At 48.7% G+C, this 71,075-nt stretch overlaps 1 protein-coding gene and 1 long non-coding RNA gene across 2 annotated transcripts; one reads left to right on the top strand and one right to left on the bottom strand.

Annotated features, from left to right (window-relative positions):
* The first annotated feature begins 40,419 nt into the window (after positions 1–40,419).
* Positions 40,420–41,319, top strand: LOC105492497 (uncharacterized). Its single transcript, XR_011609512.1, has 3 exons — positions 40,420–40,488; positions 40,756–40,911; positions 41,251–41,319. It is a non-coding gene; the product is annotated as an uncharacterized lncRNA (long non-coding RNA).
* A 5,161-nt stretch (positions 41,320–46,480) lies between these two features.
* Positions 46,481–52,047, bottom strand: LOC105492496 (engrailed homeobox 1). Its single transcript, XM_011759693.3, has 2 exons — positions 50,607–52,047; positions 46,481–47,581 (listed from the first exon to the last, which is right to left on the bottom strand). The coding sequence occupies exons 1-2, from the start codon at positions 51,475–51,477 to the stop codon at positions 47,265–47,267; spliced, it is 1,188 nt and encodes a 395-aa protein (XP_011757995.1). The 5' UTR covers positions 51,478–52,047; the 3' UTR covers positions 46,481–47,264.
* Between the last annotated feature and the right edge of the window lie 19,028 nt (positions 52,048–71,075).

The raw sequence follows: 71,075 nt of genomic DNA, 5'->3' as shown, positions 1-71,075 counted from the left end.
GGAGCTGAGAGGTTGTCTGGCCAGCAGTTTCCCAGCCACAACATTATACCCCTGGGAGACAGCGCTTAGACACGTGTTGGTAAAATGAGGTTATATGCAAGCCATGGTGTGCTGGTAAGTGTTTAACAACTGGCTCTCCAAAAAAAAAAGAAAGTCCTGGTTTGTAGCACTTGCTAATTTTTGTGGTGTAGATACCACCTTGGCTGGTTTCAACACGTCAAATAACATCACCGAGTGCTGAGTTGAGAAGAAACTAACAACAGGCTCTTGCGAGTGAGTAAGAACCAGTTCCTACACACAGCTACATGTCAGGCATCAGACCCCTGCCACTGTCTGTGTGTGGGTATTTCAAATAATGATATTGGCTTCTTGGATCTTATTGTTGTATGTCTCTTTCTCCCATCTCTACCTGCACCATCTTGTTCTTAGCCACCATCATCAATGGCATAAACTCTTTCACTAGCCCTATCTGCTCTTATGCTTTCTTCTCTTGTCCCCTTCAATCAACTCACTACACACCAGCCATGATACCTTCTTAACACACAATCTGATCATGCCACTCCCTGGTTTAAAGTTTTCAATGGTTTGCAACCTCTATTAGGATAAAGTCCAAACTCATGACCACTCTCCGCTGTGATCTAGCCCCTTCTCTGCCCTGTAGCTTCCCAGGCACCCACTCCTGGCTCAGACACACTGGCCAATTCTGGCACTATGACTGGACCAAACTCCTTTTGGACTTCAGGCCCTGCGCACAGCAGCAGCTCTACCTCTGCCTACCATGCTCTTCCTTCTCCATTGTCTCCTTTAGTAACAACTACCCTTCTTCAGGCCTCAGCTCAAAGGTTTCTTCCTCGGAGATACCTTCACTCCACAACCATGATTATTGTCCACCATAGAACCCAGACTGTTGATTTGTAGCACTTACCCTATTTGTATCATACATGTAACTGTGTGATCGTTGGTTTAACATAAGCTTTCCACACTGGGACTGGAAGCTCATGGAGACCATATCTGTCCTTCTCAACATTATGTAGTCAGATTTAGCATGGAGCCAGGCACATGGTGGAAAGTAAATACTCATTAATTGAATTAATTAGTTAATGGTCCACAAGCTCAAGCAGATAAGCAAGATCTTCCCAGATGGCCATTCCCAGCATTGATCTTTCAAGAAAGAGGAAGAACCCCAGAGAGAAAACTGGAACCAAGATGGGAAGGGTGTCTTTCTCTTCATCATGGCTTTGTTGTCTTCAACTTGGACTTTGAGGAATCAAGGAGTCTAGACATATATTCTGGGTGGTGGGTGTTAAGGAGGGGCCCGCCCATGAAGATGATTCTACTAGAATCCAGGTCCTCTAACAAGCACAGTCTATTCTCCAGACTTGGAAAGAGGATGGATTTGAGTTGATTAAGTGGAAGTTAGAGAGCCTTGACCCTTGAACCTTATAGCCTTGCTTGGATCTGGAAAGGAAGGTTTAGGCCAAAGAATAAAGAAAAGAGCAGCAGCACCTTTTAAGGCCAGAGTGGAAGTGGTCGGGATGGAATCTGCAGGAGGACTTAGGAGAATGCTGACAGCTGGAGCCCCTCAGCCCACTACAGCCACCCACCGCAGAGGCCTCTTCAGCGGCCAACCTTGAAGGATCTGGCCTGGGTTTTTATGAAGCATGGCAGGAAACGTCTTCATGGTCCCGTGGCCCACCGTTTCTGTTCCTCACAGTGGTTCCCTCACAACTCTGATGGTTTCCACATACTGTGACATGTACAGTTAATGTAGGAGCTATGGGTTGCAGTATCTTAAATAGTAGAATGCTTGCAATATTTTATATGATGAGATGTGAAGTGACTGTGACATTATCTTGCACCTTAACAAGACTTCTCTGTGACTAACTGGCTATCATAATATAACAGCTGGCATTTTTAAAAATCTGTCCCTTTCAGGTAAATTTTTTGTATCACTCATTGATATTTTAACAGTGAGTGATAAATAACTGTTTTGCCAAAGGGATATGGGCCATAGTGAAAATATTTGGAAAACAGATTTTCAGAACTGTTTCCATCATTGTGTGATTTCGTTCTCTGAAGTGAATATATGCAATCCTTTTTTTTAAAAGTTCTAATATTTGCACACTTTTAAAACTTGCAAACAGTTTTCTAACTATTTAAAAATTTTCCAAAAGAAGATCTTCAGTGGATCTTGAACCTGTTTGTTAAAAAATCTAACTTTTGATTAGTTTACAAGAATTGACATTAAGAAAGATAGAAACTGACTGGTTGACTAGATGAATTTCAATTAAAAAAAAACTTTTCATTAATTGGTGGATGTGATTTAAAAAAAAAAAAAAAAAAGCATCTTGATTTAGTAAGCACAGCCAGCACTGTATTTTTTCCATTTGGTGCCTTTGTAGAGATTTTTTTTTTTCAGCTCTGACAACCATTAAAACTAAGTATAAAAAAAAAAAAAGAATTTAGAATCAGAACTTCGAATCCAACATTAAAACATACTCAAATGCATTTCTCTAAAATTAATAATTTTGAGTGAGAACAAAATGTCAAAATACTATTAACAAATAATATTTAATTTAAAATATTCCTTAATTCACCTTTACGACATCTTCTTTAGTTTTCACTGTAGTTTCCTTTGTGTTCCATTGCTTTTTATATTTAGTTTCTTTCGTCTCACTCATATATTTAAAAGCCCTATTTACTCTACCTTTATCTCACCTTCCTTCATTTCTACTTTTGTGTATATTTTATCCCGGAAATCTCACTAGTATAGAAATAGATGCATATAACTTATACTAAGCAATTATAGATGGGGGACTGAAGGAAATGCAAGGTCCAAAGTGTGTAGCTATCACTCCTGATGCAGGCAAGCGTCTTGCTTCACCAATAGAGTAAAGCTCCTTGGAGGCAGGAAGAATGGCATAATTCTTCCACAACTTCTCTACTCCACCCAACACCTGGCCATTGCTGCAGAGGAAGCATGTGTTGAGTGGGGGAGATGACACAGAAGTGAAAGGTGGGAAAGGCTAAACACAGTTGTTGGGGAGGCTGGGAAGATGCTGTCCCCTTCCTGGAATGCCCCCAGCTCGTGCTCAAGGCTAGCTTTGCCACCAGTTTGTTCAGTGGTGTTGGTAAGGATCTCATTGGCTCCTTTTGTTTTTGTTTGTTTGTTTGTTTTTGTTGTTTTTGCTACATAATTAAGTTTCCCAAACTTCAGGCATTTATGCACCAACAGGATTTTTTTTTTTTTTGGCATTTTCTCATAACCTCTATCCTCTAATTAACCTAATACTTCTTTCTTATATAACCCAGTTCTTTTACAAGCCTTATCCTAAGCAATAACCACCTGAAATCACACACACTGGTGAGATAGCTATTTTTGTCTACTGCATATTAAAATGAATATGTAACTATGAAAATATAAAATGTTCATATTCTTGTTACCAGGAGTGTATGTACCATTCTTTGGGAAACCTGGGTCCAGGTGGTATTTTTAAGGTCCAATTAAACAAAGTTCCACCAGTCCATACTTCTACCAATGGAGTGATTGCTCTGACCTTGGAGCTTTCCAAGTCTCAGTGCCAGGTTAGGATTGAGGCTCTCCCCTCATTTCCCAAAGTCACAGAACAATTCTTGCTCTCCTTTGGAGCGTGACCTCACAGTTGTACGGAAAGAAATGGGATTATTTTTATTGCAACATGACAAGCTCTCAATTGGTGATAATCACCCCCAAACTAAAGCCATGTGATGCTCTATCTGTGAATCTCTGATTTTTTTTAATTGCAAATTTTTAGCTCAAAGCTTCATTTCCACCCACAAGCACTGAAGCTACAGTCAGAATTGTAATGTTAAGACTGTCGAACGTATATGTGAAGTGAACAGGGGAATATACTTTGTGCTTAGAATTAAGGGACTAGTTTCTAGGTCTAGTCTGCCAGTAATTTCTTAGTCATCTCACCGTGGACAAGTTACTTGACTGGTCCTTTCCATCCCATGAGTGAAGGATGGAGACAAGCATGACTATTCTTGCATGGACATACATCACTACTGTTATTTATGCAGTAAACATTGTAGCCCTTACATTCTACTGGGAGGAGACAGACAGTGAAAATAATACATTATCAAACAATGTAAGACATTAGGAGGCAGGAAAAAAAAAAAGCAGGGATGAGGAGAGAGTTTCCAAGAGTCAGAGATTCCTTCTCACAACCATAGCTGCCTTAAGCCTGCATCTTACCAGCCCACTCTCTTCCCCCCCACTCTTGTCCTCAATTTCTAATCTCACCTACATGTCAGGATCTATCACTCAGGTAACAATTAGCATAAGCCACCTACCTGTCCCTTGTCCCAGACAATGCAAGATCACACATCTGCTCCTTGTCAAAGGAGCTCTTAGCCTGACCTTGGGCTAAGCAAGGACAGAGCTGGGACCTCAAATTCATCCACAACTAAACCGGAAATTCAGGCAGCCTAGTTGTAGGACCCTGAATAAGTGACTCAACTTCTATGGAATGTAAAGTCTTTTTTTCTATGAAACATAGAGATGAGATGTGGTTATTTCTTAAGACCCTTCTGGTACCAAAATTCCCCAAGTGTAATTATATCAATGACAAATAACAATGCAAAAAATATTGAGAAAAGTGGACTATACCTAAAACCATAATGATACTAACATGAACCCTGAAACAGTGACCAAAAATGGGATTGATGTGGCCCCCAAAGCTATCACTCATCTAAGCGATCTTGGGAGAATAACCATTCTAGAACATGTAACACCAATAACATTGACTGAATTTCTGTTGCCTGCCAGACACTGTGCTAAACATCATCCCATTGTTTCCACATTCCAGTGAGGCCTGGCATAGACCTTCATAGCACCTGATGCAAGATGCAATGCCTGGCGGTTTCTGCCAGGCTCCTGCGTTTCCCAGCTCCACTCTGCCTCACGCCTATCCAGAAGAAGGCAGGGTTTCTGGGCCAGAAGTCACACAGTAGAGGGCTGTATCTGGCCCACAGATATGTTTGGGTTGGCCCATACGGAGTTGGCCTGTACCAATTGTTCAAAAGATTTTCATCAGTTACCAACTACTTTCACATTTAAAGAAAAAAAAGGTCTGGCTTCTTTTGAAAACTTGGAGACTACGGCCCATACTTATAGCTACCATTGGCTGGAGGTGAGTCACAATCACCCTGTGAGAAAAGGCATGCGCACACTAGTTTGCCACAGACCCCAGCACTCTCTGTCGCCTTCTGACCAAGCCCCTTCCTTCACTGAAAATACCTGTCGGGCCTTGTTCTCCTGACTCCTGCTCCAGACCTTCATCATGACCCCAGAGGAGGATGTCAGGATCCAATGAGTAATCAGACACTGAAATGTTCCTGGCCCAGCAGGCTATAATTAACCCACATTAGATTTATGTGGGGACCAGAAATAAAAAATAATAGTATGTACCCTTTATGGAGTACCCATTCCATCCCAAGCTCTACAAAAATTGTTTCATTTTGCCCTCAGAGAAAAATAAAAAACCCTATCAACCTTCATTTCCAAAAAATGAAAGAAAAACAAAATTCAAGAGAGGTTAAATGATTTGTCCAGAGTCACACCTTTGGGATGGATTTTGAGCCCAGGCCAGCCTGGCTCTTTCCTAAAGTGCACTTCCCGTTGCCCCCATCTTGCATTTGTTTGGTACTTTTGACTTTTCCAAGATGTGAGCTCCACTGTTAAAATCAGGGTTTTGTGGTCGGGTACGGTGGCTCACGCCCGTAATCCCAGCACTTTGGGAGGCCGAGGTGGGCGGATCACGAGGTAAGGAGATTGAGAGGATCCTGGCCAACATGGTGAAACCCCGGCCCCACTAAAAATACAAAAATTAGCTGGACATGGTGGCGTATGCCTCTAATCCCAGCTACTTGGGAGGCTGAGGCAGGAGAATCACTTGAACCGGGGAGTTAGAGGTTGCAGTGCGCTGGGATGGCGCCCCTGCACTCCAGCCTGGCAACAGAGAGAGATTCCGTCTAAAAAAAGAAAAAGAAAAAAAAAATTCGGGGTTTTGTTCTAAATTAAATGATATATAAAAGGCTCGAATAGATATATTTGGTCTCCTATGCTGGTGGCAAGGAGGGAGGGACCTGGGCCATGAGCAGAGTTGGTACTGGAAGCAGACAGAGATCACTATGCAACTGTTGAGCCTTGTCAAATTTGAGAGTGTATGCGAGACCCCCCCAACAAACATCCCTGTGTCTTTTGCAAGACTTCAGACATTCCAAGCCACCAGGCTGATCAAACCAATTTAACAGGGCTAGGGGTGAGGGTGAGCTCAGATTTGTTCAACATTAGGCTGTGTCTAGGCATGCAAAGCAGTGCATTGCTCACTGACTGGTCAACACTGCTGCAGTAAAGAAAGAATTAAGGAAACATGTGAACTGAAAAGTGCTGTGCTTGTGCTAGATTACCCTGCACTCCGTGGTCTGCTCCTGCAATGGAGGGCCCTCTAGTTTCTGCTGTCCTAGCCCCAATCACAACGGGAGAGCCATTTGTTGACTCCTGAAAGAGGGAGCGGGCTCACTCAAGCACTGGCTGTGTAATTTTGGCAGCTTAGCAATCACTCTGCGACTCACTTTTTCTCTTTCTGAAAGGGTAATACTATACCTCCTTCGAAGATTCATTGTGAGAGAAACCTCATGAGGCACCAACAAACTTTAGTTTGTATCTCCTCAATCAAAAGAAAAGACTTTAAAGCCAGACACTCCCCTTGTTACCCCCATTCCACACCAAGGAAGACTAGCCCCTTGGCAGACCCCAAGAGCATTCAGAAGGACTCATGGATTGACATAGACTGCAATCCTGAAGGGTAGGGAAGAAAGGTTGATGCCCAAGATCTGAGCATCATGAAGGAAAAACTCTAAAATCTTCAGACCAAAAGGGGAAGACACTAAACACAGCGAGGGAGAAACAGGAGTGAGGGGATCTTATGGCTTTTTGCAAAGGACACCCAGCAGTGTGGACATGGCTTGAATTCAGTTACATATCGAGTTTTTGAGAGAGTACCTCCCACGCAGTCAGGGTGGAAGTGATAACGATGTCTCATACCCTGGCCCCTCTCTCAAAGTACTTTATTCCATGTTGGTGAGATCTCTGACTACCCCCACGTCAGTTAGCCTTGTGCCTTGCTTACCGTGCAGATGCCCAATAAGAACTTGATAAAAGTGTGACTCAGCTCCTAGGTACCCTAACATAGGGCATTCTCTATATTCTTCAAAGCCCACTCACTGTTCCATCTTTGCTCCATTCCCACCAAATCCCCCCACCCCTGAAGCCACCCCTCCAGTCCCCTCAGACCTCCTACGATCATAACCTATTCACCAGCATATAAGAACGAATTATACGCTGCCCGCATTGTACACTGTCCTTTGCTCAGCACATAGTAGGAGCACTATGAAAATTAATGAATTAAAGCTCTGTGAGGGCAAGGACCATGATTTTCTCAAGGAGCCAGCCCATTTTATATGTTAATACATTCTTCTGGCTGGCTTGTGTGGTTGCCACTAAGAACGTGTGAACTGCCTGAAAGAAGGAGGTTTAATATTGGAAAGTAAGCATCCGAGGCCAGAAGCGGCATTGGCCATCTGCCCCAGGACAGATCCAGGTATCCACACACAATCTCTGAGCAGCCTGAGTGCCTGTTAATATCCATAGCAGGTCCTCCCGCTGCTCCTTCCCCAGCTCAGAACCCTGGGCTGTGCCGCCCCACCTGCCCAAACACTGTCCCACCAAGGCAGGTGCAGAGGCTGAAACCTGAACCGAGTATGTAAAAATCCCCAAAGAGGGAAAAATGGTTGTTTGACAAGTGAGGTTTTACAAGTTTAGAAAAGGTGGATTGGCCTTTGCCTTCTTTAGATCGGGGCAAATGCGACTAAAGGGCATCACTGGTATTTTCCCAAAGTTAGTGGCATTAATCTATTTAATGAATTAGACGACTAGACCGACATCTTTCTGGTTTGCACGTTTATGGAAAAAAAATTCCTTGAGCTTGGCACACTGATTATTTTGTGGTGGAACAAAAAGATTTGTAGCTTCAATACCAAATTCAAGCAATTTAATAAATTGCAAGCCAAGTCCTTTAGGGCTGGGTTTGGTCTCAGATGATTTTTCTGCTTGTGCCCGCGTCTAAGCAGGGAAACAGTGCAGGAAAAACAAGAGGCCACTGGCTTGTTAAGGCTGGATGTTCTTCCCACCCGGAAATTCTCTTCTGAGCTGTAAGTACCCGAAAACCAACCTACATTCTTAAATTCCACCGAAAAAAGATCTCACCCTAGTTTCGATAAATTTGATACTTCTGTGCTCTGTGCAATATGTGTGATATATAATCCATATCAGGGTTTCTAATCCTAAATGTAATATGCATCCTGGAAAGAGAGTAATTCTTTGCTAATCTTTTTGAGTTTATTGCATCTGCTGTCTGGGAGTACTCAATTCTAACAAATCCAGTTCAGGCCTTAAAATCACTTGCGTACATTGTTTGTCTATCTCATAATGGTATCCATAGAGTCCAGTTATTTATTTGATGAAGAGCAAGGACTGTCCTATGAGACGTCGTTTCTCTGATTCTTTAACAATGCCAATAACTAAACTCCTATTCAAAATGAATTTTAGATTTTGTTCCTATGCTTTCTGCACATAGAATTGAAGTTCATGAGTTTTATGGCCCAATTGTGAGGGTACATGTGAGTGCTGGGGAGGGTGGGGGATCTGAAACCTACTGGATTGTCATACAGAGAAATAACTGTATAAAATTTTAATTATCTATCTTGAAGTAATAATAAATGTTTGATGAGATAATAATGAGACATGCAGGGAAATGTTAATGAATGTGTGGAACATAAAGAGTTTAAATAAAGGAAGAAGAGGAATCCCTCAGTAATCGGCTGTTAATATTCATATATTTGCTACAGGGTTTTGGAAGTCAACTGAAGGATGTTTCACGGGTCACACTGTAGTCAGGATAATATTATGTTTGTTTATGGTGGAAACAAAGATCTTTGAATAATTTTCCCCTGGCAAAATTGTTACCAAAATAACTCTGGGGTTTCAGTTGGAATCTGGAGTCCCATACTGAAGTTGCATTTTACGTTTTTCTTGCATCTTTCTGGCCTGGTTCCTATTTCCTCGTTGCTACCGCTAAGGGAAAACATGTACCAGAACAAGGACAGTATCAGAAGCCCCATTTGCCGGCCTCGTCAGCAGTCATGGTGTTGAGATTGTTCCCAATTTAATTCGACAAAAATTAAATGTTTTCTCTTTCAGTCTGGTTGTTTACTTGGAAAAACACCATATAATTAAAACCATTTTATGAGTTGTCACAAAGAACAAAAAAGATGACTCAGTCCTCAAGACTCTTTGGTTGGGAGGCTTTCTACTCAAGCGAGAAATAGAAAGTATTGGTGGCCAATGGGACATTTAAAAACAGATTTTTACTTTCCCCTTAGAGTTAGCAAGGTCTTGCCCCAGGACTTGAGGAAGATATTTTAAAGGAAAAGCAGAACAAGACATGAGGAGAATGTGAGAGGCTTAGATTGCCTTCAGGACTGGGAAACTTAGCATCAATACTGAGGCCAGGTTTTACAAGCCAATGCCCTCGCCTTTGGTAGGAAAAAATGATGGGGGAGTAGGATCCCTCAGAACTGGCTTCAGACAGATAGTTGCATTTTATTTCTTGCTGAAATAAATAAGTATTAAAACTATAAAAAGGGACTTTTCATCTGCTAAGATAAAAGTAACAACCGTCTGAGTAGTTCTAAGTCCAATAGTAGTAAGAGGTTACTCTCAGTAGGTACTTCCCTGGCTGACACGAGTGCCATGTCAAAAACTTCCCAGATATCATCCCATCTGATCCTTACGACTCTAAGAGACAGTCTTGCCTTCATTTTGCAGATTTTAAATAACTCACATTTGAAATGAAAAAGTTAAAAATTTGCCCCCAGACACAATGCCAGTAAGTGGTAGAGCCAGAATTAAATTTTAGAGTCTCTTCCGTTGCAGCCTGTGGTTTCTCTTTCTCCCGCAAAGGTACCTTCTCTGCACTACTGGTGTGACAGATTCCACACATCAACACTGGGCACGAATTGGGCCACCTGCTATGTTGCCCATGTGATCCATGTGGATGCCTCATGTGGACGCCTGTTTGCAGATATTTGCTGGACAGACAGCCACCTGTACTGTCAGAGGCCTCAGATGGGAGCTTAGGGACGACCTTACATAACCCTTTCACTTTACAGACCAGGAAACTGAGGTTCAGTTAGCAGGGAGCAGGTAGAGATAGAAAAGATCTCTTTGCTCAATGCTGGGTTTTCAGGAGCTAATTGTTTTATTGAGCTAATTGTTTATACACTTTCTGGCCAACTCCATAAGATCAATAACCCACAAATACAATGTCAGAGGATTCTACTGCTTATAGCCTTCAAGCGGGGTTGATGGGATACAGGGAGGAAGGAAGAGAGGAAGAGGAACTCAGAATAAAAAAGAGAAAGGCAAAAAAAAAAAAAAAAAAAAGGAAGCTGTGCCCGAATTCAAACACAACATATTCTGTCAGGATTGAATTCCCTTTTTGTTTGCCTGTGTCACCGTCTCAGCATTTTGGAGGGTACATGAATGTTCTCATGAAACCAGTCAGACTCAAAATACACCATTACAACTTTATATATCCAGTATGTAATTTGTACTTAACGGAGAAATATTTGGGCCATTTGCCTCCTCCCCCACTCCACCCCTCAGACTTGGAGACGCACGGTGGGAGGTAGGCCTTAGTGCGACCTTTGTTTTCAATCTTCTGACACCAGCGGCAGTTGGCTGGCTGTAAAATTTCATCAGTCTCCTCTGCCGTCGCTGGAGCCTAGACACTAGCCCAGAAAGGAGAATCCACGCAGAACCGCTTCCCTGACATTCTGGAATCTCCCAGAGCCCTCAAGGCCTGGAGCCCAGAGAGAAATGGGGGGCAGAGGACCTCCGCCCTTACTGCAATAAGAGTCAGGGAACCAATGCAGGTTCCCTCTCTCCTCTCTAAAACTAGACGGGGAGCTAGCCTGCTGAGAGTCGTGGCTCTGAAGCTGGGCAGAGAGACTTGCTTGCTTTCCTTCCCAGGCCTGCTCAGTTCCGCCCAAAATATATCTGTTGGCTCATGTAGCTCCTCACCAGGCTAGACCAGGCCTGGCTGTGCACAGGCCTGCGCAGGATCTGCACAGCGAGCTGGGTGGTGGTGAGGACATAATTTAAAACTGTTGCCTAGTGTCTTCCTAAGCCATGCCCGACATAAAAAAAAAAAAAATCCCTCATCATTCAGGCAACAGCTGGAAGGCTTGGCTGAATGGTGTGTGCTTCAATGTGGAAGGTCACAGGATACTGATCTAAGGGCTGAGAAGTCTTGCTCACCCAACTGTTGACACTCAGTAAACGGGGCAGGCGGGGCTGGGGTGAGCATCTGAGGAAGAAGGCCCCCACCCCACCCCCAGCCAGAGAAAGAATAGGAAGCTACTTCTATTCAGGGTTCACAGGGGTCCCTAGCCCCCCTCTGCCCCCTGCTAAAGCCACCAAGCCCTTTCCTTGCCTCTAAGTTACCTTGTATTATAACAGGATTAAAGTATATTTAGCTCCTCTATTAGCATACTTTAGCCCCCATTTTGGCCTACTTAAGGCTTCCGGCTGGCTTTGATCAGTTTTGCGTTCTACTGGTCAACAGGAGAGCCCAGCGGCCCGGGGGGAGGGAAAAGGGGGAAAAGGAGGGAGGAGAGAGAAGGAGTTGGACTGTGAAATTATCCTGATGCTTCTTCTCTTATTCCCAATATTCTGTGTTTTTTCTTAAATGGCCCAGTTTACACCCAGAGTGGGCAGGAGGAGAGGGGGGAGGTGGCAGGAACCAATAATAATTAGGTCTTAGTTGGAAGAGGAGAGAAAGGGTTAGAGCATCTCCTCCCAAGAAAAGGAGGGGGGGTACCCTATAATTTCTACAGTGTCTGCCTTTTTATTGCTTGCATTTGCATATAAATTAAATCCATATTGTAGCTTTAAGGCAAGCCTGGGCTTAGAATTCCACACCGCTCGGGGTCCCATTGTCTTAGAGCCAGTTCTAGGCGGCAGCGAAATGAAAAGGGAGGGGAGAGCAGAGGAAGGAGAAAGTCAGCTTTGTAGCGTTTTTAATTGCCTGTTTGTTTTCTCCGCCAATTACAGGCAAATTAATATTTAAACTTTGGGAGGCTGGGAGGAAATGCTTACAAAATAGGTTTCAGATTCCAGGGTGCGCGGCCTTCGGCTTTCGGCCATTCTAGGGTTGAAATTTCATGGTGGTGAAATAAAAAAATAATCATCGTAATTAAGTCTCAGCTTGGACCTAGATCCTGTTTCGATTTATTCTCTCATTGTGCCAGAGGCGATAAGGTTCAGTTGTGCTTCTGGAAGGATCCAGGGTTGAGGGGTCTCCAATCCCAGCAAAGGGCGCGGGCTGGGTGTTGCGGAGCAGTCCTGGGCTCCCCGGTGGACCATGCCTCTCCAGAGGTCTGGCCCAGCGTCGCTCTGTTCTGCACAAAGTGGCTCTACGCCGATCTCGAATGCACCAGGGAGCCTCCAGATTCTGGGTGAAGCCGATTTTGGAAATCCATATGCTGCCCTAGCAAACACATCAGGATTGAGGCTACCGCATAAGAGCAGCCTGCAGAGGTGAGGAACATGCAGGAAAAGCCCTCCATGCTTTTGTCTTTAAAACATTCAAAAGTGAGGACAGGCCTGGGAAGGGGCAGCTTTCTCCCTTCAGTCTTAGCCTAGTCCAACCACAGAACGGAATCACGTTTTAGGAAAACTCCAAATCAGAAAGCAATCAATGACGTCAAGTTCTGATAAAATGTCACAGGGGCAGGAGGCTCGGGTGAAGCCTGGGCATCTTTTGTTCTTTTCGGAATGTGTTGTTTTTGCTTATTTTTTTAAATTGACATAGGTACCCCGTGATGATTATCACCTGCCACCCCCCTCACCTCCTAAAACATTTCTTCTCCTCATTACCAGTGTGGTAGAGGTGTATCCTCTAATTTGGGAGGATAGGCTGGGTTCGTTATTGTTGTTATTAAATTCCTCTAGCAAATCTCCATCCTGACATTATTTCAATCATGGGTTCCATGGTGTTCTTATCGCCTTTTTTTTTTTTTTAAGACAGTCTTGCACTGTCCCCCGGGGTTGGAGTTAAATGGCGCCATCTCTGCTGACTGCATCCTCCACCTCCCTGGTTCAAGCAATTCTCCTGCCTCGGCCTCCCAAGTAACTGGGATTACAGGTGCCCGCCACCATGCCCTGCTATTTTTTTTTAATTTTTTATTTTTTATTTTTTATTTTTTGGTAGAGATGGGGTTTCACTATGTTGGTCAGGCTCGTCTCAAACTGCTGACTTCAGGTGGTCCACCCGCCTCAGCCTCCCAAAGTGCTGGGATTACAGGCGTGAGCCACCGCACCTGGCCTTTGAATTCTTTTGCCTCAGCTAAGCCCCCTCAGACCCAGTTTCTGTAACCTCTGCAATCATCTACACCCTTCAAGTTGCTCCGTCTAGACGTTTTCTGCCCCCACCCTTTTTTAATTTTAATTTTTCCTCTTTCCATAATGTTTCTTTCCTGGAAAGAGGACCAAAATGATGCAGTTTCCCAGGTACAGCCTCCTCTTTCCTTTGTACTCAGAATCTCTGGAAAATACGTTTCCCCCAAGATACATACACTGCCTTTACCCTCCATGGAAGTCTCTGCATTTCATGTTTCCTTTCTTCTAAGACCACTTCAAATGCTCTGTGTTCCTCACTGAATTGTACAGAATTTTTTATTTCTTTGAAATAAGCCCTTCCTGACTCCTCCCCAACCTGGTTTCACATGGGCACTGCCAGATGGGCCGCAGTTTCCTGGGAGACAGTGGTGAGTCTAATTGGGTGTGTTTTGCCCATTTGCCTGATCTGTGTCTCCAGAAAATGTAGGCTACCCACACTGGAAACGCCAAACAGTCATTGAGTAGCTAAACGTATCCAGTTATTTCAAAATAATAACAATGATAAGAATGATAACTAATATTATTGATTATTTACTCCACGTCAGGCTCAATACTAAGTGCTTTACAGCATATATCTCATTTTTATCCTCACAACAGCCCTCGATGAGCCAGGAACTATTATTAACTCAATTTTACAGATGGCGTAACACAGAGAGGTTAAGTAAATTACCCTAAATCCCACAGCCTATAATTTTCTCGGTTGGGATTAAAATCCAGGCTGCCTGCCTAGAGCCCATTAATTAATTTACTCATCTACTGTAGTCCAACCATGTCACCTTGGTGCACCAGGCAGCAAGGGCGGGAAGGAGGGGCTGAGAACCCTCACACTTTGGCCTCATCAGGCCTAGGGACAGCCCTGCAAGGTAGATATAATGGTCCCCACTGTGCTGATCAGAAACTGACACACTGCCCCTCGTATGTGTAGAGCCCACACTCACACCCAGGACACTATGACTCCAGATGCTAAACCACCTGCTCCCAGTATATATGAGCTCAGAGAGCACCATGATGTTGGTAATGCCCACTGAATCAACCCCACAGCCAGCTGACTCCACCCCACCGCCATAAGTATCTGCAGACACTCACACAGCACAGCGTGGACAGGTCAGCCCAGATTTGGCAAAAGGCTGCAAGCCTGATCCTGTCCTCACAGACCTTACATTAGCAGTGGGGAGCAGGAAAGTCAGACACACAGATACTTGGGATGGGCTTGTAGTTTCCAGAGTCGTTGGTGCTTCAAGTGCTCTGTTTTACTTCCAGTGTACTTGGGGGTCCCCAGGCCTTCTAAGTGACCTGACTCAAACCTGCCCCCAGGCATTCTCTGGTCCACAGCTGAGCCTGCCTCACACACAGCCTCATTCTCAGGCCTCCGCCTCATCCTGGCCACTGCCACCAGGAACCAAGGCCAACATTACTTCTCAAGGGTGAGATTGGCTGGGAGACCCTGCTTGCTGAATCTCAGATAGCTTTACTAAATTTAATCATTTTTAACCAACAATATATGCACATGATACAAAATTCAAAAGGGGCAAAAGAGCATACAGTGAAGTCTCCTCCACCCACTCTCCCTCACCCACCCAGTTGTCCTTCCCAGAGGCAACCATTGCTACTAATTTTTGCTATATCCTTTCAAGGATAACCAGTGCACATATAGCAATTTCATACATAAATATACATGCACATATATATGTACACACATACATACATGTGTATTTGTTTATACAAATGGCATCATCTGTTCTGTACTTTTATCACTTAATATATATTAGTGAGTATTCCATATATATACATATAGCTGTGTCATTCTTCTAATGGCTAGGTAATATTTTATTATACAAATACAGCATAATTTATGTAACAAGTCTTCTATTTAAGTAGTTCCTTAGTTACTTGACTCTTCATTCCTTTGCTGTTCCCAGTGCTTTAGTGAATATCTTCATATGCGGTCATTCTGGCTGATGGGTGTCAGGGGTCTTTGCAAAACATAACCTCCACATCCTCAGAAATGTCTGGCTGACATTTCTACCTTCAGACTCACTTCTTTGGATTCGAAATAGATTTGTCTATGACATCCAAATGCTCTACTAAAACTGCAACTATTTGTGCTAACACACTTATCAGAAAAATGTCTAGTGGTAAAATACCTGGTCAAAGGGAATATGTGTTTTTCATTTTGATAGTTATTACCAAATTACTCTCCATCAAATCATACTTCCGCTAACATTATGTAAAACTGCCTGTATCCCCACACCTTGGGCAACACATGATGATACGGAACTTTTTGATTTTTCCAATTGGATTAGTAAAAAACATTATCTCATCTTCTAAATTTGTATTTCTCTGATTATCAGTGAGGTCAATCAACTTTGGAAATGCTTGTGAGTCATTTGAATTTCCTACCCAGTGAATAACACACAGCCTTTGTCAATTTTTCTGTTCAGTTATTGGACCTTTTCTTATTAATTCATGATGGCTCTTCAGATATTAAAGAATCTAGCTTTTTCCTGGTATAATAAGTTGCAAACATTTTTTCCAGTTTGCCATTTCATTTAGTTTATCATTTTTGTTTTTCCCAGGGTGTCTTCTCTTACAGCCTATCAATCCAGTCCCATGCCATCAGTTACTTAATACACAATTGTGTGTGGGGATGCCAATACTGTTCTAAAGAAACAGAGGTGTTTAATAGGACTACTGAAATTTAAATTGCCAGGAATTCAACAGCTTTGTGTCTTGGATTCCTGGCCCATGGGATGAACCAGTTCAACCGGATGCTGCGTGAGCTCTCGGTCAGCTCTTCCGTCCACTCCTTCTTTGAATCCTTCCTGCAGTTCCGGGATGCCACTGAGCCCAGGGTCTTGCTGCTCACTCTGCTACTGGGCACTGCTGCTGGAAGCAGGTATCAGAGGCTTCCCCCTTGCACAAGAGCTGTGCCTCCCCTGAGCCACAGGCTCTCATCTCTGCCTTTTGTGCAAGCCTCCACCACCACCTCCACTGTGTGAGCATACAGAGTTCAAACCCAACACTCTCTGGCCTTTGGAGCACGAGGCTTCAGGCAGGAAGCAGACAGGAATCTGGGTCACTGCATACAGCACTTAACTTCAGCCTTGCCTGCCCCAATCTTCAAAACTCCCCCATATCCATACATCATCAATGGACCCCTGCTCTGCCTCTGCAGTTGCTGTTTATATCTACACTGTGTATTTTGGAAGATGAACCAGGCAAAATACTCATAATCATGTAGAAAGACACCCACTCTTGTTTTCAAATAAATAGGTAATATAAGCAATGCAGATTTGGGAGTCCACGGGGAGGTAACGGGCTCCAAAGGACCTGGCCAATGGCGGACAACCATGCTGAACTTAAGCATCGCCCTCATGGTCTTTGGACAAATGCTGATTTCCTCAGCCAGTCCGTATCCTCCCCTGGGAAATTTCTGTTTCTTCCTGGCTTCCAGCCTACTACCACGGAGACAAAGAACTCCTTCCCTGGCCTTAAGAATGGCTTGTTTTAGTCAAAGAATTCCTCTCTAGCCTCTCAAAGAAGGTCCTGGTTTGGGCATAGGAAGCCCCTTTCCCTTCCCACCGCTACCCACAGCATAAAATGACATTTTCTGACATCAAAAACCCTGTCCCCATCAAAGCAGCAAAACCTTTCCTCTGGCCTCAAGCCCACAGTGGCTGATGAATGTCAGGGGTCTTTGCAAAACCTAACCGCCACTCCCCCTCTGAGCTGACATTTCTACCTTCAGAATCACTCCTTTGGATTAGAAATCGATTTGTTTATGACATCCAAATGCTCCATTAAAATTGCAACTATTTTAAATGCCCTGGGCTGGCTGGGGCTGAGTGCCAGGGACAGAGAGGTGAGCAGGTCAGAGTGTCAGCCAGTTAGAGGGAGTGCCCCATGCAGGGCCGACCGAGGGCCTGGCAGGTCTCTGGTGGAGAGTGCAATGTGTGCTGGCTCTGCCTGGGTGAAGAGCTCAGCAGGTCTCTGGTGGACAGTGCAGTGTGTGCTGGCGCTGCCTGGGTGAAGAGCTCAGCAACAGACTTGTTGATTTTTTACCTTGGGAGCCCCAAAGTGTGTCTGAGCTTGAGAAGAGGAGCTATGGGGTAGGAGATTTCATGGCAGTATGGCTCTGTTTGCCCATGAAGGGGGCAAGTTGGATGGAAGAGGTGTCAAAAGAGGAACAGGGAGGAGAGGGACAGGCCAAAGGAAGGAGATACCTAGAACACCCTGACTTAGTTCACCTCCCATTTCACCAGAAGTAAAGCCTGGGTCCAGCTTTGCTGCAACATGCATGCCAGAGCTGGCTGGCCCCACATACCCCTTACAGAGCTGAGCTAAAAACAAGCATAATTGCTGCATGCCGGCAATGTGTCAAAAACTAGGCTAAGGACTCTGTAGGCATTATTTTACTTAAATCCAATTTCCGTAACAGGGAAAGAAAACAGGCTTGCTGCTTGGGACAAGACCAGAAGGATGCAAATGACTTCCCCCTTCCACTCTGCCTCCAGTTTCTCTATTACCCAAAACATCAGCCACTGTGGGCCTGGACCCCACAGGCATGGGCCCTCTAGGTGCTCAAGCTTCTCTACAGGGCAAGTGCCCCTCTGATGGGCACCAAATCACACAATGCTGGGGCTGCACACGACCTCCAAGAGCATCTTGTTTCCAAGGGAGTTCAAACATCCTCCAAGGGACCCAAGGGGCCTGAGGTGTGGCTAGCACAGTGCCCTGGCGAGGCCGACAGCCAGGCTGCAGGGGGCTCTCCATCCTCAGCCAGATCAGGGCCCCTGCTGTTTTGTTGAGCTTTTGAATAGGATGCTATTTAAACAAAGGTCTGAAAGGTTTCAAAGCCACTGATGAAGTCTTAGCCCCTCAAAGGACCTGGCAAGAGGATGTTGGAGGGTAGAGTCACTTCAGGGTTGGAGGCCTGTGCTGTGCTGACTGCAGACCCCATATTTCTTCATCCTCAGCTTCATAGTACTTCTGAGGTTGCTGAATGGCAGGGGGAAAACTGCTCCCGGCAGGCAGAGCTTGCCCCAGGTTGCCAGCCCTTAGGGCCCAAAGGGTCTGGGGGATCTAGGGTCCTCAGATAATAAGAACCAGAAGAAAATGCCTGTGCTTCAGGGTAAAAGACTGGAAGTCCACACAGCGTGAATACAGTCAAGAGCCTACCCTTGACGTCCCCAGACCTGAATGTAACCCACATACTGATCAGCAAGGTGTGAATTTCTGCATCTATACAAGTAATGGTGGTTACCTTGGCCTCAGTAAATTTCATTTTCCTTGGCTGTAAATGGGGCTCATAGTACCCTTCCTGTGGGATTTGCACTAGTAATGGGACCTTAAGCACAGGATTTGACCTCCTCATGCCTCAGTTTCCTTGTTAGTAAAACAGAGTTAATAATTCCGCTTACATCACATTTGCATGTGAGTTAAATGACCTCGACCAGTGTCTTGCACATTCTAAATGCTCACAAATGCTGGCTTCAGCTCTCTGTTATCAATCATGTTGGCTGTGTGCGCTCTCGTTCTCTGGTGGTTGCAGCCCTCATCTATGTTGCTTGGTGTCCCCCATGAAACCTGCAATGTTCCTCAGCCGCAGTGGATGGTCAGTGACTCCGACTTCTCATTTCTTCAGTATTCATTCACTGAGCACCTCCTATGGGTCAGCAGGTACTAAGGATATACAGATCTCCAGAGGGTCTGGCAGGAAACCCTTACTATTTTGAATTGGCTGAGTGAAAATCATCATTGTGGCCACACAGCCCAGACTGGATGACTTGGGCCAAATTTAGAAGCCCTCTGTCTTTCACAGTGGGTTAAAATGACATTTTTCTGGATAACCCCAAAACTGTCCACCTGAGTCGACGGACATGAGAGAAGCAGACAGCTGTTTCCTTGTTTATCCCACAGCATCGAGGAACCCTTACCAGAAGAGGCTTCCCAACCCAGCCAGCACCCAGACCTGCCCCAGACCTACAGCCCCCTCCCACCTCCAGGAGGCCCAGAGGTGTGTGGTCTCCACGGCGGCAGGCCATGGTCTCAGCATGGAACCTTGCTCATGGGCGCTGGCACTGTTTCTTCCAGCTCTTTGTCTCCTGGCTTCCAGGAATAGGCTGCCAGCGAGTTGCACCCCTGCCCCAACATAAACACCCCACCTGCCTTGGTCAGGCTCATTTCCATGGCACTTCTCAGCCTTCCAGGCTCGGCCCCCAGCCACATCCTGGCAGCCTCCCTTGCACCGTGCACGGTGCCTGCCCCTACACACAGGCCTTTAGAAATCCCATCAAAGCAGCTTTACAGCTGAGTACTTGTGGAGAATTTTCCACTTCTGGAGTTTTATCTTGCTCTCCTGTCTGCCGCTAGAGCAGGTAACCCTTGACCACTGCCCTCCCCACAACAGCCCAGTTTGTTTTTCCAGCCATAGTGTCCCTTATAGCCTTATAAGCCAGTTTGCCCTTCTGACAGGGGCTGACATCATCCCAGACAAGAGAGGAAAACCAATATCTGGCACCTGCCTTGGCCACAGGGCTTAGCAAACTGGGTACTCAGGAAGGTCAAAGGGATAATGCCCCTTCCTCCAGGCGGTTCATCTCAGGACATCAGCTAGTGTTTCCAGAAATCAAGACTCAAAATCCATTCCAAAATTTCAGAGTCGAGTGGTCAGTCCTGACACAATCAAATCAGAGCCCCTCGTACCTGTTACCTGTGGGTGGCATGGGCTGGGGAGTGACCATGACTTCCATTCACAGCAGCGGCCTTCTTACTACCACTAAGTGGCACTCACTACATCCAGGTACTGCTCACTGAGACCTCAAAACAACCCTACCAAAAGGCTCTATCAGCCTCGCCTCTTTAAAGATGAGGAAACTGAGGCACAAAGCATCTAAGGAATTTGCCCAAGATCATTGAAAAATATGGATCAGGCATTCAACAACCACACTTGTAAACACTGTTGTGCCTGGGGAGACTTACACTCAAGACTTAGCTCTGTGGCTTATTTGCTGTGTGACCTTAAGCAAGTCACTACACCTGCCTGAGCTGCTGAATGAAATGGAGGAAATTGTACCTGCTTCGCAACAATGCAGGTGTAGGCCTGCCCATAATGAGGGCTTGATAAATGACTACTGCCTTTATTAATCGATTCATTATTGCCTGATCCTTGTGAAGTCTGAGAAAAACACACTCCCAGCCTGATACTGTTTAGGGTGGTTGCCTCTCTTGTTTGCATGACTCCATTATTAACTGGAACTTGTTTTCCACCTAATATATTCAGCATCATGATGACACCCGCTCCAAATTCTTGTCAAAAGAGAGGGGCATCCAGTAGGACTTCCTCACGGTCATACCCCCACCCCAGACTGTGCACATTAAATGCAGATAACTTTAAGGTTGCACATGACCATTCATTGAAAGCCTCCCTGCCTTTGCACATACTGTTCCCTTTTCCTGCATCCTTCAAAACTCAGTGTGAGCAGCACTCCCTCCAGGAAGTCTTCTCTGACTGTACCTATGCTCACACCATCCTGGAGTCTTAGGTGCTCCTGCTCTAGGTTTCCTTTAGCTCTGTCCAAGTTTTTACCTTCCACTTTCTTCCAATGCTTACCACTCTATTTTAAGAGACTGCTTCTCTATTCCCATTCAGTGGTTCTTACTTTTCCACATGAACAAAATCTTCTAGCAGCTTTCTAAGCAGACTTTTGGAGATTTGAGTTTGGCGGGCCTAGCCAAACTCAAATTTGGATCTGGAATTTGGATTTTTCAAGGGGTAGTTCTGCTGTGCTTCAGCAGCCAGGAGCCCTCAGGGCCAGTCCTGCATCCTGGTCTCCATGGTAACCCCTGCATCGCATGGAACAGAAACCCTGCACTCAGTCAGGGCCCAACAATTATTCAGTCAATTAATGAGATTTGCTTCTCTGTTCTTCCTATCACCCAATTTTTACCAACTCCCAACCACCATTTTGAGAATAGAGTGAGGAAGGAGTCAGGAAGTAGGGGAAGGAAAAGGTAGTTCCAGAAAGAAAACGGGGAATTCAGCAATTCCCTGGCTAGCTCAGGCCACTGAGGGCCCTTTTAAATCTAATTATTAACAACTAGAGTGGTAAAACTCTTGTTTTGGGTGGTTCTTGATGGTTTGAGGAGGGGTCCTCCTTTGACAGAAGCAGGGCAAGAATGGTTAACCCCATCCCACAGATGACCTCAATGAGTTTTAGAGAAAGCCTAGGTCTAAGAGCTTATTCTAGTGCTATCCTGTTCATTTTAAGATCAGGAAATGAGGCATGTGGAGGGTGAAGGGAGCTCCTGATCACCAGAATTAGACTCGGGCTCTAGATGCCTTAGTAGTGTAGTTCCAACTCCAAAGAGATCCCCATCTGACCCTGCCCCAACCTCTCTTTCTTTACAGCTCTTGATGGTTTCAGAGGCACATTGAGGAAAGTGCTGCATCAGGGAGAAAGGAGAGAGGTGTCTGATGCCCCAGGCGGCTTCCAGTCCACAGCTCAGCCTTCCTGCCAGTCATCCAGGCTTCCCCCAAACTCCTCCCCATTTCTTCTCTTTCTCTGATGGTCACAGAAATGTCATGATTATAGCATCTCTTCTTTCTTCTTAATCATGTCTCCAAGTCTCTCATTGGTCCTAACATGGTGCCATGCTCTATCAGGCGTTCATCTTCTCTCAATTCAACACTGCCTATTGCAACCAACAAAACACAGGCTACACAACATTCTCTGATATGCCTGACCACAACAAGCTCTGCTGCACAAACTTGTTACTTCTTCCAGTTTACATTCAAGTTTCTTTCTATGAGTTTCAACTACAATGTGTAACTATTCAAACCACAAATCAATCAAATCTCAGCCCTGCTTCATTTCCTCCAGTGACTCCCCTGCACTGAAAATTGAATCCTAACAGCCTGTGCCCTAGCCCACAGGCCCAGAGGCCTGGCCTGTCTGGCCACATGCCGCCCACTACCCCTCAAAGGGGCAACAGTCTGGCCCTTGGGTACCAACTCTTCCCTAAGAACCTCACTTGCCTCTCCCTTCTCATCTTGCAAAACTTGGCTCGTACTTCATCCCCTGAACAGCGCTGGCACCAGGGGATGGGCTTTGGAGGAGTGCACCTTAGCTTCTGCTCTCCATAAAAATCCATAGCTCACCCCCAAAGTCACTTCCAAATAAACTGCCAACTTAAGCAAAAACCTCTTTAAGACAAATCCTCTGGCCCCACTTTCCAACTAAATGCCCCTCCAGGCCCTTCCACGTAAAATTCAGCCATCATCACTGACTCCCCAGCTTAAATATCTGTTGTCCCTTTATAGCACTTATTATTATGAGATATTTTTTCCTTGTGTTTACCTGTTTATTGGTTGGCTCCAGACCAGGCTGTAAGTTCTGTGACACCAGGGGTCTTGCCTATCTCATTCAGGCCTATATTTTGGAACAGAGGTGGTGTTCCCTAAGTATCTGTTGAATGAATGGATGGGTCACCATATTGCTCAGCCCATAGCCATGACCTCCTTATAAAGAGATGATTCTATTCATCATCAGCCTCTCCAAGGAGCTCAAAACCATCTGAAAGGAGAAGGTGGAAGAGGGAACTAATGTTTATTAATGCCAGAGTTTCAATAAATAAATATCATGTCCACAGTGGAGGTCTACAGAAAACACAAAAGGAAAAAAGAAAATAAAAATTTAAAAAATAGCAGGGCGCGGTGGCTCATGCCTGTAATCCCAGCAGGCATGGGAGACCGAGGCGGGCGGATCACTAGGTCAGGAGATTGAGACCATCGTGGCAAACACAGTGAAACCCTGTCTCTACTAAAATTACAAAAAAAAAATTAGCTGGGCATGGTGGCGGGTGCCAGTAGTCCCAGCTACTCAGGAGGCTGAGGCAGGAGAATGGCATGAACCTGGGGGGCAGAGCTTGCAGTGAGCGGACATTGCGCTACTGCACTCCAGCCTGGGGGACAAAGTGAGACTCCATCTCAAAAAAAAAAAAAAAAAAAAAAAACAAGAAATTAATTAAAAAATAAATATTAGTGTCTCAATTTTATAGATGAGAAATCTAAGGTTTGGAGAGGTTAAGAAACTTTCCCAAGGTCAGCAGCAGGGCTTTGATCTAAACCCTACATCTCCAGGCCGCCCCATCCCACCTTCACGGTCTCCACCGACTCTCACAGCCAGATATGCCCTCAGAGGCTCCCTGCCACCCCATCAGTCAGCTTATCTCTGATTTAGACCCTAGCCTTCCACCCAAGGCAGCCCAAACTTTTTGGCATTCTGTTCCCACAGTCCCCGGACCCTGCCTACCTCCCATATCTCTCAGGAACAACATCAGCTATAAAGGACCACCCCCCAAACACACACACACACACACACACACACACACACAGAAGCAACTAGGAAAGAAATGCATCTGTGGTGGAGGATATCTGCCCATCAGAGCACCCCAGCCCAGTGGGATATAGGCCACTATTTATGGTTTTGTGGTCTCAAAGGCAATTCAGAAAAGAAATATCCTGATATCAAGGTCCAAGGAAACAAAAAAGACCTAAGATTCTATGTACCTGAGGTTTACAACTGTGTAAACATGTGTGCAAAATTGCAAGAGCTGGCAGGGGCCATGGAAAAGTGAAAACGGATGGTTCCATGGTAGAGCTACACTGTGAGTGAGTTTTTAAATTTTAATTATTGCTTAAATGCTAGTTTGAAATGCAAACATTAAGAGAGAGGAAGAAAGGGAGGAAGGGGGGAAAGAGAAACAAAAAAGGCAGACGAAAGTGAGGGTGGGAGGGAAGCGAACCCTTTGCTGGTGCCTCCTGGGGTCTGACTGCTGTCCGAGGAGTAGGGGTGCTGCAGCAGCCCCTGCCCACTGGTGGGCAGAGAGGTCTCTGGTAGCCAATGGGATGGGTAGAACCAAAAGTGTAAAAAAACAAAAACAAAAACAAAAACAAAAAAAACCAGATGTGGTGGCTCACGCCTGTAATCCCAGCACTTTGGTAGGCCGAAGCAGGTGGATCACCTGAGGTCAGGAGTTCGAGACCAGCCTGGCCAACATGGTGAAACCCCGTTTCTATTAAAAATGCAAAAATTAGTGACAGAGTAAGACCTTGTCTCAAGAAAAAAAAGAAAAAAAAGGTGTCCACATCTGTTGCCTGTCCCCAGAGCAGTGACCACGGTGACATCACTCCCAGCCTGACCTCTCTCAAGGGCACAGCCTTTCACCATCACCCCAGACTACCACCTCAACTCTCCCCTCTCTCCTTTACACATGTCACCCCGGCTCCATCCACACCTTCCATCCTCTTCTCAGGGCCTCTTTTCTCCTTCAAGAGCCAACTCAAAACTCCCTTCTTCATGGAAGCCTATCTGGATTACCATTCACTCTACAGATCTTCAGGAGTTTCCTAATGTTTGCCATCTTCATACTGTAGTATATTTCATCATATGGAAGCAAATTTGCAATATTTAGAAAGAGAATGGGCTTTAAATTCCAGCTCTGCCACTCTCTACCTATGTGATCCTGTGAAAGTTACTTAGCCTCCCTGAGCATCAGTGTTTGAAATTATAAAATGGAAATACTGATGCATCCTAAAAGACTGTTATAAGGAGTCAATGAGATAATGTATGCAAATAGCCAAGGAGAGTGTTGGGCAAATATGTAATCAATGCATCAATGAATGGTAGTTTTTACTATGATGTACAGCATAAAATTCTAGAAAAGCAACTTGGCAATGGTATTCTGAACCACATCACCTCTCCATGAACTAGATTTGAAACTCACTGGAGAAGAAAACTGTCCCTTCTAAGATTTGGATCTCTCCCTAACCCCATCCCTGTCCCCTTCAAAGTAGGCAACCCACAGTCAGTGAACAGGCAAGTAGCTGGACCCCTCAGCTTTTCAGGGGTAGTCACAGAACCCTGCCCACCAGAGTGGGTGGCCAGCCCATCTGCAGCCTGAGTCAACTCTGAGCTAAGAAGGAGCCAAGGAGCGGGACTGGCTCTCAGTGCTTCCTCAGGTACAGTGCTTGGGAATTGCCACTAATCCCCACACCCACTCTGTCTACCAGCACTAGGAACCTGCAGCCAAAGAAGTCTAAGACCACATTATTGCATGGAGGGGCTTGCAAACCAGCCGCACTGCAGCTCCCAAACATTTCCCCATCAAAGACAGAATGTTCCTGCTACTACCCACATTTTGAAAGCTTTGACCAACCAGATTGGCTGTAATAATATTAATGATAATAACTACTATTTAGTAGGAGCCAACAATATGCCAGGTATCTTATAAATGTTACTTTTTAAAATATGTATTAAATAATAATTCATTCATTTTCCCATTTTTATTCATCAAATACACATGTAACTGCCAGTCAGACCTTCTGGGCAACATGCAGCAGCATTGGCAAGTGCAGTGAGCTGCTCTGTCTTCAGCCCAAAACAAGACAGTGTCCAATCATGTTGGCCAGGGCATCCTATGCAAGCAGAGCACAGATATACTTCCAGCAATCACCTTAAAACATTGAGACTTATCAGAGGGCCCTCCTCCCCCAATACTCCTGAAAGGAACCCCAAGTAGGGAATTGCAGAGCTAATCCAATGATCACATTTTGCAAATGATAGGCTGGCATCCAGAGATGGCAGGAGTCCTGCCCAAGGTCACACAGCTGACAGCAGGACCAGACATTCCAATGCCAGCACAGTGCCCTCTGCTGAAGAGAGCAGCCTGGTCTCGCAGAGGTGGTGGTCAGGCCTTGCCAGGAGAGGTGGCTCCCACACTGCATCCCTCCCTGCAGCCTCACCTCAGCTGGCCCAATCCACGCACACCCCTCTTCACACACCTCACCCAGTGGGATGGGCTCCCTTCCACTCCAGGAACCTCCTCCCTTACACACTGAGGATTCAGGCCAAGCCCTTCCCTGGGGCACTGTGCACTCCCTCCATAAAGAAAATCCACCTACAGCAGGGCTCGATTAAGCACTGGAAAGGTTAGAAGCCTGCAAAAATAACTCAAAATAAAACAGGGCTAACTAGCAATTTATGTCTAAGAAAATCCCAGTGAGCTCAGATTTTTCCAGTCACGACTCCTTTGATGCTATCTTTCAAATGTCAAATATCAGATTCTCTCCCCCCATATTGTACGGGGAACCCTTGATTTACCGACGCCACATGTTCAGGCCTATCAGGGAGTATTCCACTCTCCCTCCTGCTCTGTTCCAATATGCTTGCTTCTAGAAGAAAGGGTGGGGCATCCTGGGGCTCATATATATATATATGGAAACAAAGAAGCATGTTCCATACAGATTAGGTCTTTCTGTCACCAGAAATGTATTTATATTCTCAGAACATGGTTCATGGCTAATGCATTTTTATTCATCATTGTTGTCTATACATCTGTATTATGGAAGACAAGTTTTAAAGATGCAAGTAGAAAGAGTTTGGTAAAAGACAAAACGATTGCAAGGTTCTCTCACCCCAGGCATTTCAACATGCCCTTAAAAACAGGTCATTTGATTTGCGTCTGAGGAGCCTGCACTACCTTCCTTGAAATTGGAACAAATATTCACTTGAAAATGTTCATAGTTCACCAGCACCCAGAGAAGCAAGGTTCAGGCTGTGTAGTGGGGGTAGGAGGGGTGCTGCAGGTTTGGTGGCAATAATGTTTCACAACTGGAATTTCCACCAACCCAGAACTTTCACATCCAAATGTGTTCTGTCCCCTTCCAAAGACACACCCTGGAAATTCATACATTTATTCTGATTACACTGCCATGCTTAAAACCTCTTAAGAATTCCTCTTCTGAAAGTGCCGTGGGAGCCTCTGGCACATTCTTTTGAAAATCCTTAGTGGTAGAGAAATTTCCTTCTTAAGGAAGGATCTAAGTTTGGGAAAGAGTCTAAAGGAGTTCTGAGCCAAGTCTGATGAATAAGGTGAGTGATCAAACTGGGAAATGCTATTTTGAGCAAGAGTGAGGTTCGGGTATAAAATAACAAGACTCCTTTTATGTGTCTATGACCGGGTGCGTGTGTGAATATGCGATTTGTAAACTAACTCTTAAAGGTAATTTCAAAAGAGAAGCTCTTAAAAGATTTTGAGCAGTTGCAATACTATTGAAATAAGAACATATCCGTTCAAAGTCATTACTTCCAAGACGTCAACTGTTATTTGGAATGGCAAGCCCAGGTGTGAGACGGTTGCCTGGAGCCTCACTTGGTAAAGGAACGCAGCCAGGTTCCACAGGAACCTGGAGTTGAGTCCACTCTGTGGCCAGGTCCTGGGCTGCACACGTGTTGAAGGAGTCCCTTCTGGTCGACAGGCTTTGGGGGCAGCTGGAAGGATGCCGGTCGGCCCCTCCGCCCAGGCCTGCAGCTTGTTGGCCATGTTCTGAATGACACAGCTAATTAAGGCAAGTCCTGTTGCAGCTCTGAGCTTGAACTGCCGAAATGGGGAAGCCAGACTCCCAGATGAATCTGTGTTTCAAGGGTTAACAGCTCATCTGTAAATAAAATAAAATGTCCTCTGGGCTGCAGCCAGGTAGCCCTTCCTGCCTTTGGCCTGAATGTGATTAGCACATAGGGGTGGAGGCAGGCAGGGAACGGAGGGACTGCAGGAAGGGGCAGTCAATTCCATCTTTTTTAGACCTCTGAGAAGTGATTTTGGTTATTGATTTCCAAAAGGGTTTTTTTCCTACCACTCTTACCTCCCTAGCCTCCAACTCTTCAAAAAATAAGCCCATTTTGAAATGAAACCCAATGCAGGAAACTAGCAATTTAGGGCTCAAGGCTACAGAACAGAATTACTATGGCACAGGCACACAGCACCAGGCTGGCCTTAGCGGTAAGCAAGTCTTCCTTGGACCTGGAAGTGAAGACAACTAGGTGGGGATGGAGGCCGGGCCTCAGGCTTTTCCCCCAGTTTTTGTCCAAATCTCAAAGGTGACACCAAGAAAGACACAGCAAGATAGCACTGACTGTGTCTACAGAAACAAACAGGCCAGGGGAGGAAGAAGTGATGAAACCACAAGGTTACCTATACAAAAACAGTCCTTGCAAAGCTGATCTTTGGACTAAACCTAGCTATTTTTTAAAAAAATAAAATCTGCTATTTGAATACATTTAACTGTTATTTTACTTTACCTGATTTGCATGTGTGGTCTCTGCCCCTTTTTCCAGGGGGACAGAAACCCTGCTAACACTAAGCAAACTGTATCATATCCACACCTCCTCAGAAGGAAGCCTCTGCCTCTCAAGAATATTCTCAGGAAGAGGTCAACTTGGAAATCACACTCACAATAGTAATGCCTGTAATAAAAATAAGGCGACAGGCTTCACAACTTATTTGTAAATCGAAAACTCCTTGAAAATAAAAAGTTGATTTAAAAAATAAGGCAACATCACTTACGTATAACTTCTGCCTACACAGCAAACAGACATCCGTGGTACTGCATTGTGTTTTGTCTTAGTTCTCCAAAATACTCTAGGTATGTATCCTGGTGGTGTTCTTATGTCTACTTGAGATGTCTCTCTATTTAGTCTCTTTAATAATCTTAGAACGATGATGCACGTGGGTTACATTAGGGGCTTGAAAAGTTTTTTTCATATCCAGCAACCCAATAAATTACTCCTAGTATATCTAACTTCTCTGCTCCATTGTTAATGTTCCCAGCAACCTTTCCTTTCTTCCCCTGAATGTCAGCATGTGGTGAAGGCATTAGTGAGGGCCGCAACACAGTATTTCCCGGTTCCATTTAGGTGAGGAGGAGTACAGTTGACCGTACTTTTTAAAGTGCTGTCGGCTTTAGAAAGTGTGGTATTTTTTAACAAACTGCCCAGCTGTAAGAAGCCTGTCATTTTTCAGCCTGTTGTAGAAGTCCTAAAAGCCAACAGTTTTCCTACACATCAGCAAAAAACAAAACAAAAACAGAAACAAACAAAAACCCCACATACAACTCAGCTTGGACATTTCTGATATCATCCTCCAAAATATTCTCTTAACAAATCTATCCTACACTGAAAGTTCCATAGGAAAAGTTACATAGGGAAGGGGGATTTCTAAAATCTGACTCTTCACCGTAGCTTTCCATTTCCCTGAAAAGATTTCTAAGATGTGCACAGAAAATGAACTTCCAATAATTGTCTCTACAGTATTAATGTGTATCTTCTGTCGGGAGAAAATCTGTAACCTCATCAAGGGATAGCACTCAGATAAATTTTCATTGTCCCACTGCACAAAGCTAAGCTTAGGCGAATCCTAATTTGTTATTCATTCTTCTTGTTTAATTCATAATTTGATGCTAAATGTGGTGACACAGAAGTGCCCTACAAATTCGATTGCATCTGTCCTCAGAAACATTTCTTGCAACTACCCAGACTTACGTTTTATACTAAAAACTGTCTTTAAGCTTACAGATGGGCAATATAAATAGAGAGAGAGAAAGTGACGTTTTTCTATGTATAGTGAGCCAACATTAATCTCTCTCCAAATTCAGGGTCTTTTTTTACTACGTCCATTCTGGCTAACTGTACTTCTCTGTGTTTTCCAAACTCTTATATGAAGCAAAAACTCCTCCTGACAAATGCTTTTGGTTTAAAACTAATGTTTGCTTCAACTGGTTAAGTGCCATAGAAATAAAAAGGCTTTTGCAAAACATTCCACAACCTGATTTTTAATTTACTGCATCATCAGCTACTTTTATAATAATATTTAATCTACTGAAACAAAACCAGCCTTAGAGGGAAAAAAAAAAAAAACAACAACAAAGAGAAAGAGAGTTTATTTTTAGCAGCTCCATTCTCGTGTAAGGTAGCTGGTGAAAACGAAACTTTACCTAAGGACACTAGTCCTAGTTTCTCCTCTCTCTCTCTCTCTCTCTCTCTCTTCCTTCTTTCCATTTATTTTTTTATTTCTCCTTTTTTCTCAGTGGCTGAGAGAATCAAGTTAAAGGTTAGATCTCATTAAGTATGGTCAACAAGTTTCAATAAGCAGGAGGCACCAAGAAATAAGCTATCCCCTACCCAAAGGAAAAATATATAGAGTGATGGGAAGCGTAAATATTCAGCTGTGGCCCAAATGAGAAAAACCCTAAAATGAAAAGAAGTTTACACCACTTCATGAGGTCAAGTCTAGAAAGTTTGGCTCAGATGTCCCAAGTGCCAGACCGTGATGGTAAAAATGTCATTATTTTACATCAGGAAAGTAGAGAAGAGAGACAATAAAATGTGTCGAAATTCAGTGGGTTCCTTCAATTGAGGCACTTGAAAATGTCTGACTCCAGAACTCATCATTTTAGGGACAACTCAAATGGGAACAAACCCAAGTATTCTTGTGTTTTTTGCTTGTTTGTTTGTTTGTTGTTGGTGTCTATATCCTATTTCTGTTCAAACGCATATCCTGAGAATGAAGACTCTAGTGTGAGACAGCAAAGGCTATCACTGTGCTGATAAAAACACTCCTGAGAAACTATGCCCTAAGGATGCAAACTGTAATGGAAACTGAGCCAGGCAAAAGGACCCCTCCCTGAAAGGAACTGCTCCCAACCAAAAGGTGGGCCCCACCAATGCCTCCAAATTCTTAAGCACTGCTCTGGCCTAGGCAGCTCAAAACCATTGGGATGGGCCCTTCCTGAGTAGAAAGACGTTACTGCAAGTTTTGCCGTTGTCTCTGGGTAGAAAATGGTCCTTCCCCAGGAGCACTGTGCTGGTAGCTCTGTGTTCAGCAAAGTAGAAAATGTCACTGGAGCATGAGCTGTGACAGCAGCGTGTACATACTTGCACATACCCTTTCCTCTGCAGAGCAACTGCTATAGCTGAAAATTGCAAGGCAAGCTCCGTAGGATGAAAGAGACCAACAAACTCAACTCTACAGTGGCTAAAAGCCATGGGATGCTTCAGAGAAACTTCAGGTTTATCTTTCGCCTTACATTAGAATGTTTCCCCTGGAAATGAAGGGGAAGTTGTAATTAGCTTGTTTGAAAGCTCTCTGATTCACCTCCCCACCCCAATTCTTACTATCATGAATTTTGCATTATTCTATGCACAATAATGCACATAAAATTAAATAAACAATTTAATTAATTTAATTAAAATTAAATATTAAACATATTGTGTATAAGGAACCTGTGCCTTTGATTTAATTGGGCAGGAGTACCCAAAGCAGTTTGGGTAACAGCAGAAAATAATTAAAAACAACAAGTACGTTAGCCTCTGGGTACAAGAAATAGTTGGGAGCCTCCTCTTGAGAAAGGTTTATTTAATTAAAATTAAACTAATCTTTGGAAAACATTTGATAAGCATTTCATAATACAAATCATAATCCAAAAAATGAGACTCAGCCGGCCTCTCCACAATATAGGAAAATCATGTTAAATAATTTATCTCCAGCAGTAGCTACTCTCTTCTTTACACATACGTACAAATACACACACAGCAATTCAATAGACAACATGTTCAGTGAGTTTGAATTTTAGGTAATACTTGATTCACCTACAATCCACATAAATATTAATAAAGTACATCAAACATATTATGTTCATAGCAAGAATTTAGAAGATTTAGTGTTTGATTTTGAACTAGGTGTGGATTTTCAGAGCTAACAAGTCCCTATCAAAAAACATCCTTTCTGCGAATTTATCTACAAGGAAAATTCAAATGTTTTGGCAAGTCAATATCTTGGTTGGTCACTACTAATATAACCCAAAAATATAGAAAAAGCTGGGTCCCCAGGTCATCCACAGATACATTTAATTCGCAAGGTAGCATTTAGTGCTTCATGTTAGGAGGGGAAGACCATTTACATTCTCATTGCTTTCCTCTGGTTTGTGTGACAGGATCTGATATTCAGTTGCAGAGCATTAGATAAGATTAGACGAAGACCACAAAAGAAAGACAGCAACAAGCCCATGTGTGTGTTTCCCCAATAACTGTTCCTAGGGCCTGATACGCCAGAATCTCCAGACATCTATAGTCTTTATCAAAGTAGGGGCCATTTAGACACCTATGGCCTGAGCAGGAATATTACCAAAACCAGCTGCTTTAAGCTCCAATTCCAAAGTTACTAAATGCAAGCCTCCTGGTTGACAAGTGCCCACAGATACAACTCAGAGCCTAAATTGTCCACCAAATTCCAATTGTCCACCTCTTAAACATCTGCACCCATAAAGGAACATCAAAGTTAGAACATTCATTAGCACAAATGATTCTCATCACTTTTATTTCAGCATATATAGTAACTTAGTCTATCAGCAAGGTTAAAATATTTTCTTATATCCTAATGATTCATTATAGATAAAGCAACTATATTCACCCCAAAGATGAGCTGGGAACATATAATAATGCATTTTATTTTGTCTTTATAAACAGAAGATTTTCCATGTCTATCCTGACACCAAATCATATTTTTCAGTGGTCATATGCATATTAAAAACTATTGTTATGAAATATACATACCCACAGGTGTCATGCATATAGAAAAATCGGAGTCAAAGCTTGGTGTTGCTATAGCAAGGTTATTTCATAGTGCCTTTGCTCTGTAAAGAAAGCCACAATAATATACATCACGCTATTTTATAAGCAATAATTCATAATGGCAACTAACAATTAATCCTGCAATATCAAGCATTCCTCCAAAAATTCATCTAAGCTTTTAACCATTTCTCTAATTGGTTCAACTTTTCTTTGATGGAAAGAACAAAGTACCTTTGGAGGCTTCCAGTTGGGCCGAGAGACAGGGCGATCCAAAGAGTGGCCTGCTTAATACCAGACTTAAAATAGGAAGAAAAAAAATCTGGAGACCTGGCAGAGCTAAGAAGCATGCAAAGCAAAAGATCCTAAAGCCATCTCTAGCCCAATTAACTCTTTCACATATTTATTGGAAAAGGGCATTTAACCCTTCAGAAAACACCAAGCAAAGATCCTCGTGCAGCCCCGGCTTCTTCAGCCAGGACCACAGCTGCAGCAGGGTTCCCCTCTGCCATCCAGGGCTTGTCAATGATGCCCTTCATTTGCATGTCAATCCTTTTACATGATTAATATGTATTTATTGACCAGGAAGCCTTCCCAACCTAGGACAAAGGCAGACAGGCAGTTCTCTTTTATAGGGCAGCCATAACTTTCCTGGCAGGACTGACAATTGTGCACAGGAATAATTCCTTTCCAGATAAAAAGTTCCCACCATTCAGACACATAGTAATGGAAGGAAAACAGGCTAAACTGAACACTGAAATCTGAAGGGCACCTCTCTACTCCTTTTGCCATAAGGTGATCTGTGTTCATTTCTTACTACCTCAGTCGAGGAGTGTGGACAGGCACCTAGAAGACCAGAAAAAAATGACCCCCAGCCTGGGAATTTGGATCTCTTCTGCTGCTCATGAAGGTCTCTAAGGCAGAGGACTTCCCACAAAGCTAGGCCCTAGCTTGAACCCTGGGTTACCTGAGGGAAGGCACCTGCCTCCTTCCAAACATGAATCTAGAAATGGAAAGAAACTGCACCCAACACACCACATGATGCCACTCTTCATGAATCTTTTATCCACTCAAATAAACATCACATTTCCCAGATTGACATGTGGAGTTTTATTTATTAAACAGCGAACTCCAGTTTTAGAAAAAGATCAGCCTTATGTCTACCATTAAAGATTCCCAGAAATTCTCTCCTCTTCCACCCCTTCTCTCCTCCCACATAAGAAAATAGAAAAATAAAAGCCAAAATGGTCAAACCGTGGCATAAACTTCCATTTTCGCTCTGACATCTGCCTCTCAGAAAGTCAGAGATGAGATTCTAGATAATGTTTAGAAAAACTGTAAGGGATTAGTATGACTCTTGTTTGTCCTGGTGCCAAGGATATTGAGTCAGATAATCCAAGAGGGTTTTTTTGGTTTTTTTTGTTTGTTTTTTTTTTTTTTTTTTTTTTTTTTTTTGAGACAGAGTCTCACTCTGTCGCTGAGGCTGGAGTGCAGTGGCGTGATCTCGGCTCACTGCAAGCTCCGCCTCCCAGGTTCACGCCATTCTCCTGCCTCAGCCTCCCGAGTAGCTGAGACTACAGGCGCCCACCACCTCGCCCGGCTAGTTTTTCGTATTTTTTAGTAGAGACGGGGTTTCACCGTGTTAGCCAGGATGGTCTCAATCTCCTGACCTCATGATCCGCCCGTCTCGGCCTCCCAAAGTGTTGGGATTACAGGCTTGAGCCACCATGCCCGGCCTTTTTTTTTTTCATCTTTATCCTGGGTGGTTCTGGGACTCACTCCATTTGATCGTGGCTTCCCACCTCTGTGCATATGAAATCCTTGACCCCACAGAGAGGCTGCCAGCTCAATGACTAGGGTTCCCAAGGAAAAGTACAAGGAGCAATCTCCTTTATAAGGTCCTTCACTATAAAAAATAATATCAAAAAAGAGACTTTCTCTTAGGTTGAAGAAATTCAAGACCAGCCTCTGCATTTTCTCTGACCTATACCCTATCAAACTAAGAGGTTAGGCACATGGTACACTTTATAGGAAGACCAGCCATTAGCCTGCTCTCCACCAAAATCAGGCCTAGGAAAGGTGAAGGAAAGCAGTTTAAACAACCACATTGCTGTCTCTTTGACTTCAGCCAACTCTTATTTCACTGTCATTTTTACTGAAACTGGTCTACATGTATAGACTATGCCTAAAAGAATCCCAGAAAGAGTCCTAGAATTCCAAGAATGTAAGCTTCAAGGACGAGGCTTGCAATGGTGAATTTATCAAAAGCAATTAAACATAAAATGGGCCCAGAAGGGTATTTCAAATTTCTGCCCAAGTTTTGCCCATGCAGAAATGTGATGCTTATGATGAAGTTATTTTCCTTAGTAATAACTCTGAAGAATGTCCCAAAAATAGACCAGGGAGTCATTTCAGCAGGGTACCCCTCTGGCTTCATCCACTTTATATGACACCCAGAAGGCAGAAAGTCACTCTGTATCATGTCCTTACATGCTCCATTCCAAATCCAAGGCCACACTTCTGAAAGCTATCTGGGACTGCTCCACACAACCACATTTCAAGAGAATGTGGCCATCAAAAATGCAGGCACATCAAAAGCACCTGAGAAGAAACACAAGGATGAGGAGGGAAAGTATCAAGGAAAAGCAACTATCATCTCTAAATTCTACAAACCTGTGGGTTCATTTTGCTGTGTAAACAGATGGCATACGGTGGAAGCAAGGAAGAAAGGTTTTTTGGTTTTTTTTTTTTCCTGAAGCTTTGACATAATAAACTAAGTCATGTGCACCTAAACCTGACTTTGTTTTTTATTTCACAGATTATAAATTCAACTGAGTTAACCAATCAAACTTGTCCCACAGGAATTGCCTTGACATTATGGAAGTTAAGAGATGGGTTCTGGCATATTCCAAAACACCCAGGCGTAGCCTTCAGAAATTCATTCCGTTCAAATGATATCTGGGGGCACGGCCTCCTGGAACATCAGGTGTCCATCCCACAGGGGCCCACCCCAGTACCAAGAACGTCACAGGCACTTGGTTTAAGCCAGGTTGCATGATTGAATAATTAATGAGAACCCAAGGAAGGTTTCATTCTGATGTTTGTCATCATTAGAATCCAACCTCTGTTCACTAAGGAATAGCTTTTGCTTTAGGTTTTCAACTCACTGACCACCACCTCAGGCATTTGGTGGGGGCACATTTTAGGTGTGAAAGAAGGGTTGAACACTCCTCTGAATACCTCAACTCACCCTTTGGCCCCCTCCTCATCTAATTTTGCAGGCCATTAATTCGGAATGGGCATGAGAGCATTTTGGTATTTGCTTTCACATTAAATGACTGAGTAATTAATGAAAGTTGGCAATTGTTCAGTCAAACAGCAAGCCCTCTCTCGGCCCTTCCCAACTTAGTGCTGTGTGTTCAAATAGACTTCATGTTGCACCCCCTCAACTCGGTTAGCCTCGCCTTCCCTTATAGCACCAGTGGGACCTCCCCAGGCTCTGTGGGGTGATCTTGCTCTCAAAAAACCATTTGTCCTATCCCTTTTAGTCACTGAGGACCTTTATGGTGAAACTGTCCTTACCCATTAAGGGCAGACAGAGCAACCAAAAGGGCCCTACTTCCTTGCATACTAGAGACAAGTCATTGGCTATATAATAAGGGAGACTGTATTATCACTTTTAGCCTGGTCCATGTTGACACCCCAGGCAAACTCTCATACTTGTGTCTGTAAGATGTTGTCTCAGAGCAAGTCCCTCTAAACAAAAGCAGCGCTGGCACTCTCCCTGCAACCTGTGCGTTGGGTAAGGTGGGAGGAAGGGGGGCTGGTGGCCCCTCCTGGCTACCTCCACCCCCAAAAAACAGCTTTTGTGTTACAGGGGCTCCCAGAGTGGGATGGCCGGAATGTGGAGACGCCACTGCGTTGGAGTTAATAACACAGTGTCACAAAGGAATTTAAGCCTGAACTCTGGAAATTCTCTTTTAGGAGCTTATACTTTTCCTTCTTCAAACTTCTCTGTTCTGTCTAAAAAGAATAAAAACCCTCTGTTGTGTTTCCTGCCGGAGGCTATATCACTTCCTTCCAACTGTCCCTTGTGAAATGGTCAAAGCATCCCTGATCGAGGAGGAGACAACCGCCATATCACAAGGTGAGTTTTGTATTCCAGAGGTTCAAAGGCTCTGGATCTGTTTCCAAAATGACCCACCCTTTCCAGGGGGGTGCTGCCTGCTCTTACGGGCTGTATTTGGCAGACGTGGAAATATAAAACAGCCTCACCAAAGTGCTTACTATGGACACAGACTCTTGGCCAAGCACGGAAAAGGTTACAGGGGTTGGTGTAAGGTTGGAATGGGAACGTGAATGAGATCCAGGATGTGGTACATGGGACTCCTGGCTCTCCCAGTGTAATGCGCCCCAAGTTCCCCTGGATTCCACTTATAATAAGGAGTGGAAAGGTGGGTTTCGAGTGAGGATAACCAGGATCGTCACACTCACATAAGCACAGAACCTCAGGGATCTTCAGGGCTGACACCCTGGACGCCCACCACTTTCCCTAGCCCCAAATGTCTCAGCTCTCAAGGCGGGGCCTCTGAGGCTAGACCGCTGTCCCACCCAGGGATGCTTGCGGACTGCCACACTAGCGAACGCGCAATTCCCTTCCCCAGGGAAGCAACGGCAGGGGCTTTCCCCGACGGCGTCTCACAGCCAAGTGAGCTTGTGAACACGGAGACGGCTGAGGATCCGAGACAAGGAGCTCGCTCGCTCGGTTTTTCCCGGGCTGTGTTTGCCATTCGCGGGAATAAATGAAGCATCGGTAATCTCCATAAAAGAGCTTTCACGCTTCATTCTCTGAAACTAAGTTGAGGCTTAGACGGAAAGGAGAAAAGAGACTTTTAATTTAAAGTAATGATCACCAACACTCGGGTGCTAGAGGGTCTCTAGGGGAAAGGGGGTCCCTACCCCACCCAGGGTAGCGGGAGGGAGGCCGCCTCGCTGCGCCTCGCCGGGCGGGCCATGACTTGCTAGGATTGGTGGGCCAAACCCCAACTCCGGGAAGCCCTCAAATAACTCTTCCATGGGGAACCGAGGAGGTGGGGGAGCCTAGGGCGGAAAAAGCTGAAGAGCCGTGGTCCCGTGGTCCCGGAGAAAAGGAAGTGAGCAGTCTCAATGGAGGCCCCAGCCTCTCCAAGCCCACTCTGCAGGCAGCAGCGACTTCTTCCTGGGGCAAGAGTCGCGCACTACCTGCGGGAACGTCCGCTGCCAGGGCGCCTCTCCCGGCCCCAGCGCATACCTGGTTCCCTTCCTTGTGGCCGGTCCTGTCTGGGGCCAAAATTTGCACGCGATGGGCACAAAGAACTCTGCGCCTCCTTTCCCTACCGCCAAGCCCTGCGCTGTCGGAGAACCCAAAATAGTTCAACTCCGAAAAGGAAACTTTGTTAACTTCTGGCTGAACTTGGCACGGGGTAGGGGAGAGTGGGCAATAATCTCTCCATTCTCCCCTCCACCAACACCCAGGGTCCCTCACTTACATCGCAGTCCCCAAGCCAACACTCGACTTGTCACTTAGCACCACAACGCAGTCAGCCCTGTGAGGACACGAAGAATGGATATGAAACTCGAGGCCCGATGAGAGTGGAACTAGGTTCAGCCATCCTCCCTAGGGTACCTACGGCCCTACTCCCTACAGAGCTGTGAGCCTCTGCCTGCTGAGAGGAGGGCACTTGGGCGGACCTGAAGTTAGGAGGCCCGGGGTGAAGGCCAGAGCTCGATCTGCAGGGATAGAAGGCGCGGGAAATCCAGCAAAGGATGGAAGAACAGTCCCTGCCAGGCCGCGGGCCTCCTCGCCCCCGCCTGCCCGGTCTCACCCTTCTGGAAGTTCCTCCAGGCCTGGGTGGGGGCCGCCCAGGGAAGGCGCAGAGCTAGGGTGAGTTGGCACCGCTAGTTTTAAAGAAATCCTAAGTAAACAGTGAACCCGAGCAGAAAACCTCAGCTTTGTCTGGTGAAGAGAACTGGCCACATAGCTCCAAGAAAGGAGAGGAGAAGGACAAATCTCTGCGTCCTGAGGATGGTGGCCTTATTGGGGAAAGAGGTGGTGGGGCCAGAGCTGTTCTGCAACTTCCTCTCGCCCCCCGCTCCCTCACAAAAAGTATCCTGCAGCGAGGATTTCAGAAGGGGCTCACCTAGTGCAGGAAAGTTCAGTTGGCAGCCCTTCGCCAGCAGGTCCTACCCAGCCGGCACCGAGAAGGCAGGCGCCCGAGCCCTCTGACTCCAGTGGCTCAGAGTCGGCTAAGGACTGGCAGGGCGAGGAGCTGGTGGGCCGAGCCAGCGAAGGTTTGGGCTGCCCGCGGTGTGTATGTGTGCAAGAGCGCGCGCCTCGTGTAACCATTCAGGACAAGTTAAAGCAACACAAATAAAGTCAGGTCTCTTTAGCCTTGCTGTCCACCCCTCCCCCCGCTTCCTGGTTTGACCCCGGCCGGGCCGCTCCAAGGCCCAGTTTGCGCAGCGGACATTGCGTGGCGACTCTCAGTACGAGGGGAAGGGCGCTCCCCTTTCCCCTGGTAATACTCCGGGAGCCCCTATTCGGAAGCCCGAGAGTCAAAGGGATACAGGGGTGACTGGAGAGCAGCAGGGGACAGCGTGGCTGCACCCAAGGTCAGCGCTGGTCCCCATGTGTCGGCCGGGGGAGGGGAGGGGAGGGGAGCGGACAGTCGGAGCGTTCGGATATCCAGTTGAGCCGCGGCGCGGGGAGGCCAGGGGCGCACACTCGGAGGCAGGACTGGGCGACGAGGAGAGAGGGAGGGCCGGGAGCCGAAGGGACGCCCGGGTGCACCCCGCGGCAGAGGCCGAGTCCGAGCGGCCGGAGAAGGCTGGTCGCAGAAGGTCGGCCTCCGGTGCAAAAACGGAAACCTTGGAGCAGAGGATGAGGAGGAACACAGAGGCGGGAAGCCCATAGAAAAAGATGGTGAGGAAAGAAGAGGAGACTCCGGCCTAGACAAATCGAAACTGTGCAATGAACAGTGGCCCGGGAGAACCGGGGGTGGGGTGCGATGACTGGAGCCTGCAGCCCAAGCGCAGCTTTCAGACGCTTGCCCCAACACTGGCGCGGGGAGGCGGCCGGGACTGCCTTTCTGCGCCCGTCCCTGGAGAGCGGGTGGGCAGGGCCCGCGCCACGCTCTGAGCAAGAAGATTTGGGGTTTCGCGGTTCCTGGGGTGGGGGGGGGGGCGAAGTGCCCTCAGAGACCTCGGCGGAGCCCTAGTTGCGCTCCCATCTCCTGCCCCCACTGGAGAGAGGGGGTCCAGTACGGTACCCTCCGGCGGCCTGGGCTGCGCTGACCGGAAGTGCCTGGAAGAAGCGCCCTCCGCGGACCGCGCCGGCCGCAGGCAGCTCCAGTCGGGTTGGAGCAAGGTCAAGATGCCCGGATGGGGCGGGCCGTTTCGGCGAACCCAGTCTGGATGCAGGTGCTGGAGGAAAGTGTGAGGGGGCAAACTGCTGATTGTGCGGGGAGAAGGGCATCTTAATCTGGGAAAAGACCGGAATCTCTTGGGACGCTAATCTGAGACCCGGGTGGGAGGTGTAGAGTAGGGGTGTGTGAGCAGGAACTCGGACCTGAGTTACAGAATGAGAGGGAAGAGGGCTGGAGGGATGCTGAGGCTACTCCTAGTTAAGACTGAAGGAGAGGAGGAATAGCCCTTCCCTCAAATCAGTGCTCCCCCCTGTTCCCCCAGGTGCCAAAGTCCAGGACTAACGTGGAGACTTGACTCTGTGCTATGCGACTGCGAATCATTCTTCCATTTATGATAAGTAACTACAGTATAGACTTCAACGTGATTTGGTGCGAACTTAGCAGGACGACCCTGGACCTCAATTTTCTTATCTGTAAGGTGGGAATTATAATAGGCAATACACATAAATGTATGTGGTTGAAGGAAATAAATTGTGTTAAATGGCTAGCAATGTGCACGGAAGGCCCTCGGTGAGTAATAATTATGCTAATTTTGAATTTCTGGGAATGGCATCTTCTGAATTGCCTGCACTCTGCCAAATGGACAAGTCCTGTACCTGGAGGTGAAGGGGCGGGGGAAGGGCAAGGAGAGACCTGCTGTGGTCGTTACTGGGACTTGCTTTTGTTTTCTTCAGGATTCAGTATTGAAATTGGGAGTGTGGAGGCGGCTTCTCCCCAGCTCTCTCCGTCTAGTTTTCCACTGTGTTCTCTTTATCAGATGGCAGAGTCGTGGGTCTCGCTGCAGGAAATGGTTGCTGTCAGGACCCGGTTGCTGCTGTTAGGGCCCGGTTGCTGCTGTTAGGGCCCAAGCCCACTCTTGCAGTAGCTGTGGCTGAATCAGAAATTCTCCTGGGTCCTTTCTGTCTTTGGACTCTCATCTCTCTCACAGGAGGCTCCCGCCCCTCTGCCCTGGTCCTGGAGGCCTGCAGACCAGGTCTTCAGGAGGAAGGGAGGATGCTGGCACCCCAGATGGAGCTTTCTCCATATGCTTGTTTGGTGGCAGGGGGCAGAGAGGAATCTGTTGCTGGCTGACAATGTCTAACTTGTGTCTGGCTTTATACCCCACTACTCAGCAGAATTGAGGAGGGGGAGGCGAGTACTCACTAGTCTCCTCTACAATCCCCTACCCCCTCCTAGCACTCCCACCCACCTGCCTGCCCAAAGCAGAGTCACAAGCTGTTGATAAGAATACTCTCTTCAGGATGTGTGTGCCTGCACACACATAATATATTTCTGCTTTTCTATTGGGTCACACATACCTAGAGTCTTCCACTACTATAGCCCGAAATCTTCCCAAGTGTCCTCAAAACACCCCACCCCCATACCCGTGGGGAGAATTCCAGAGTGGAGGGGCCCACTCCATCTCCAGAGTGGCATCCAGCTGGAAAAGGCTGTATCTGAAGCAAACTCAAGGAGTAAATTGTAATGGCCCATGACTTACCAAGCCTCTGAGAAATCTGTTTGGGATGTTTGCCTCCTCTCACCCTGGGCCTGCTCCAGCCCCAAGAGCTAGAGCTGGGAGGGCACTGGATGTACCTGCTGGTGGGAGAGGGTTGTAGCATTGGGTCTGTGTCTGAGCACAGGCACCTGGACTGGACCAGCTGCCTCCAGGGGAGAGGGAAGGCGCTGCCTCTCCTTTTGGTGGCTTCCACAGGAAGGAGAGGGCACACAGGTCTGTCCTGATCACTGGAAAAAAAAATGTCCTTTCCCTCCCCTGGCTAGGAGTGAAGCCCACCAGCTGGGGCATGCAGATGTGTCTTGGACACCAGTATGTGTATTCCTGGCTCATGTATAGTTGTGTGCCAGAAACTTCTACACAGGCAATGTCCATGTGCTTGCTGTGAATGCACTATATATTGGTCCATTGACATTTGTATACATGCCTATGTTTTGCATGTGTGCATATGTATGCACATGGGTGTGTGCATGCTTATGCATTTGTATGTGTGGAAGTGTGTATATGTGTGCATTGTGCCTGCATGCATGTTGACATTACCCACTTGATGGCACAGTGAGAAGAGGCCTGAACTGATAGGAAATCTGAGGACTTTACCTCTCATTTGCCTTGTGCTTTCTCTTGGGGCACTTTCTGTCTCATGATTTTGTAATTCAGGAATCCCTGAGGAAACTTCCAACACTGACACTGCATTAAAAGACTGGCCTAAAGCATTTGGGGAGGGGTGGAGGCTGGCAGAGTCCCTAGCCCTTCCCCTTTCTACAGGTTGCCAAAGAAGAGAAACCCCCTCCCCAGAGTTCAAAGTGAGAGAGGACAGTGGAGGTTTCTGGTGGGAGTGAGGAGGGATGAAGATACTCTGCCACCTCCCACAGATGGGGATGAGCATATTCTTCCATTTGAACCCAGTGTGACATCCAGACTAAAAGGGTCCAGGCTCTGAGGTGAAGCTGGAGAGGACATCTGAATGCCTCCCTGCCCTTGTCTGCCTCACTCCCCTGTATGGTGGAAGCAGAGGATAGTGGGTTGGCTAGATTGCCAGAAGAATGGCCTCTCTCATTCGCACAAAGGAAAAACCAGGCTGACCATGGAAGGAATTGATGGCCACCCCTGACAGAAGCTGCGGTAGACACTTTCATCCAGGGTGCAGAGTCTGGCCCTGGCCTGCATCTCCTGGACCTCTGGGAGTCAGCCAAAGCTCACCTGCCTTGCAACTTACCCTTTTGGGGCCTTTTTTCTACTGAATGTGTGTGTTGGGGTTGGGGGTGTCCTGGGGCACAGTGGCCTCCTCCATGGTATTATCTCTGGAAACCCTGCCACAGGTGACAGATGGGTGTGGGGCCCTGGGAGAGTGCAGGCTAACAGGCCACTCCTCTATTCCCTGGGCAGCCCCATCTAGGGAGCTTAAGAACTGGGTACACATACACACACCCACAGACATCAAACAATCACTGCTAGAGGCCATATACCCAAAGCACACACTTCCACCTCCCAAACCTAAATAAATATACTCAGTACCATGCCTATACAAATGCCCACACACAGTACAACCCACGCATACATAAGCCCACGCAATCACACCAAGCAACCCCACACTCCCAAATACCACAACACCCTCTCCTTCCACTTTCCTCATGCCTTCCCTCAGCACCATCCATGGCCTTCTCCCTAACCCTACTGAAGAAAAGAGAGTTTCCAGCAAGAAAACAGAGACCTTTGCCCTCAGAAAGAACCAGGGATCAATACTGTTTAGACTCAGCTAGCATGTATTTCCTTTTAGACTGAGGAAGATTTAAGTTTATGGTTCAATTCAATCTTTAAAAAAAAAAAAAAAAAGGAAAAACAGAAAATGAGGAAGTTGGGATGGCGTGCTCAAGTATTTATTTCGTTGCATCCCCAGACCTTAATACACAGGCAGCTCACTAAGCCAGCCTCATAAATCAGAGAAATCAATGCCCGTTTATGATCATTATTAGTTTCTTTTTTTTAAAGGGCGTGTAAAAAAAGGTCCCACCAGAATCCTCCTCCACTTCTCTACTCCAATCAGAAAGAAGGAAAAATGGAGAGAAGATGGGAAAGTCATCCTGGATGATGGCTTCAGGGCCTTGGCCAGATCCTTGAGGTAGATGCGACTTAGACACCCATAGTCAAGGAGGAGGCACAAACAAAATGTTTAAGTTCTCAGAGCTTCATGTTCTTTCACTGAACAATGAAGAAAAATCCACTTGCCCGTAGTGATTGGAAGATTAAAGGAGATAATGGGCAAGAAACCAAATTACATAATAATGACACTCACGTCTGTACACTTTACTGACGCAATCATGGGGGTGAGTGACCACCTTCTCCCCCTCTCACTGGGTTAAAGGGAAGAGCTCTTGGCTTTGATCTCTTGGATAGAGGAAGGGGAGCATGAGGAATGGGGTGGTTCCTGGAGTCGCTGCTCACACTGGCCTCTGTCCCAGCCTCTGGACCTGGCGGTCTTGGGGGACTTGGATATCCTAAGGGGCCACAATAGGGAGGGGAGAAGGGAGTGTAGCCAATTCCCAGACATTCAAAAATAGTAAGGTTCTCCAATATATAGAGTTGAGCATCCTTAACATCACATCTGGATGTTCTGGGAGGGTGAAATGGAATGGGACTCTTCCTGAAATTCCGAGACGGCTGTATGAAGGGAAGGGTGCTCCAAGACCCAGGCATCAGACTGTTTAACAGGAAAGCCTGCAAGGCTTGAAAATTCCAAGCCCACTCTGCAAGGAAAGCAAAGCACAGGCTTTTGACTACCAGAAAACAACTCCCCTGGACCAACCCCAGGGAAGGGTCCAGCTCGCTCCTTCTAACTCTGCCCACAAAGATTGGTTGAGCACCTATTATACGCAAGAGTTACTCAACACTCCTCCAGAAAACAATGGGCAGATGGAAGGAAGGAAATTAATTGCAATAAAGTTGGGAACCCACAGCAGTGTCAAATGCACTCTCCAATTCCACTCCAGGCCACTGAGCCCCCAAACTCTTATGTAGGGATTTAGAGGAGACCTAGGCTTCCTGGGATTGAGATCTAGCCCTGTTAGTTCCCTGGCCAGGAGCGAACAGTACATTGGGCCAAATCAGGGGAAATTTTTCAATAAAAAAGGTGGAATAACTAGCCATTATCATTTCACACAAAATCAATCCTGCAAAAACAATTAAGAAACTCAAGCGAAGAGCACAGAGAACAAGGTTCTCACATGTGCACAAACCCAGCAAACACACCTGCAGACATTCCAGTGTGCAAACACAAATTCATGCATGTACGCACAGTGAACTCACACACATCCAATTGTGCATCTCATTAGAGAAGAAAATCAGTTGCACAGTCCTCACGGGTACAGGAACACACAAAAAACTGGTAGGAACTTAGGTGCACCAGTATCTGCACATTATCATATATGCACACAAGTATGTGTGGACACCTGCCCGTCTAGCTGCACACGTATGGGTATATACATACATATTGCAGAAGAGAGAAAATAATGTGGGAGTGGAATTTACAATTTTTAAAAATCCTGGACAAAGGAGGAGCCTTCCCTTCCTCCCCTTAACTCCTCCTGAGAAGGAGCCTTCCCTTCCTCCCCTTAACTTCTTAAGGTCTGAGAGCAGCTCCTGCCTTGGAAGGATGGGCCCGTGTGTTAGCAGCAAGAGGCCAGACATTTCCTTCTGGGAACCCAGGGTGTCCTGAGGGCCCTGGGGGCTTCTACGTGCGCCCCCCGCCTTGGTGAAGAAGAAAGTTAGGCTTTGTTGGGATGCTTAAGGGAACCCTCCTAGGTTTAGGGCCCAGACACAGCAGACCCGCGCCCACCTCGGGTTCCAGGCACTCCGAACAGCTTTCCCAGCATCTGGGCCTTCTCTCCTCCCGCATTGTGGGACCAGGAGATCCGAGCCCCGCGAGACTCCGCTGGCTGCCCCCGGACCTGCTGCTTCGCCAACAGAAGCCCTCCCCCAAACGAAGTGCAGTGAGTCCAGGCGGCCGAGAGGCCATGCCAAAGTGCCCCTCGCCCAAGCGGGCTGTTGGGTAGGGAGGAAGGCAGGCCCCCTTCTATCTCTGGATGAAAAAAATCTGCAGCAAAACCTGCACCAGAGGGAATAAAAGAAAAAAAGAAAAAGAAAAGTGCAGGTTGGAGTGAAGAGCAGGCTGTACAGGAGGAGGCCGCTGCTGGGCTGGGCCTGGAGCGGTGCGGGGAGCTGCCAGGTAACCCGGGCAGCATTTCCGAAGCCAGGACTGGGTTTGCCGGCCTTTGAGTTCCCTTGAACGCAATCGGAAACCAGGCGTGTCCCGCCAGACCCTTCAGACCCAGGCCAAATCCGCATCTGGGCCGTGCTTCCCCTTCGCCCCTGCATTCGTTGTGCGGTGATCGCAAGGCCCCGCCGGCTCCCGGTCCCGCGTGCGCAGGGGCGCTGAGACGCTGTGTGCTCGGACCCACGCCCTTCCCGAGCCCGCAAACAGGAGGGCCGCCAGCGCTCGTGAGCACAGTGTACACTTTATTTCAGACTACAGGTTTCTGAACATAATAAAATCTTTGGCTTGTAGCGGCGGTTCAGTCTCGCAGTCTGTGGGGTCGTATTTCTCAACAAGTCTTCGGAAAACGAAAGGGGGGCAGAACAGACAGACCGACAGAAGGGGCCCAGGAGGTGGGGGAGAGGAGGTGGGCAGACACGCAAGGAAACACACTCACGCACACAAAGAAAAGTCCCAGAGAAACCAGGGCCAGCGATGCGGGTCGGGAGGCACCGGAGAAGCAATGACATTCAAATGAAAAAGGCAACGAAAACGAAACTGGGCCGGGGGCAGCGAGGCAGAGGGGGAGGGGATATAATAATTATAATAATTATAATAATTATAACAATAATAATAAAGGAGATTAATAAAAATGTCCAGCAAATAGAGATCGCTACACGTATGTGTTTTCCTTACCTGAAATTAAATATATACAAGGTCGTAAGCGGTTTGGCTAGATAGAGCTTTAAGGAGTTCGCAGTTTCGTCCCTTATACTGTGAATAGAGAATAGATCTTATTTTTCGATAGCACCTGTCCGAGTCTTTCTCCCTTTTCAAAAATGCTGCGTTTCAACGTCATTGTCCATTCTGAGGCTCTCTTTCTGTCTCGCTCGCTCTTTTCCCTTCGCTCCCTCCCTCCTTTGAGCAGATGCTTTCTCCCCCAGCGAGGGGCCGGGAGGCGACCGCGGCGGTGCCGGGAGGCGGCGCGGGCACGGCGGCCTGACCGCGCGGCCCCGGCCGGTGGCGTCTACTCGCTCTCGTCTTTGTCCTGGACCGTGGTGGTGGAGTGGTTGTACAGTCCCTGGGCCATGAGGTGCAGCGCCAAGCCGTTCTTAATGCCTGTGGCTTTCTTGATCTTGGCGCGCTTGTTCTGGAACCAGATCTTGATCTGGGACTCGTTGAGGCTGAGCTCCTGGGCCAGGGTCTGCCGCCGCTGCTCCGTGATGTAGCGGTTTGCCTGGAACTCCGCCTTGAGTCTCTGCAGCTGCTCGGCGGTGAACGCCGTCCGCGGCCGCTTGTCCTCCTTCTCGTTCTTCTTCTTCTTCAGCTTCCTGGTGCGCGGACCTGCAGCGGCGGAGAGGGCCGGAGTGGGGGTGGGGGTGGGGACGGAGGGCAGAAGGGAGGGGGGAGAGGGCAAGGGAAGCGGTGAGAATTGCATTGCCGAGCTGGGCCGCGAGCCCCGCGCTTCCGGGGACATCTCGGAGGCCCTGCTGAACCCCTGGCTCCCTCCCGCCGGCCAATCCCTTGATCAAAGTGCCCCTCGCCAGACCACTGGGGTCTCCGGGTTCCCTTTGGGAGGGCAAAGGGTGAAGGAAAGCTGGTTGAGGTTGTAGGTGCACCCCACACCCCAATTCTCACAGGACAGTCAGGGACAGACCGAAATCACAGCATTTTCCGGCCAAGAAGGAAGGAATCCAAGATGACCAGATATTTGGAGCTCATCTGGCCCAGCCCAGAGTTGGGGGTCAGGGGCCTGCTGTCCTTACAGCCCTGGAATAGATAGGACTAGGGCAGTGAGGGCAGGCCCTGGGGGAGTCACCAGCCTACAGACTAATCCTCCTCTCCTCCACAAGAATCGTACCTACAGGAGAACCTACAATAAGACACCATCTGCTTGTAGCTATTGACCCCAGAAAACAACGGGATAGTGAGCGGGCTGGCAGAAGGCTGCTCAGCTCCAAAGTACTTGGTGTCTACCTGTGCAATCCCCCCGCCCCCCCCCCCCACCTCCTTGCCTTCTTTCTCTTTGGCCTAAAGGAAGCCTTTTCTAGTGTCTCAGGGATACAGGGACCACCCCTTCTCTGAAGGAGAAGAAAAGGCCCTCATCCATCCTCATGACCCTGGCCCCTGGGTTTTCAGCCTTGCCCCTTGGATCCTCTAACGGGCTCTGTGGGGTAGGGTCTCCCTTATCTGGGTCTTCCTTATCTCCCCTTTGAGCCGCTGCAATTTCAGGATTAAAAACTCCTGAATAACAAAAACAAGCCGGATTGGCTTTCTCTGCCTACTGATGACATCTGCAAGGAGACTGCAGCCCCTTCCCCCATCCATGAGCAAAAAGAAGCAGAGGAAGGGAGACAGGGACAATCCAGAAAAAAAAAAAAAAAAGTGCTTTGACCGCCAGATAGGAATGGGAAGGGGCCACAGGAAACCTCCTTAGGAAGGTGAAGTTCCCTCCAAATACTAGTCTGGGAGGAGGGCCCACTGAGAAAGGAAGGAGGGAAAGCGGGAAAACCAGGATAGGATTGAACTGTTCGTGTGTGCCTCAAAAGCCTGCACCTCTGCCCACCCGCTTCCACACCCAAGTCTTCTGGCATTTACTTGCTGGGTCCTGCCTTGGATAAGGTAGCTTGCTGAGCCAAGTTAAGTCCCTGTCAGGCCTGTTCACCTCTAAAACTGTCTGGAAAGAAGGATCTTTGCCGGCATATCCAAACCTAGCTACAGAGAGGCAAGCTGGGCAGCCTACTCCTGGGACAGGCAAGAGCCTGGGGTAACCAGTTGTCCTATGACAAAGAGTCCAGGCCTAGCATACTGCAGCGACTCAGATCTGGGTCGAGGCTCATCCCCTCCTCCCCCAACTGCCCAAGCAGGAGAAGGAGCTGGTCCCCTACCTACCCAGGCCCATAAGAAGGAAAGTGGCCAAGAACAAAGCCAAGGCCCTCTCCAGAGCAGAACTGGGGTTTAGATTCGTAATTAGCTGAGCGGGGAGAAATAGCCCAGGAAATGCGCACAACCCCACAAAGGCACCACTGCGCGTTGTGCATCCGGGACATGTTGAAGTGTTGTTGTATGCGTGTGCGGAGGCACGGACTCTTGTAATAAAATCGTAGTCTCCCGGCCAGCCCGAGCCGTGCAGCCTGACAGCTCAATCACTCTATCCATCAGGCGAGTCAATCAAAGCAGCTTTTCGGAGGTTCAGGGAGCCCGACGTGTCAATAATGGGGCTCGAGATGGCGGGAGCTGATAGTGCGCATCGATCCGCGCCCGGCCGGCAGCGGTGGGGCGGCGAGAGACCAGCCAGAGGAAAGCGGCGCGTGGCTACGTTGTTCCCGGCCCCCTGCCGGACCCGGCGCCTGGAGTGCTGATCTTGGGCCAAAGCTTCTGCTGCTCTCCCAGACACTGCGGGCCTGGGCGTCGGGCAGGCCTTGGCCTCCTGTTCCGGAGCCCAGCTCAGGTCTCCTCCTCGGGTTCGCCAAGCGCGAGGGACACACGGAAATGCAGTGGAAGGAAAGCCGAGAAAAACAGGCCCACGGATGCCAGAAATCTGCTAACTGCTGGATGTGCTGGTGAAAAAAGGAAAGTGCCAGGCGGGGAGGATGTGGGAGCCGTTCTGCGGAGAAGCTACGGAGGAAACTGGCTCTCATACCCTTGGCCCGGCTTTCTGACCTGAGCCTGACCTGTTTTCTCTCCTCTCCCACTGTTTGTCAGTTCCAGAAAACCAGAGGCTGCCAGCACCCACCTTTTTGGCAACTGCCTTTCCCTGGATTCTACCCACCCGGGTCAGACTCTTCGCTACCCGACCAGGGGAGAGGGACGGCTTTCAGACGCTTTCCTCCCTGTCTTCCTGTGTGTCCCCATATTTATCAGTGTAAACGGTCACTCCGCAGAAAATATCAAGATGGTGTTTGTGTTTGTAAGGACACACTGTGAATATAATTTTTCTGAACAAGGCCTTCTCTGGTCCAATCTGGCCCCCGGACGATCCGGCTGGTGGGATTTCAGACACACATCACTAGGCCCACCTTCCTGCCATATCTAAACACCCTGGAAACAAAATCATTGACTGTGTACTTTTCCTAAGAACAATAAAGATAAAAGACAAAGAAGGCCCCAGGGATTCAGAGTTCAAACCCAAAGAATCGAGACTCGAGCCTCCTGTGCCACGAGCTGTAGCTTCTCGGGTGGTGGCCGCAGAGGCCAGGATCGCATAGCTGGGTGAACATTCGGTTGCGGCTGGAACTGGGGTGAGGAAGCAGGCGTGAGAGACTGGAGTACCCGAGGCCGGGTTTGCTCTCCCTAGCGCCGCAGCTTGGCGTTCTGGGGCGGTCCGCGAGGCCAGAAAGCATGGCGCAGCCCGGAGTTGGGTACTCACCGGAGGATGGACGATCCGAATAACGTGTGCAGTAGACCCAGGCGGGCCATACGAGAGGCTGCTGCGAGTCAGTTTTGACCACGGGCCCGCCGTTGGCTGAGCCCATAAGTAGGATGGCGGGGTTGCCGTGCTCTGGGTATTTGGTGCCCTGCGCTCCTGGGCTCCCTGCGCCGCCTCCACTGCCGCCGCCGCCGCTGTCCGAGGGCTTGGCTGCTGCGGCCGCTGCCGCCGCGGCCACTGCCGCCGCGGCCGCTGCCGCCGCCGCCGCCGCCGCCGCAGCCGGGTTCCCAGCTTTAGACGCGCCCGCGCCGGCGGCGGCTGGCTGGGAGCCGTCGGGTGGGCCACAGTTCGCGTCCGGGGCGCACAGGAGCGAGGCAGCGCCTGGCGCCCGGGTGCCCAACGGGTGGACAGGGTCTCTACCTGCGCCAGTCTGGCCTCTGTCACGCTCGACCCGGCCTCCTCCTCCTGCGCCTCCTCTGGCCGCCGCAGCCACCAGAAGCTGCGGTGGCGGCTGCTCCTTTTTGCAGCCGAAGTCCGGCCTCAGGATGTTGTCGATGAAAAAGTTGGTGGTGCGGTGCAGCTGGGCCGCTGGCTGCGGCTGGTGAGCAGGCGCCGCGAGATGCTGAGGCGGCGGGGGCGGGGGGTGTGGGGGGAGGTGCGGGTGGTGGGCCAGGGGCGGCAGGCAAGGCGCCGCGGGCGGCGAGGGGGGCGCGGGCTGCGGGGACACGGGCACGCTGTCTCCATCGCTGCCGCTGCTGCCGCTGGCGCCTGGACTGAGGCTCAGGCTGAGGCCGCCCGGGGTCGCCGCCGCCGCCGCCGCGCCGAGGCCCGAGTCTCGCTGACTTTTAGGTTCCGGCTGCTGTTCTTCCATGCTCGGCCGCCCCGCCGCCCCGGCCGCCGCGCCGGCCCCCGCCCCCACCGCCTCGCTCCCCACCCCACTTTGCCAGCGGCCCGTGGGGGTGCGCAGAGGAAGGAGGCAGGCGAAGCCCCAGCGAAGGCACGGGCGGGTGCAGGAAAAAATCTCAGGCGTCTGGCCTGGATCGCTCGCTCTTATCTAGCAGATAGATCTCGCTGTCTCTCCCTCTCTAATTTGTAGACATCCAGATATGGAGACACTTGGCTATTTCTTTTTTCTTTCTGCAACCAGATTCAATGATTTGATTTAAATGGGGAGTAAGCCACGGCCAAAAAAAAAAATGAAGGAAAAAAAGAAAAAAGGAAAAAGAAAGCAAGAAAAAAAGAAAAAAAAGCTCCAATAATTTTTTTTCTTAAAGGGAAAAAAATAGTATTTAAAGTCTAGCCATCTTCCTAGGCAGTAGTGAGGGATTTGACTTCCCCGAGTGTCACGCTCAGCTGTGCCCAGAGCGTGAGGCTGGCAGCGCCTTTAATCGCCTTTGCTTTTTTTGCAGGGAGAGCGCGTCTCCGCCAGCGCCGGGCTGGGTTTTTTTTTTTTTTTTTTCCTCTTTTTTTTTTTTTTCAAATCTCTGACAGCTAGGATCTTTGCACAAACTCTCTCGCTTAAAAAAAAAAATCACCCAGGCACACTTTTTGCCTTCAAACCGGAAGCACGTGAGTCAGGGCCGCACGTGTGCGGAGCCAATGGCGAGCCGGGACTCGCGCTGACACTCGGGCCTCGGCCCAATGGGTGCGCGCGGGACTTTGCGGATAAATAATCCGGGGGCGTCAGCCGCGGGCGGAGAGGGGGCGCCGCGGCGCTGGCCCTGTGCGTCGGGTCCGCCCTCCCCCACCCGCGCCCCTCCCCCTCCTTCAGGCCGGGACCGAGGAGGGGGCAGAAGAAACCCGGGAGGGGTGGATTTTGGGATGTAGGCAAATGGAGAAGCAACTCCATAAACAACTTGTTGGAGAAACGCAGGATTATGGGTCTGTGCGCGCCGGGAGCAGGGGCAGTAGGCAGGAGCCTGGCTGTTTTACACCCCCACGCCTAAGAACCTCAGCTCTTTATTTTCTCCTCTCTCTCTGGTTGCTGTTATGAAGGATGAGTGGTTGTTGTCACTGCCGGTTTGTGTGTTTGTGGGTAGGTGTGGGTTTGGGTGTGTGTAGTGGAGGGAGGGGGAGTGAGACAAGGAGGTCGGTGATGTGAAATAGACCTAGAGTTGGTTTCTTTCAGAGGCGCAATTTATTTTTCACAAATAGCAAAATCTGAAAGGCCCGCTGCGCCTAGCTAGCGTCGCAGGTTTACGTTTGTACGTCTCCTGCCGGCCCGCTGCATTGCTTTCCCTTTGTGGGGAATCCGCACCCATGCCCTTCCCGGTCCAGACTTTCGACAACACCCTGGAGCTGTCCTGGCGCCATAGCGCCAAGCCCAGAGGGCTCGGAATAGCCCCAGCGCCAGCCGCCTGGACCTTCCCTGGCAGTGGGAGTCCGGGCAACGCAGAGTAATCTCAGGAGGGCCCCCGCGCTGGCGAGTCAGAACGCGGATGCACGCTAGGCCCTAGCTTTAGAGTTCAGGGTAACCTCTATGTTAGATTTCCCTGCAAAGTAAAATCAAATAAATAAAAGCGCTGCACCCCAAGTGTTTGCCCTGGCCAGCTGACGTTGTGAACAAGGAGTTTCCCTCAATTGCGGGGTAACTGAATTTCCTGGGATTGCTCCCAACTCCCTGGGTGCCTCCGGCTCCAGCCCTGGCGTTCTTCCCTAGTTTGAGGGGAATGCGGTTCCTCTAGCTGCTATCACTCTCCCGTCTGCCGGGCTCTTTTTCGCTGTTTCCTGGTCGAGGCACCCCCAAAGTTTTCTCATAACCGGTAATGTGAGGGACGGGAGTGGCTTGTGGACTGAAGCTCTAGGCACCTGCGGAACTTGTCTCCGGAGTCGTTTTGGAGGACCAGTATCGGACTCTGCTGAAGCCTGCGGTGGCCGAGAAAGGCAAACGAGGCCTTCGGGGGTGTCATCTTAGAGCTCCAGCGGACCTCCTCGCCCTGAACGCCCTCCCCAACTGGGACAGTAGAGAAAGTACCTCTTTGGAAATATTGTCTATTTGTGACATGCGAAATAATCCCCCTACCTCCAGTTTTCCAGAAAAGTCACAGGGGGTTAGGCTAGGAGGAACATGCAACTAAACCCACAATAAGTCGAACCAACACCGCAGTAGCTGAAGTTTCTCAAAAGGGCTGGTGGAGAGCAGGAATTCGTATTGCTCACCGCATCTTGGGAGCAGGCGAGGGTCCCCCGATTTCTGGGGCTGAGTTCCCGGCTAGACTTGCGCTGCAGCCTAGGAGAGAAAACCTCTGTCCCTAACGCTGCGCTACAGTCTTCTCAACCTTTCCAAGTCGCCTCCAACCCCACTTTGGAGTCTCCCGAGTCCTCTTCAGTCGCACACCCAAGGGCTCCCCGAAATCTCCAGGCGCCCCCACCCCTTCTCCCCGAAATGAGGGTGGGATTTTATTTATATTTAAGTTCGCAAAATTGAAATCTTTATCCCGCAAGCAAGCGTGGGTACTTAATTAAATTCTAATTAGGACACTATCAATATCCTATTTAGCCGCGTAGCTTTTGTGCACCGCGGTCCCTTTCAGCGCGGTAAATAGGGTCTCGACGCCTTATCTCGCCTGCAGGAGACGCCTCGAGAAGGGCTGCGGAAGATAATTTATAGGTTTTAATTACTCTTCATTCCGCCTGATCAGCTTGGCGTTCATCACAGGCCTGTGAATAAAACCCTGGTCAAAAGCTCTGTCACATCGCGCTGGCAAGACGCTTAATCAAAGTGAGCGGCCCCGCGCGCCGCGCGGCCCGGCTCCTCCACGTAATTTCCAGCCAGCTGATAAAGCCAGCTGAATAATGCGGCGGCCCTTTGGAGACGCCATTTACAGAAATGACTTTATTGACGGCTTAACGTCGGTAATTCATTTTACCTTTCATGTAGTGGAGCCCGGATTTGTTACAGTAATGGGATGATAAATGCACCCGCGGCCCACGAGCTCGAGCTGGATTAGGCGGCACTCTGCGCGCTGGCTCGTCCCCCCACCTCCCCCAGGCCCGGCCTGGCCCGGACGCTCGGTACCCCGCGCTGCCCTGCGCTCCATGACCTCCACCCAGACCCTACGCCCTCCTCTCCCTCCTGCAAATGAACATGCTATTGAGAACTCTGTGTGAGCGCACTGGCGTCTTGGCAAGCACGCAAGTGAAGTGTGTGAGGGCTGAGTGAACAAATGTTGGCCGAGACGGATGGGTGAGGGGTTCACAGAACTCTGAGTGAGCCCGGGGCTGGGCGTGTGAGTGAGGAACTACGGGCAGGGTGAGTTGTGTGTACAAGTATGTGGGTAAAGGGTTAGGGTGTGTGTGAAGGATTGTATCTGCACGAGTGGTTATATTTGTGTGGCGGTCCTTTTGGGGGCACTCGTTTCTGCCTTTGGGAGCTAAGGAATGACTTTCAACTTGATGCCCAGGCCGGGGTGGCAGAGAGGTGGGCCTGCGGGTAGCAGGTGGGGAAGCCTTACTCAAATGGAATGGAGCCCCTTTCTCCAAATGCCATCTGCTCTTGGGCCAAAGATATGGAAGTGTGGGGGTACCCCGTGTGCCTTTCTATGGCTTTGCAGTTCTGAGCTATGCAGTCACCTGGGCTAGAGGCCCACAGAAGGCCATAGACTGGGCTGTGTCTCTGCAGTAAGTTGATTGTCCCCAAGTCCCCTTTCCTCGGGGATAGCCCAGATAAAAGTGGAGAATGACGAGGAAGATATAGAGTGTTTTGTCTCAAATGCCAAAGTTGGGGGAGGGGTGCTACTTTTTTTCACTTGAAGGAAGGAGGTCCCAAAGAGGCCTTCAGTGATGGGGAGTTGGGTAAATAGGACAGAGAGAGACCCCAACCGTCCTTCCCTTCTCCCATCCTTAGACTTCCTGCATTTTCTGAGGATAGTCAGGGGCTCCCACTGAGCCAAAGACACCTGGCCAAACAGAGGAGAATGATGCATACATGTTTGGGGAGCTGCTAGCTAGTGGGGTTTGGGAATCATGTAGTCGGAAGACTGACATGTGTTTATTAGAGTGAAGACTGAGAAATTTTACCTTTCTTTCTCCCCTTTTCTAATTTTGGGGAAAACACTCAGCGGTCTTGAAGAGTGGCCCGTGGCTGTGGGGACAAGAGTGTATATTTGTGTTTATTTGCTTGGTCTGTGAGAGCCACCCAGAGAGAAAATTAGTCTATAAAAGTAGTGTGTGTGTGTATAGTTGTGTGTGGCAGGAGACCCCTGTGTGTATGTGAACGTTAATGTGTACACCCAAGTCAGCCCCACTAGTCAGGCATGAAGAAATGTATTTGCTGAGGGTTTTGGTGTATGCTGTTCAGAAAAGAGGACCAGCCTGTTTGTCCATAGAATTTTGGATTTTGTGTAGGCAGAGACAAATACCAGGGTCCTGCATGTTTCCACCTCTCTTTCAAGGATGAGGACCAGAAGAAGAATTATGAAAGAAATTCTTGCAGCCTGGCGAGGCGTGTGCGCCATGGACTGGGAGTAGGAGCATGTTGCATGCACAGGGTGGTAATCGCATTTCGAGTGTAGATCAGATGGCGGTGTGGCCTCGTGGTGCGGGACATGAATGAGTTGTCGCAACACAATAGCGTGCAGCCTTCCTACGGGGACTGGATGACCAGCGGTTTTGTTGGGAGTGAATGCGAGGAGATTTCTGCTACAAGTGCCGCGTTATTATGAGCTAGAAGGTCAGACTATACATCGCAGGTCCCCAAAGCCTATAGACCTTGGGAAATGTGGGGCCTCGAGTCACGTCATTGTACCTGACAGTCTTTTTCAATAGACTAATTCAATTAGCACTCGGGGTCTTGGTCTTCATTTGGAGCCCATAATAATGTGGGGGTGGGTGGGTGCTGGGGGATTCGTTGGGTATTGGTTAGGGATCCTAAGCAATTCTGTCCAAAGTGGAGTGGGACTAGGGGAGGCAGCAAAGGAAAAAAGCCGGTGGGTGGGGGGTGCGTGGGAGGTAAACCATGGAATATAAAATGCTCCGCTGACAAAATAAAATGCTCCCTTGACTCCTGAAATTGGGGCAGCAGCTTTGTTTGTAGAGGACCCAGAGCATTTCATGAAGGGGATGAGGGACAGGGAGGATTTCTTTTTTTCTGTATATATGAAAATAAGACTAAAAATGTCTAGGTATCTGGAAAGCCCGAGAAAAAGCCCACTGTTGGATGTTGTCACCTTCGTGAATTTCAGTATTTGGATTTATGTCCCTACCATCCAGTCTTCCTCCAGAGTTTTCTCCTTCTTATCTGAGGCAGTTCACAGCATGTACAGTTTTGTTCTAGAAATAGTCTCTCTCTCTCTCTCTCTCTCTCTCTCTCTCTCTCTCTCTCTCTCGTCAGACAAACTGAGACTTTTCTCCTCTTGACTCCCTGTGGGAAACGGTGGAAAGATACCGATGATTTCTGTAAATTGCACCCGGTGGCCAGGAATCAGAAAGCGCTCCTGGGGCCCTGGTTTCCTCTCTGAGCCCCGCGGGCTGTCCACAGGCCCGCGACAAGCGCAGACGGCGCCAGGGTGCAAACACCCGAACTGTCGTTGCTCGCGGGTTTGCAGGCAGCGTTCGGGCTGTGCGGGGATGATCCGGGAGCTGGACGCAGGGCCCCTTGGCTCGGATTACGGGAAGAGTAGCCTTCACTGCCCCGCCCCCCCGGAATTTCAAACCTAGCTGGGACTCTATCACACAGGCAGACAGGCCTCTGGAGCTGAGAATTTTAGACTTCGCTGCTCCGGGAAGCAAGAGGACTACACACAATTCCCTATTTATTTTTCTTCACTTTAATCTGACATCCCGCTTTTTATGCTTACACTGAATCCCACCCAAACCCCAGAACCCAGACCCGAGTTTGGGTTTAATCTCTTTCCCTTTCCCCGAAAAAAAGAAAAAATCCGTGTCTGTGCCTGAATTTTCTTCTATTTTTTATTTTGCTTTTATCCCTGTATGGCTCCCTCCCACTCCCCAAAAGATTCCCCGAGGTCGGTGTCCTCAGGCCTAGGGTACCCTCTCCCACCCCTGTTCCCCACCTGTCCGAGTGGCCGCTCCCGCCTGGATCCGGCTTGGCGCGGTTCGGGGTCCACACCGACTGGCCTTGGGCGTGTGAGAGTGTGGAAGCGATTGAGGAGGGACCAGCGCGGCTTCCGGGTTCTGCTGCCCCCACCCCTCCGCTCAGTCCAGGGTCTCCAGGAGGTCTGAACCCGACTTCAAAGTTGGGAACGAAAAACACCAGAAAAGAAGAAAAAAACCACAACATCCAAGTCCTTTGTGCAGGAAAGCTCCTGTGACTCCAAAACCGTTCTTTTTGCTTGTCCCAGAATTAACTGTCTTCCTTCTCTTCCCTTTGACTCCTGTAGGGGAGGGGTTGGTTGTCCCCGGGCTCTTTTCCCACCGACCCTGGAAAAGGAGACAAAAGTTCGCGCACCCGGCTCTCGGCGCCTAGGTTTTCTGCCTCTGCCGACTCCAGAGCCTGATCCAGGCCGCGCCTCCGGCGTGCATCTTTGGGACCCTCTTCCCGGGGAGGTGCAAGAAAAGCTCTGGGTTCCAGCAGAGGTTGGCGCTGCAGGGCCCAGGCGGGAAGATGTGGAAGGAAAAAGTTTAGTACAGAAGGTGGGGCGGTAAGGGAACGGAAAGTCTCATGAGCCTGGGACTGGGGGAGAGGGGCGAGAACCCGTCTGTCTACCCCACCCCGCCCCACCTCCTTCCTCATATTGAATCGGATGTGGGGGGCAGGAGGGGGTCACTGCAATGCCAAGGCCTTCTTGGGCCATCTTCCCTGGTCCCCCGCTCCAGCAGAAAGCTGGGAGGGGAACGAGTGTGTAGTCCCGCGCGTGCGTGTTTGTTCGTGACTCTGAGAGGCTCTGGTTGGGTGCGTGTGTGAGTCCGAGTGTGTGCCCGAGTGTGCACGCAAGAATTGTGTGCGTTTTGTCTCTCTAATCCTCGTGTGGTTGCGTTGTGCTGTGTCAGTGTGAAAGTGTGTGTGCGTGTCCACGTGCATAGTCTCCGTGTGTGCGTGTCCGTGAGTGAATTTCTGTGAGAGCTGGGGAGTGACCGAGGTTTTGGAAGTGAAATATGTGAAGTTGCAACGACCCTAGGCTCTGACCCCAAACCTCACCTTTTACCCTATCCCTCCCTCCAAACCACCCCCTCTACCCCTGCCATTGACCTATGCCAGGAAAGGGGAGACAGTTGTTTAAACCCGGATTAAAATAGCAACTGTTTTTTTGTTTCCCACCAAGACCCACCTCAGCAGCCCTAAGCCCTGATTGAGGGGATGGTGGGCCACACGTGCCAAGGTCAAGATCAAAGGGACCTTAGGGAGCGCAGAGACCTAAAGCCCGCTCCACAAATGAGGCAACTGAGACCCCGAAGAGAGCAAGGGACTAGGTAGAGGTCCCACAGAGCCCGCCACTGGTCTCAGAGCTCGCCAAACCCGGCTCGGAAGCCGCGGGCGTCCCAGTTTTGTTCTGCAGCCTAAGTCCCAGATGAGAGCGCGGGGGGTGATGGTCTCCTACCCCAGGCTTCCAACTCCACTCCATTCATCCCCAGGAAGGGTTCACCCCCTTCCCGGTGGGTGTCGGAGGTGGGAGGAAGGAAAGGAGGTTATCTCTTGGGGCTGGGAATGTAGTGAGGGTGGGGACGAGAGGGAAGTACAATCCCTCTCCTTGTCGGATCCCACTTAGGGCTCCTACGATTCCTACCTCTCCTCCACCCACCAGGGAGTTAGCAGCATCCTCTTCGCCCCGGCTAGAACTTTCCAAGCGTGAATGGTAGTTAGGGGTGGGGGGCTCAGTAAAGGGAAGGCTGGGCTCACTTCCTGCCGGGGGGCTGGGGGTAGGGATGGGGTAGGGGTGGAATACCGGCCACAAAGTCATTCTAGGCACGTCCCTCCCCTCCCGCGCCAATGACTCCCGCCCCAAAATTGTTATGCAAAGGAGTCAAGTATGTGATCTTCTGGCGATCAAAGCGGCAAAGCCAAATATTAGAGGAGCAGTCAATAATGGATGAGCAGATTAAGAAACCCATCCCGCGCACAATTATCGCCGCAATTGAGAAAGCTCACTTTTTCCCTTATTCTCCACCCCACCCCCATTTATAAAAGAAAAAGTAGGCGGAAGGATGGGGGCTGGGGCTGGGGCTGGCAGTCGAGGAGGCTGTAGGGACGCGCGTGGAAGAGCCTGTGCATGGGAGGGTTTGCATCGCGCCCCCTAGGGGTGACCCCGGTGGGTCGGGTGTGCTCTCCGCGGAGCCGACGGAGCCTTGTCCTCTGCACCCTGCGCGCAGCTGCCCCTTAAACAGTGGAACCGCTCTGAGTCGAAGGGCTGTAATCCGGGTTTCCTGGGTTTTATTTTAGACCATTCGGCAACAAGCCCGAGCTCCCCCCGCCGCACCGCTTCCAGTCCCCTTTCTTTCCGTACAGCGACCCTAAGCTGGTGGTGGGGCAGGGAGCCGAATCTGAGCTCGCGGGCGGCTGACGGCCGGCTTCCCCGTGGGGAACGCGCCACCTGTCGGCTCCAGTGAGAACTGCGTCTGTGTGGCGCCCTCGGGGTATACGAGGCTGCGGGGAGATTTGTGTCTGAAAGCCCCGGGCTTGCGGTGGGGACGTCCGGTCTCTTTCCTGACAATTGACGCCTGAGGCGGGAGAGACAACGGAATTCTCACAAAAGCATCCTTCTCAGGATCTCCTCACCTCAAGACAGCCAAAGCTGGAGGAAAATCCGCTCCCGGGGGCGAGGGGTGCGGGTTTGCCCTGCGATTCCGAAAACAGAAAATACCGGAACCACACAGAGACTGGCGCCGCGTTGGTAGTCAGGGCTGCGTTCCTACTCCCTCTACCTGCCCCGCGTTGTGTGACCTTGGGCGGGACCCCGCTGCTTTCTGGGCCTCAGTGTTCTTATTCGTAAATTGAGGGCGTTGGATTAGATTGGTCCTCTCCCAACTCTGACCTTGAAACTGACATTGAATCTGAGCGGTGTCTGAAGACACCTGTGCCTTGTCTTCTATTTCTAGCCTTGAATAAATCCTGGACTTTTATGTGCCATTTATATCCTAATCTCTTATATATATTTAACGTATAATTGCTGCAATTATTGTTTTCTCAATTGTCTAGGATTTCATTTGGATGTGATTAGGATGGTCCGAATTATCCTGATAAGTGCCCACTAACTTAAATCTTTTTAAAAAATCAAACTAGCAAAACTTCATTCACTTTGCAGTGTGGACACTGCTGGAGAGCACCCATGTCATGGGACCAGTGAGGACACAAGGGGAGGCTTAGAGGCATGTGGGAGGCTTAGATGAGAAGACAGGACCCGGGCAGGGGTCAGTGTTAGAGAGAGGACCCATAAGAAGGGCCGAGGCTAGAGGGAGGGAGAAGACTGGGCCAACGACGCACCTGAGCCCTAGGGTAGGAGTGGGGACGTGGCTCCTAACCCAAATCTCCCCGCCAGGCAGTGTCCGACAAGCATCGACGGCAGGCATCGAGACCAGTGCAGGGTGGTTCAGACCTCAAGCCACCCTTGACCTTTCCATGAAATGAATAAAACTCGGGAGCCGGTGAAAGGGGACAGTATTTTGATCCGGAGATCGCTTATAACCTCTGCTTGGAGTTCCGAGTTTGCGCGGCTCAGGGGAGGCTACAGTCCAACAAGGTCTGGGCCCCAAGCGTGGGGCGGCAGGACCCAAGCTGGGCGCGCCCTTCGGGGAGCCCCGGAACGGTCCGCGCCAGACATAGCCAGCTGTCCTGGTCCTCAGCTTCAGGTTGGCGGAGCAAGGCCAGAGCGGCTACCTCCTAGGCACCTGGGTGGAGGTCTCACATAGCATTCCCTGAGAAGCAAAACTGCCCTTGGGGCCTGCAGCGGGCCTGTCACATCGAACCGGAGACCCTCTGCTTTCGGGATAGATGAGAAGTTTCCGCTCTGTCCTTCTTGGAGTCCCGGAGTCGTTCTGGGGCCGCGTGCTGCCTGGAGGCGGTGAATTTCAGGGTCTTGAGAAGCCGCGCACACACGGAATTCTGGGCGGGGGTGTCGTTCCTGTTAAGAGACGGGAAAATCGAGGGACTAGAGGTCCGGTTATTGTCGCATGATCTGCCTCCTGAACGCCAAGCGAGACCTGAGCGTTCCGCTGAGGCCTCGCCCTGACACCCGGGTCCTCCGTGTGGTCTGGAGTTTGCGCCCGCTCCCGCTAAGGCAGCGAGGTCCCACTTGCGGCCGGCTGGGGTTTGGTAGCACCTGTTGTCTACGCCCCGCTGGTGACACCGACACCTTCCAACTCCTCAGACCCACCCTGTGGAATTCTGGACTTTGTGAGGGCCACCGAGGTCCTGGTCCTGGGGTCAGCTGCCATCTGACTAAACCAGGATGGCGGAGCTCCAGGCCTTGCTCTAGCACTGCCGGTGCGTCGGGGCCAGCGGAGAGCCCAGGGCGGGAGCTGTGGGATGAGCCCGGTGGCCGCGTGGTCACAGATGCCCGGCAGGACTGAGCGGCAGCCGAGACTCTCCGTCCATCCAGCCGCTGGATTCGACTCTCCCAGACCCGCCACGGAACCCAAATTTGAGCAAGCAAGATAAAGACGCCAGAGGCGAGTGCGCGGCGGAGAACTGGCCGCGACATCGGAAGCTTCTGGGACGCAGAACGCTGGCTCCGACTCGCGCGGCGCAGACCAGCTTCCGTGGTTGGACTCACTTGAACAACGGGCGGATTTATATTAAACTTTGTTTTCACCCTTCACGCAGATGTTTCTGGTTTGCCGAGGGGGATAGAATGAGAGACAGAGATGAGAGAGACACAGAGAGAGAGAGAGAGAGTGCGGGGTCGGGGGAGGAGGAAGAGAGGGCGGAAGCAGTTCTGTTTAGGGGTCTCCACCTTCAAAAGACGATGGAACAATGGTAGCCAGCTCAGGATCTATCAGGTGCTAGCTCTGGGCTGCCTGGCTCTGAAGGCTTCACCTGGTGGGCTGGCTTAGGTATTCCTAATGGGCATGCCGGAAGCCTGTTAAGGATAAACCAGCATACTGTCCCTTTTACAAAGGAGGAAACTGAGGTCGGAGAGGCTTAACCCGCCCCAAGTGCATGCCCACACCAAGCGGGAAACGAAGCACTGAATATTTCCCCAGTTCATGGGGAGCCAGATGGGGACCACCAGTTCCCTCAGGGGACACCCCATGTCGCCCTGCGGGCTCCAACTGGGGACAGGAGTTATAACCTTCCCTGCCCTTCCCCCTGCAACACACGCGAGGTCTCAGCGCTCCCAGGCAGCCCAGTGGGGCCTCGTTCCCCGCCGGGGTGGATCAGGGGAATCCTCTGCCTGCGCCCTCTCCGAGGGTCCGCACAGAGCGAGTGCCTCATTAGGTGAGGTCTCTGGCTCCGACCGCCACTCCCGACAGGGATCTTCCGTTTGCATCACCCAGTGGAGCTGGCCAGAGAGCCGCGCTGGAGGCCGCATCTCCCCTTGTTGGTATTGTTGTCGGCTTGCTTTCTTCTGGCTTCTAAGCTTCTAGGCCCCGGAAGGGGCCGAGCATCCGACTTCGGCATGGTGGTTGGCTGCCCCCGGAGGCAGGGGTAGGGGGCCAGAAATGCTGGCCTAGGTAGGCCCCCAGCCCCGAGCTCCTGGGGTGGACGTCTCAGGGTCCCTGGCCTCTAAGCTTATGTTTGGTCTCCGCGGCGGCGGGGGTGACCCACCAAGGGCAAGAATTTTTCAGACTTGCTTCTGGTCAGCAGGCAATGACTCCGACTGAGAGGTGAGGCAGCTTGGGTCCCACTGTGAGGGCAAGGCCCAGCCTTCACCAGAGCCGCGCCTCAATTGTCAGGGTGCAAGTGGCGTGATCCGGGAGCAGTCGAGGCCGGTGACAAAACCAGGATGACCCAGCGTTTTCTAACCGCACTGAGGCAGTCTCCTCTCTGGGTCGCTCCACTCCCGGACTCCGGCAGCCTGTTGGACTCCGGCAGCCTGTTGGCCTTCCTGTCACCACCTCGAATGGAGCTCCCTGCCCTCTGCCCTGGAATTGGGCCCCTGGCTCTCAGGGAAGAGGGTGGGGGTGGGGTAGGGGGGAAAGGCCAGGAAGCCTGCTGGAGAGACGGAGGTGACTGAGGGCCAGCATCGCCAGGAGGCATAGTTCCACCAGTCCCCAGTCCCATGGTTCCACCTTGACCCCAGTTCACCTGCAGGGCGGCAGGAGCTCCTCTGATTCCCGAACCTGTAGCTGGTGCTGCACTGGAGGGGTTTCCGTTGGTCCAGCGCACCCCGGTGAAGGGAATTCCCTGGAAGAGAGAGAGGAGGTGCCAGAACCTGGCTGTAAGGGAGCGTTGTTGTGCAGAGAGAAGCGGGTCGTCCCGGCCTGGTGGGTCCTGTAGCGAAGCACCTGAGATTTCAGTCTCCTTCCTCTTCCTTACTCCCGTAGTTTTCCAGGACCCTAGCTGCCTCGCATCCCCTCCCCTTCTTCTTCCCTGCGGTTTCTCCTTTAACCTAAAGAGCAGAATAAGTAGGCCTTGCAGCGAGAACATCTTAGGTAGGACTGGCAGCTTCTCATGCTCTGCCAGGGCTCTCAGGATATGGGGTAAACCACCCCTTCACAGCCCCTGCTGCCAGCAAGGAGCAGAGCCTGCTGACCTGCCCCTCTCCTCCATTTTATTGTATTTTGTTTCCCTTCTCTACTCTGAAGGGATACTCCTTTATTTTAACAGACCCAATTAGGATTTGCCAAACGCTAGATAAAACCTTCCTATCAGAAAATGCCTTAGGTTTGGGAATTACAGTCCTGAGATTTTATAGGTAGCTTTAATGGAAAAGTTTGGAAAGAGACTGAGGGTGCCCTTTGTTCTAAATACATGTGAACTGGAACATGATATTTGTTGCTGTTGTTGTTGCTGTTGTTTTTTGCAGCGGGGGAAGGTGTTTGGATCTTGAGCCGAAATACATCAAAGAAGAGATCCCTGCACCTCAACTCCTAGAAGTCACAGTCACCTTGATGGTGGAGAACTGGGAATTGGAGGTGCAGAATTTGCAGGAGTAGGGGAGATAATTAATATTAGCTGGGTCACCAGAAAGAATGGAAGCTAAGAGATTGTGCTGCCATGCCCTCTTCCACATCAACCTTTAGCATTTATCTCTTCTCCGTCAGTCTGCCCAGCTATCAAGTGTGGACTCGACAGGAATGTTGCAAGGAAAAACTAATTAAATGGTAGTACAATGCTTTGAAAATATTAAGTGTCATGTAAATGCCTAATGCTAATAATAATCTTGATGATGGTAATTATGTCCCAGGAAGCACATTCCAAGACAGCCCAGCACTGAGTCCATATGAGCTGCCTGTCTAGGAGGAGCCCGGAAACACCCACCCGTTGTGCCGCTGAGCACCGGCTATGCCTGGCCATGTGGAAGGTGGGAGCTGGGTCGTGTCCCCAACACCCAGCAGGCAGAGCAGGTTTAATCCTGGCTGGAAGTCCTTAAGCAAGTTACTGCAGCCCTTCACCTATAAAGTGGGAGTCATAATACCTGCAGCATAGGATGGTGGTGAGAATTAAATGACATCATGTGTGTAAAGCACTTAGGGAAAGTGGCAAATAGCTAAGTAGAAAGATTTGGGTAGGTGGTAGCAGCTCCTCCAGTTAAGTGTACCTAGCCCTAGCTGCATGACCAAGACAAGGGTTTCAAAGCCCATCCCACTCTCACGTTGTTCAGCTCTGATCTGTCATGTGGAATCCCAGACCCCTTTCCTATACACACTTGGCTGGGGTCAGGGTGGAGATACTTCCAGTCCATTATTATCTGCACTCTCAGAAGGTCACTGTCACGTTGCTGGTCAGCCAAAGGACTGAAGACCCAGTGCCACTGAGTTCAGGATTTGTTTAGGCCCTGAGCCTGTGACCCACCCAGGGTTTCTGCCCCTTCTCCCCCACTGCTTACCCACTCCATTGAGAGGCAGTGTTAGATTGGGGGACCCAAAAGAGGCTTGGGGACTCTTTTGTCACCCTGACTGTGAACTATCTGGAGCATCTGTCCTCAGTGCAGTGAAGAAAGACTGTAAAGAGTAAGCTCCCTGTCACCAGAGGCTGGAGGGGGAGCGGAGAGGATTGATGGTAAAGCGGGAAGTCAAGCTCTGGAAGGAGGCTTGGACCGGCTTGTCTGTGCCTCCCTGCCCCCGGGGGCTTCCAGGGTGTGGTTGCTCCTCACATTGGGTCCAGCTGCCTCAGAGGCTCTGGCAGGCTCTGTGGCATGTCCAGTGGCTTCAGCCGTGTACCTTCATTGTCTGGCCTCTGTGAGTTCAGTGTCTTCTATGCTCTGTAGCTTGGCTAGGAAATTGCTATGTTGCCCTTAAGTGGGTTACCCCTTCACGTTTAAACAGAGGGATATAGTACAAGTCTGTGTTGGGGAATAACATATCCCTCACTCTCCTCTTTCTCTGAATTCTTGATGGGAGGAGTAAGGGGTTCAAGGATCTTCCCTTAACAATTTTTCAGTTTGGTGAAATACCAGGCCTTCCCCAGGACTTAAGAGTTTCCTTATAAGGCAATTTCTCCCCACCACCCATCCCTTCCCACCATCCTCTCCCCATAAAAAGTTTCCCTACTGTTGCTGGACTCCAGATTTGGGGCCCTGAGTTCTGCCAAAACTAGTGGAGGCTCTGAGGGCAACACATTGCAGTGACTCATGATTGAGGCTTTTGGGAATTTCCACCCCAGAAACCTCTGGGTCTTTTAGGGGTTTTAAAGAATCACCTAGATATTTTAATGACACTCCTTATCCTTGACCGTGTCCTAATTTTGTGTTTTAATGACTTAGAGAATAATGACAAACTCGAGCTCCTTCAGCTACCTTTTATTGTCTTTCCCAATTTGGTTCAAAGTTCAGCTTTTCCTTCTACGTGATGACACAGCCCTCCCCATTTGAGAAGAGCACAGCTTTAGAAAAACAAAAAAAACTTTAAAAACAAAATACTTTGTTTTGTTTATCTTAGGCAACAATAACTCAAATACACCTTAACTTTGAAAGTAAAATATTTTTAATATCGTACAGAAACAGGTGGTTTCCCAGGTAATTCTTTTTTAAAAAGGCACTCAAATAAGAATGCTATCAACAGTGGCAGTGTTGGGTTTTTGGGTTTAGGCCACGTGAGACTTCACGGTTGCACTCTGATCAGAGGTTTGTAGGGTCAGACACTGACAATTCACCCACCTCCCCCCTACACACACACATACACACACACACGCACATACAAAATAGGCAGGCACAGTTGAAAGGAATTTTGGAGTTTGCCATTTCACTCTCTCCTGTCCAAATATAGGCTTTGCCTTTCCTTTCTTCTTTACAATGAGATGCCTGATTGTCACCGTGCCCAGCCTCTCGTCTGCTTTCTGGTTGGGAAAGTCCTAGCACAGGGAGATGGGTGGCATATGCAAGCTCACAGTGTCAGTCAGTGGCAGGCGGGGACTGGCTTCTGGGTCAGTGGCCTTTCTGCCTGCTCATCTGCCTGCTGCTGCTTTGGATAAAAAGGAAAATCTACATGCAAATCCTGCAATTCAAAAATATGGTTCTTTTCCCTCGGAAACCTCCTCAATTTCACAGGCAACCTTGCCGGTGTGCGGAAAGTTTCCATGCCAGATTATACAGTTACACACCCAGGACAATGGGCCAGTCAACAACCATGTCCCCTCCACACACATGAATGGGAGCTGAGGTCTGAGAACTTTTAGGAAAAAGTGGGGAATTCATATGCACACATCACTTTGGTAACTTTCTAACAAGTTTGTTTTGCTGTTGTTGTTGCTTTAATCAGCTCCAGCCAAGATTCTTGCTTCATCATGAAAGATTTGCTTCCAAATTGGATAAGCCACCCAGTGAGACACACTTGATAGTGAAGATAAGATTTTAGCAACAGCTGCTGACTCAGCCTTTTTGCTTTCATGAAGATATGTTTCACTAGAAAGCATTTCCTTTCCTAGGAATTTTATAAATAATTGAAAATTTTAAAAAAACATTTTGGTCCCTTTGGTTGGTGGGAAGGGAGTAAGGAGAGTGCAGTTGGGGACATGGAGATGGACCAGGCAGAGAAGCAAGGAGAGGCTGGAGCAGGATGAGAGAAGCCTTCTTCTTCTCCTCCTCCTCCTTCTTCTTCTTCTTCTTCTTCTTCTTCTTCTTCTTCTTCTTCTTCTTCTTCTTCTTCTTCTTCTTCTTCTTCTTCTTCTTCTTCTTCTTCTTCCTTCTCCTTCTTCTCCTTCTTCTCCTTCTCCTTCTCCTTCTCCTTCTCCTTCTCCTTCTCCTTCTCCTTCTTCTTCTTCTTCTTCTTCTCCTTCTTCTTTTCTTCTTCTTCTTCTTTTTTTTTTTTTTTTTTTGAGACGGAGTCTCTCTCTATCAGCCAGGCTGGAGTGCAGTGGTGCAATCCCAGCTCACAGCAACTTGCCTCCGCCTTCCGGGTTCAAGCGATTCTCCTGCCTCTGCCTCCAGAGTAGCTGGGATTACAGGCAGGCACCAACATGCCCAGCTGATTTTTGTATTTTTAGTAGAGACAGGGTTTCACCATGTTGGTTGGGCTGGTCTTGAACTCCTGACCTCAGGTGATCCGCCCACCTCAGCCTCCCAAAGTGTTGGGATTACAAGTGTGAGCCACTGTGCTCACCTGAGAGGAGCCTTCTAATGGGGAGAATAGGCAGGTTCAAGCTGCCCTGCGCGGCCCTGAACTGCATCAAATAAATCCGTTTTATTTGATGATTTTCAACATTGGGGACTCAGATGACTCCCAATCCTTATTAGATATCTGTAGTTCCACACTGGCTGCTGTATTTGCCATGGACTGTGGGAACCCAAGAATTTGTGTAATAGTTTTGGTTAGTTTTCTTAAGAACACACTCTTACTTCCACAGGATGTTTAGGAAGAGAAGCTTCTATTCTGATGTAGAGAGCCTTTCTCTCCCTCCACGGGCTGCCAAAATTACCCCCTTTATGGGCTGCCAAACTCTCTCCCCCTACATTCAGCCTCTTCCACACTGCAGGTTCTTTGGCACAGGTGTGGGATCTGGGAGCTGAAATGTTCATCCTTTCCCCCAGATATTAGCATGTCATCAGGTCCCACAATAGCACAAGGGGCCGAGTTTATCTCAGAAGTCCATAGAGTAAAATGGGTCCAAGACCTGTAGAAATCACCAAACTGAAATTCTTCCTGAGCCTGCAGGGGCAAAGTAGAGACAATCCCAATTTCTGTACAGCAGAAACCCCTCAAGCTTGTGTAGATGAGAGGCACCCTCCCAGTGTGGGCAGGCTAAACTGGGTCCAGAGTGGTGGAAGGAATCAGCGCTCCAGGGCTCCAAGAGTCAGACGGCTGGCCGCAGGGAAGTCAGTTTGCTGGGAGGCCTAGTGACCTTGGCTGCTGAGTACCCCTCCATGTGCAGTCAGGGAAGCTATCACGTAAGTCTCCAATGGGTCAAAGAAGCGGATCCTCTGTCCTCTTGGTCTGCGACTTTTCCCATGAAGGACAGACCTCGTAGCCTACATCCCTCCATAAATTCAGATCTGGGTCTCTACCCCATGAGTGAAAAAGAGAGAGAAGGGTGTGTCCCATTTAGAGTGCAAAGGATATGAGACCTAAAAGAAGCAGATCGTGGAATTTCAGGCATTATCTAGCAGGTGGCACAGAATTTGGGCGAGTCCAGGCTGTCTCGGTGCTGCCTGACAAATCATCCTTCCACTCAGAATAGATACTCCTGGACCCTCATATCCTTGTACTGTATGGAGACTGCTTCTCAGACCTGCCTCCATGTGATGTGACTTTGTGTCTGCTCCCTCGAGGATGGTGGCTTCTCACTCCCTGGGACTGTCGAGTGCTTGAGATGTGGCTGGTCTGCATTGAGGTGTGTTGTCAGCATAAAATGCACACCAGATTTCAAAGGCTTAACAAGAAGAAAATATATTACAAAGTATCTCATTCGCTTTTGGAAAGGAGCCCTTTGATCTAGAGAGGTCCTGCAGCCTTCCTTCTTTTCTGAGAAGGAAAAGTTTGCAGCGAGCGTCCTCTGAGCAGGTAGGCCTACCTGTCTCTTCTGAAACTACTTTGAGAACTTGATCATTACTTTCCTTCTCTTGTTAGTCACATGCTCGGAAGCACCTCAGAATTTCAGTAAAATTTCATTTCTGCTGGACAGGAGCCAAAAGGCTGAGAGTAGGCTGGGCGAGTAAGCCTGGAGTGACTGCTAATTTCTAAATACTGGTTTCTGCTGACATCGTGTGGCCACTTCTTGGTACTACACAGGTCACAGGCTCTGTGCCGGTCCTGAGTTCCCCATTTCTGATGTCACCCACCTCTTGCTGAGTGGGCCAGTATGTCAGAAATCCTAAACTTGTAGAAGGCTTGTGTTTCCAACCTCTATTTCTCCTCTCACTCCTGTCCACCTCATTTCAGTTCTTCCACATCTATAATATTGGGCCTGTCACACTAAAAACGGGAAATGGCTGTGGACTCAGGGTTGGAGGAACCCTGAGTAGAATAGAGTAGTTTTAGGAAAACCATTCAACGTCTCTGGGCTCCTCCTCTTCAAGGTTATAGCGGATGACCTCTAAAGTCACTTCTGGCTCCCCAAGTTCATAAATCTAACAGTAGAATTTGAGACAATGATGAAGAAGACTCAAATACTGCCTCATTGGTAGTGACCTACAAGAAATGCCCAGTCTCGAGTCTAACTCACAGTTCAGGAGGTGATCCAAACGTGGAGCTGAAGTGGCCAAATGTGATTTCCTTCCTTTTTTAAAAAAAAATATTGGATCTCTGTCTCTGGAGACCAACCATGATTTCTTAGGAGATGATAATTCTCATAAATGCAATTGTTGTCAATTGTTGCCTATATTATGTCATTTAATTCTCACAAAAATCCCATAAATTAGGCATTATCACAATGAAAAATACCTAATATATTTAACACATACAAGAGATATCCAGGCCGGGCGCGGTGGCTCACGCCTGTAATCCCAGCACTTTGGGAGGCCGAGGCGGGCGGATCACAAGGTCAGGAGATCGAGACCACGGTGAAACCCCGTCTCTACTAAAAATACAAAAAATTAGCCGGGCGCGGTTGTGGGCGCCTGTAGTCCCAGCTACTCGGGAGGCTGAGGCAGGAGAATGGCGTGAACCCGGGAGGCGGAGCTTGCAGTGAGCCGAGATCGCGCCACTGCACTCCAGCCTGGGCGACAGAGCGAGACTCCGTCTCAAAAAAAAAAAAAAAAAAAAAAAGAGAGAGATATCCATGTATGTGGATGTATATGCATACCTACAAATGAATGTGTTTAAAATCATATCATAAATACTCAGGAACTAATTTCAAGAACTAGAACAACAGTGATTCTATGTTTATGAAACTCCAATACAAGTAAAACTAAACAACACGTAATAAAGGCAGTTTTTAAAGGCAAGGAAGGCCAGGTATGGTGATTCACACCTGTAATCCAAGCACTTTGGGAGGCCAAGCTGGGTGAATCGTCTATGTATACATGTCTTCCCTGTCCC

Source organism: Macaca nemestrina, chromosome 11 (genome assembly GCF_043159975.1).
Source record: "Macaca nemestrina isolate mMacNem1 chromosome 11, mMacNem.hap1, whole genome shotgun sequence".
In the NCBI taxonomy this organism is placed as follows: domain Eukaryota; kingdom Metazoa; phylum Chordata; class Mammalia; order Primates; family Cercopithecidae; genus Macaca; species Macaca nemestrina.
The sequence above is the reverse complement of the archived record's forward strand: the minus strand, read 5'-3'. Positions and strand labels throughout refer to the sequence as shown.

Coding starts and splice junctions, on each gene's coding strand:
- LOC105492496 (XM_011759693.3), bottom strand. CDS start 51,477: ATGGAAGAACAGCAGCCGGAACCTAAAAGTCAGCGAGACTCGGGCCTC. Junction 47,582..50,606: donor TTCGGATCGTCCATCCTCCG/GTGAGTACCCAA, acceptor CCGCCGCTGCAG/GTCCGCGCACCAGGAAGCTG.